We start from the raw sequence: 72,089 nt of genomic DNA, 5'->3' as shown, positions 1-72,089 counted from the left end.
GTTTTTTGAAAGGAGAATTGTTAGTACTGTCGATTTGAAAGAAGATAGTTGAGATGTATACTTAGTTTTCTTTTTGTCATTATCACATTAAGGAAACTGAAAAGCAATACATGCATGTGCATTTGCATTAAGATTGCATGCTGAAGTTGATTTAGGAAAAGTGCATCTAGTGTGTGCTCTCTGCTCTATGTTGAAAGAATTTCATTTCTCTTTCCTTAGTAGCTAGGATTTTCATTGCAAAAAGAAAGTAAACGAATGTTTATCATCTTAGATTGCATATTTAGGAATTGTATATCTACATCACGCGGTGAACCTTAAAGGCAAACTTCTTAAGAAAGATGAACTGTAAAATAAACTTCAATGAACATAAAAATTCTTTGGAACCTTACGCACAACATTTAGAAGTCTAGGCTAGAAACGTATTCCGGCGTCTTAAAGCCTGGTAATTATTGCTTTATTTGTAGGTTGGGTGATTCCTCCTCTTTGAGACGACAAGTGCAAGTATAGACTTGTGCTCCCATGTACCGTCGAGTATATATTGGGAGACCACAATAAGATACATCCTTTATCCTTAGGAAGTCGTGTCTATCGCCCTATCAATCGCAATGCACTGAACATAGCATTCGGGAAGATTGACTGTCGTATCGTAAAAAGTATTCTACAGTTTTGTGATTGGTTTGGTAATCCATCTGTCTAGATTTCCAGAGTAGTCACTTTCGTTCCTTTTTAGACTCCTTACAAGAAAAGGTCCATCTAAGCACTTGTCACTTCAGGCTCATTAAAAATAGAAGGCGACTAGAGTCATCTTTAGCTTTTTCTTGACTCTTAAAAATTGAAAAATCAAGTTGTGTCAAAGCGTCATAAAATTTATTTTAATCGGAATAACATCACTATTCCCTCGTTGGTCTTAGGTTGAGAAAATGGAGTCTACCAATCAAGGATTTCCCCTTGGGGGAAATCCTAGTCCTTTCTCCTCTTGGGGGGATGTTAGTGCTTCACACATGACTACATTGTCCCTTTCAGGATTCACAATTGGCCTGCCAGTATGGCTTTTCGTGACCTCTGTCATTCAAAACACTACAATTCCTCAGCAATCAAATCAACAACTAGATGACCCTGAAGTTTCTCCCCCACCTTCTACTTCATTTGTTTCTCCCTCTCCTTCTTCCTCTTTGCTTGGTGAAGCTAGTAACGCTAAAAAGCAAGTAACTGAGAAGAAGAAGGGAAGGAGAAGAATAAGAAGAATCCAACGACGAAAGGGAGCAACCGTGCATCGTCTCGCAAAAATCCACACACTGCACCTTCCAAACCTAAATCTCCATGTGTCATTTGCAAGGGAGACCACTATCATCGAGATTGTCCCTACATCCCACAGATCCTAACGGACTGGTCTCCTCGCTTGCACAACCCAGTGTCTTCAACCACTAACAATCATGTTGAAAGCACACCATCAACTAGCGAAAATGAAGCCAATGGAAAGAAAGGAAGATCTAAATTTCCTTGTAGACCATGTGAAGGCGATCATGTCATCCACCATTGTCCTTTCCTAGATGAAGTTAAAAGAGTCTTGGATAACCGTCCTACGTCACCGTAGCGACTTCCTCCTGGATACAAGAAACTCTTGCCAAGTCCATCGCTAGTTGAAAATCTGACTGGCACACCATTATTGTCAGTCGAAGCACCTACCATTGAAGATAAACCCTCTGAGTCCACACTGGACCAAATTCAACAGGTTGAGACGGCAGTCGACACAATCTTGTCTTCAGAGGGTCCACCTTCAGATGATACTGTCACCAAAGAGAATGAGAATGACATCGTTCAAATTCTTTTCGTAAACACAAACTCCGATGAACATGGGGGCAATCTACCCTTTCCTTTACTGCAGGAAGGAATTTCGTCAGAGGTTTATCCGGCCATTTATTCAATCCCACCTCCAAGCAATCTAGTCGTTTCATTTGATTGGAATCTACTAGGTAGACCCCGCCTACCATCTAATGTACCATTCCAAATCATAGTACAAGCTTACATAATGATCATGGTTGGTACTATCATAGATGAAGGGGTTTCTGTGAGTATCCTTTCCTTAATTACTTGAAAAGTGCTTGGTTCGCCATTGCTTCTGCCTGAGATTCGAAATCTGACAAGCTTCAACGAAGGAACCAGTCGACCATTAGGGATCCTTCCAAATTTGCCTATAACTTTGAGAAGGAAAAATATTCATCTAAATGTGATGGTAGTCCAAGGACCTCTAGACTACAATCTACTCCTTTTGCATGACTACATTTATAGCACGGGATCTATCGTTTCCTCACTCTTCCGAGTGATGTGTTTTCCACATGAAGGCAGAGTGGTCCACCTAGTTGATCAACTTTCATTCCCTGGTTCAAACACAACTATTAGTCAAATTCCATCCCTAACTAGTCTTTTTGCACAAGGAATGTCTAATCAATCTCCAGTCCGTCCACCTAATCATCGCGAGTGATTCAGTGATTGTGAATGAAACCCAGGAGGCATGCGCCCTGGCTTGCTTTGGCAGGAAAACCCCAGATATAAGGTAGGTTTCCGCGTAGGAATATAACTAGTCTGATACCCCTGTCCGTTAGGAAAATGGATTTGGACTGGAAAAGGATTCCCCATCAAAGGTTATGTGATTGGCACTGACAACAATCACCTTTGTCCATTTCGATGGACATCGCCAAGGAAGTGTTTTGTCTGCGACATGGATGGAACAATCTTGCTAATGCAAGAACTTCCATATGGTGACCTGGAAACTCTACTTTATACCTAGCGGCATGCAAACCTTTTTGCATGCAAGTGAAAAGTGACCATTTATTTTCTTAGTTTGTAGCCTCTTAACCCTTTAAACTCGTAGGTTGGTTTTTCCTAGCTTGCATAACGAAAGGCTCTGGAGCAAAGTTTTGAATAGTGCAAGCTCCCTAAAAAATGAACCTATCAATGAGACATCCTTATTATACGACTGGCACGAGTAGTTTTACACGAAGTTCAAGCTCGTTAAAAAATAAACCTATCCATGAGCAGTTTTACGTGAAGTTCAAGCTCGTTAAAAAATAAACCTAGCAATGAGCAAATGTTCCCCCAAAGTTTAAGCTCATTAAAAAATGAACCCACCTTCAGTAAATAATCTTTGCGATAGCATAGTTATCAGCTTTTGAACCTTGGTCGTGTTCTTACCATCACCTCCACTCTTTTTTAGCCGATCATATGCCTCCATTTGATTGTTTACCCCTTTTGAGGAACAGCTACGACGAGTGATTCTATTAGCCACCTTCTTTACACTGCCATGATTCAAAAGTTCCAAACCTTACCTAAAACCAGCTGCTATCCAAAAAACATCACTCGTTCTTCAAAAAACGAGTCTCCTTTAAGCTCTTTTCATCTCACTCGTAAAATATGAAAAGATTACCAAGAAATTGGCCTCTCCAACTCGTTAAAGTGATCGGAATTGCCATCCCTCCTCTAGATTTTAATCTTTTTGGACCCGAGGAATTATTACACAAAAAGATCAAGCGCTTGCCTTGTTCGGCTTGTTAAATCTATTGAAAAGTCACCCCTTTTGTATTATTTTATATTTTTTCAGACTTAAGGGATTACATTACAAAAAAGGACTACGGGGTTTGCCTTTCTGTCCCTTTTGAGACTCTAAAATTGAAAAGGATCGAGTTATCTTTTTCGTTAAAATCCTTAAAACAATAGCGACAAACTTGTCCATGCAGACAAGAGCGAGTTTCACTGTCGCTAGGCTCATTAAAACATAGCAACAGGTTTGACCGAAGGGAAAATTATAGAACAAGAATATTTTATCCTCCTCAAGCTTGACAAAAAATAAAGAGGTACTAGTCAGCAATGACTAGGGCAAAAGGGAAGAAAACTTGAATAGCTTCATTGGTAGCAGGTCGCTCTTAAACATGACACTTTCACTCCGTCACCATGATTGAGTCGTGTTGGGTTATTCCGTTCATCGGTCATATCACCATTGGTCCGCCCTTATATTAGCCATGTATAAAAACACTCATTTGATTTGGCCATGTATGTTCATGTATATCAATAGTATGTTGGTTGGTAGCCTTGGTTTAGCAGGAGCAACTTCTTGCATGTTGCAAAGATTCATGAAGAATAGTAGCAACAAATTATTTGAGCAATGGTCATGAAGAGTGAATTCCTTCATGGTGAAAGTAGCCCAAGCTATGGAAGATAATGCTTCTTTTCATTTTGTTTCAAATTGGTAGCAGATGTATCTGTGCACTTTTGAGTGTAAAAACAAATTGGTTTATTCCTATACTATCATTGTTTATCATTGGTAATGGTTTGTTGAGTAATTCTTTCATTAGGAGGAGAAACCTCTTGTATGCAACAAGGAGACTTGAGGAAAGAAGAGATAATTAGTCAGGTGTTTCATAGAGAGAAACCTTAAAGAGTTTATCATGATTGTGAATATATATAGCATATATTCAATGGGAGCTTATATAATCATTGCCAAATTCTACAAGAATATCATGGTTGACATTGTTGGCATGGTTGACATTGATGTCACATTATTTTCAAGAGATACACGTGTGAGAAATAATATTGTTGGTTTCTAATGTTTATTTGTAGGTGTGATGGAGTTGATAGAAATAATCAGATGAGACATCAGTAAGGCATGGTAATCTTAGTACGAAGATAAGTTTGGCTACCCTTTTCCATTGATGTCAAATGGGAAGAGTGAAATCATCTAGTGGAGAGTGAAACTAGTTGGTGATGTCGTTGTGGTGTTGCCATCAATGCTAAAGGGGGAGATTTTTGGTAGCATGGTGTTGGTGTTGATGTTAACAATTGAGCCAGGTATGTGTTGACACTGATGTCAACAACTATAGGTGTTCTTGTGCATGATATTGATGTATGATGTGTTGCATAATGGTGTTCTAGTTCTATAGGTGATTGGCTTGATGTCTTCTAGAGTGATGATGCAAGTGTTGCCGATGTGAGCATGTCTGGGTGGAGACATTTTAATTTTTCCCCAAATCAGGAATTGGACACTAATTAGTCACTGACAATTCATGTCCATAACCCTGATTTGTGATGAGCAATCCACGTCCAAAACTAGATTACAACCTACTGGTAACCCGCATATGTAATCCTATGTGCACACCATAAAAAAACCATGGGCCTTCCCATGGAATTTTCCTAGAGTATTTGTGGCGATAGTAGTGATTTTATTTGGTCTTACTTGATCTAGTCGCCAAGATGAAATGTAATGGAATTAATCCATTGATTTGATCTGATTTGTGATTGGTAAAACTATTTTAAATTATTTTATCATGCATCCACCTCAAGTTTAGATATGGTGAACTTTAGAGTTGAATGTATACATCTGTAACATATGGTTTTTTGTACACAAGTCAATTGAGTCTGATTGTAGAATAATTTGTTTGTAATAACAAGATACAACCTACATATGGAATGTGGAATGGACATCACAGAGAGAGAATGGGACTTCCAGATGTAAGCTTCAATTACAATAGTAATAAGACCAATTTGGTTGAGCATTAGTGCAATGGATCGATTATATTATGGGATGTGTAATGATCATTATTTATGGAGTGATGATAAGCATAACATGGTGATATAAATGTGTTGTAGAGGACTGACTTGCTAGTGTTGAATTGTCTTGCATTGTTGCTCATGTTTATGGAAACTACATTGATAACCAATGTCTGTATGTATTTCCATGTAATATTTATTGTTGTGTTGTCAGGAGCATTGTATATGCTAAGTGTAGTGGCTACTTGTATAGAATTGTGTTCATGAGTATATGTTATTTTTCTATGTTGGGTCCCTATAATACTAGTAATTACCCCATTACTATTGTAGTTATACCCCTTATTTATATTTTTGTGCCCCCATTGCCCCCATATTTTTATTAATGTGCGCATAGAATCCCTCTATTGTTATTTTTGTGGCTTTATATTATTATTGTTAGGTCGGCTGGATTATATTGTGACTCCATAGACTCCTATATATAGAAAGGAGGTTTTGTCATTTGAATCATCCAAGAATTGTTCATTTATGTAATGTAAAGGAGGTTGCCCCCTCGAAGAGGCTGAATTATAAGGCGTTGATCTATCTTTTCTATCTTTTCTTGAGCTGGTTTCATAACATTTGGTATCGGAGCTTTGGATTCTAGGGTTTCGCTGCTCCAAAAAGGTCATCGTGGCATTTTCGCTATAACTTTTTTTATGTGACGTTTCAAAAGTCGCAAAAAAAACCCATTTGAGAAGAACTCGCGCTGAAATTTGGGTCCAAATTTCAGAGCTTTTCGTGTAATATTTTCGGAGATATGATCTCCGGAAGTTGGTCTTTTTGCAGAATCCTGAATTACATTCAAAACAGGTGACCTGGGGAAAATCGTCATAACTTTCTTTCTGAGCATCGGATTGAAATTTCGTAAGAAGGTACAGAAAGAGGATGGACTGTATTTTTCGTTTATATATTTTTCAGAGTCAAAGGTTGAAACAGTGACACGTGGAACTTCATACAAGTTCGCTCTACTGAACTAGTCTATAATCAGGTCACTGCGGGAGATTATGCATAACGCTTTCTTGGAGAATCCAATTTGGATCAGACTAGTGGCATTGGAAAGAGGACATAGAAGGCTACCATAGGTCACAATTTCAGAACTGGATGATTCGAAATTACAGAGATACATCAGATTCAATATCAGGCTTCTACAAAGTAAAAAAAAGGTGTGTAGTTTTTATTTTTTATTTTTGCATAAGCTTGGTTTGAAGGAATTCAAAGGGAATAGTAAAGCATTATTATCGGTAACTGATGCCCCGAGGAAAGAAAATGCAAACACCTAGTAAGGAGCTTGAAATATCTAGCATGACTCATGAAGAAGAGGAAGAAATGCTACATGATATATCAAAATTACAAGAACAAGTGCAACAAATGTCACGCTCACAAAAGCTAACAGATGCTAAGATAAATGGCGTGGAATCTAAGATAAAGGGCATGGAAGCTAAGATGGATGATCTGAAGACAGATTTGAGGACAGATTTGAAGACAGACATGGCAGATTTGAAGACAGATTTGACAAATTTTCTACAAGAAATACTTACTAATGGTGAAAAGGTTGTAAAGGAAACTCATGATGTGAACAAAAGAAATGTTAATCATGATTCCATAGACTCTAATGTTGGATCGAAGACCCACCATATTCCAAAAATCGATATGAGGAAGTTTGATGGCAAGGATCCCGCCACATGGATATTACAGATGGAGCAGTTCTTCGATCTCAATAATGTGCAAAACACACAAAAGGTACGTATGGCAACTTTATATTTGGAACCAAATCAATTTGTATGGTATCAATGGCTTTGTTCTCGTAAACAATTTATCACTTGGGCAATTTTTACGGAAGAATTGATAGCACATTATGAGGATACAAAAAGCAACACTTTTTTTAGCCAATTGATAAGTCTCAAACAAAAGGGTTCAATAATGGAGCACATTGAGGAGTTCCAAAAATTGAACATAAGGGTAAAAGATATTCCAGAGCAGCATAGGATTGATGTGTTCATAGGGTCTTTAAAGGATAATATCCAACATGATGTTCAACTTTGGGAGCCTGATTCATTAGAGAAGGCATTCAGGTTAGCAAGAAAAATGAAAAGCAAAATTATGGAAACTAGGAAGCATACCACTCACAACTATAAAGACGGAAGTGCAGTTGCCCCTAGTCTTCCACAACTTATAAGGTTGACACCACAACAATTGGAAGAAAAAAGAGCAAAAAGGGCTTTGTTATAGTTGTGATAGCAAATACACTAAAGGTCATAAGTGTGCTGAGAAGAAATTATTCTACATAGATTGTGAAGAGGAAGAGGAAAAGGAGCAAGAAAGGTCAAAAGAACATGATATGCTCCAGGAACAAAGCCTAGATGAAGAACAAATAAATCCGACCATATCTTGTAATGCATTGGCAGGAATTACCACTCCTCAAACCATCAAGATAGAAGGACAAATCAAGAAGAAAAAGGTGATAGTGTTGATTGATTCAGGAAGCACCCACAATTTTATTCATTGTAGGGTAGCAAAAGAATTGAATTGCTTCCTATATCCAGCACCAGAGTGTCAAGTGATGATTGCAAATGGAGGAACAATAAATTGCTCTTGAAAGTGCCATAATATCAAGCTATCCATGGGAGAATATGTATTGACTATCCCAATGCTTTCCATTCCAATGGGAGGTGCTGATGTTGTACTAGGAGTCCAATGGCTACAATCCTTGGGTACAATAGCTTTTAATTTTCAAGAAATTTTCATCAAATTTTCTGTGGAAGGAAAGGAAGTTGAATTAAGGGGTATTGCAGGGAAACCAGGAAAGATAATCAGCTCTAATGGTATGACAAAGCTTCTAAAAAGGGAGCAAAGGGGTGTAATTGCACAATTATGTTCGCTAGATGTTTCCACATTAGAATCATCTATTTCTCCAGATCTCCAAAAAGTCCTGGAAAATCATTCCAAGGTATTTGAGACTCCCAAAGGTCTCCCACCTATGCGTGATCATGATCATGCTATTCATCTGATTCCAGGAAGTTTTCCTCCAAACATCAGGCCGTATAGATATCCCTATGTCCAAAAAAGTGAAATTGAACGTATGGTTGCAGAAATGCTAGAGGCTGGTATAATTCAACCGAGTCAAAGTTCTTTCTCTGCTCCAGTAGTATTGGTGCACAAGAAGGATGGATCATGGCGCATGTGTCCAGATTATAGGGAGCTCAACAAGCTCACTATTAAAGATAAGTTCCCCATTCCTATCATTGATGAATTACTGGATGAATTGCATGGATCAATTTACTTCACCAAGTTGGATCTTCGTTCAGGATATCATCAAATCAGAATGAAGATTGAAGACATTCCGAAAACGGAATTTAGAACTCATGAGGGTCATTATGAATTTTTGGTCATGCCTTTTTGCCTTACCAATGCACCTTCAACATTTCAAGGTTTGATGAATTCAATTTTCAAACCATTCCTTAGAAAATTTGTGTTAGTATTTTTTGATTATATACTTATCTACAACAAGTCTTGGAAGGATCATGTTGAACATGTTGACAGGGTGCTACAACTATTGGAGGAGAAACATTATATGCCAAAAGATCCAAATTTTTCTTTGGAGTCCAGGAGGTGGAATATTTGGGTCATATTGTATCTCATGAAGGAGTTAAGGTAGACCCTACCAAAATTAAAGCCATTAAGGAATGGAAAATCCCCACATCCATAAAGCATTTGCGCGGATTTCTTGGGTTGACAGGGTATTATCGCAAGTTTGTTAAGAATTATGGGAGAATAGCAGCACCTCTAACGACATTATTGAAGAAAGATGCATTTTCATGGACTCCGGAAGCAACAAAGGCCTTTGAACATCTTAAAGAGGCAATGTGCCAAGCATCGGTCTTAGCTACACCGGACTTCACAAAACCTTTATTGTGGAATGTGATGCTTCAGGAAATGGAATTGGTGCTATTCTAATGCAAGATGAAAGACCCATTGCTTTTGAAAGTCGTTAAATCAAGGGAAAGTTTCTAAGCAAAGCTATTTATGAGAAGGAAATGTTGGCAATACTCCATGCACTTAAGAAATGGCGACCCTACCTAATGGGAAGACACTTCAAGGTAAAAACGGATCATGATAGCCTTAAATACTTTTTAGAACAAAAATTATCCTCTGAAGAGCAACAAAAGTGGGTCACAAAGATGTTGGGTTATGACTTTGAAATCATCTACAAAAAAGGGAAGCAAAATGTGGTGGCAGATGCACTCTCAAGGAAGGATGAGGATGTGGAAGCATTGTTGTGAGTTATTTCTATCATCCAACTAGATTGGATAAATGAAGCAAGGGAGGAATGGAAGAATGACGAAGAAGTGTGGGAACTTATTCGAAAGCTACAACAAGATTCCAGTACGTCTGATACATTTAGTTGGAAAAATGATTCGTTATCGTACAAAGATTGCTTATACCTCTGTAAGAATTCCCAGCTAAAACAAAAGATTCTTATGGAATTGCACACTTCTCCATTAGGAGGGCACTCAGGATTTTTAAAAACTTACCACAGGGTTAAGAAGGAATTTTTTTGGGATGGCCTTAAATCAGATATTCAAAAGTTTGTGGCAGAATGTTTGGTTTGCCAACAAAATAAAGTTGAAACAATTAAGACTCTGGGTCTATTACAACCTTTATCCATTCCAAGCCAACGTTGGGAGGAGGTATCAATGGATTTTATCACAGGTTTACCCAAGTCTGAGGGAAAGAGTGTCATCATGGTGGTAGTTGACAGACTTACCAAGTATGCACACTTTTGTGCATTATCACATCCATTTAAAGCCAGTACAGTTTCTACTGCATTTATGGAAACAATTCAAAAGCTACATGGAAACCCAAAGATTATTGTAAGTGACAGAGATCCCATTTTCACTGGAAATTTTTGGACACAATTATTTTCTTGTCTTGGTACTCAGTTAGCTCATAGCTCATCTTATCATCCTCAATCTGATGGGCAAATTGAGATAGTAAACAAATGTTTGGAAGGATATCTTCGTTGCTTTGTATCTGATAAACAGACACTATGGGTCAAATGGTTGCCTCTGGTTGAATGGTGGTATAAAACTTCCTTTCATACAACAACAAAAATGACCCCATTTATGGCACTTTATGGGTATCAACCACCATCCATCACATCATATTTAAGAGAAAATTCTAAGGTTCAGGCAGTGGAACATCACATCGAACATCAACAACAAGTCCTCCAACTCTTAAAGGATAACCTCGCGTTGGCACAGAATAGAATGAAACAACAGGCAGATCAACATCGCAGTGAAAGAAGTTTTGATGTAGGTGATTGGGTATTCCTACGGCTACAACCATATAAGCAAATGTCCCTCAAGCAAGCTAAGAAGGATAATAAATTATCACCAAAGTATTATGGTCCATACAAGGTGTTGCAAAAGATTGGTACTATGGCATACAAATTGGAGCTTCATGCAGCTTCTCAATTGCACCCAGTTTTCCATGTTTCATGCTTAAAGAAGGTTATAGGCGACAAGCTCCTAGTTCAAACAATATTGCCAGAACTTGACGAGGAAGGAAAAATTATATTGGAACCGGAAGCATCTATAGAAACAAGAACTCGACAGCTACGAAATCGATCAATTTCGGAGTACCTTATCAAGTGGAAGAACTCATCCACTGAAGATTCCACATGGGAGGATGAGAATTTTGTGCAAAAGTATCCAGAACTACTCAAGCGTTGAGGACAACACTTTTTTGAAGGAGAGGGGCATGTTGGGTCCCTATAATACTAGTAATTACCCCATTACTATTGTAGCTATACCCCTTATTTATATTGTTGTGCCCCCATTGCCCCCATATTGTTATTAATGTGCACATAGAATCAATCTATTGTTATTTTTGTGGCTTTATATTATTATTCTTAGGTCGGCTGGATTATATTGTGACTCCATAGACTCCTATATATAGAAAGGAGGTTTTTTCATTTGAATCATCCAAGAATTGTTCATTTATGTAATGTAAAGGAGGTTGCCCCCTCGAAGAGGCTGAATTATAAGGCGTTGATCTATCTTTTCTATCTTTTCTTGAGCTGGTTTCATAACATTCTACTTCTAGTGCTATTTTTTTATGGTTGAGTGAGGTTGTCAATCTAACCATGTATAACTAAGTGAATGTTGCTGGTGAGAGTGAATGTTGTGTATTTTATGTTTCTAGTTTGACAATGTGATGTATTGCTAAGCGAGAGTGATTGGGTATGTTGTTGATATGATTGTGTTGATTAATAAATAGGGTATTTACTCTTTTGTATTATTATTGGGAAGAGATATACCTTGTGGATCCAGTGTGAAAATATATGAAATGGATTTCCACATAGTGATTTGAAGATTGGTTCATTCATGGAAAGTGATGGCTTGTTGAATAGGAAGTAGTGGCTTCCTTTAAGTGGGTGTCTGAGAAACTATTTGAGGGTCAGTGCCTCCAACAGATTCATGTATGCAAATCCATTTGGGAGTGGGTGTTTCTAATAAGGTGAGTGTTTGCAGCTTATTGGGTTTGGTGCCTCCAATAGATGGGTGTTTGCATATAGCTGTGGAAATGGATGCTTCCATTAGGTTGTGGCCTAGAGTGAATGGGTTCTCGCATATCTCGTGAGTTGATGTTTGCATGTAGGTTAGTGCAAGTAATTGTAAAAGAAGATTTAACTAATAAGAGGAAGACAAACGTTCAATGGTTTTTCTCTGTAAGGGTTTCCACCTAATATCTGGTGTCCATGTGTGATGATTTTTAATTTGGTGATGTGTCATATCTTGATCTCATGGTTCACTTGTGCATATGTTATTTAGTACTCATGTATTATGCTCAAATCTATTGTTATATATTGTGCTACTCATTAAAGGTTTAGATAATTGATTGAAAGAATTGGTGAAAAGTTTTGAATAGATGATTCGTATAACACAATACTAATTCACCCCCCTACTCAATATTCTCAAGCTCCCAACACTACACTCACAAACCTAAACTTTAATTTTATACTATTCCAAATCTAATTTAAGACAAGATATTTTCAGATCTTTTTTTTTTTTACTGTCAATTGGGGGTGTCTCGGGTGCTTGGGCGGAATGGTTGTTATCTCTACCACCAAATTTCAATTCCTTACGAGTGACTTGATGATGAGAAATATTATTATAATTGTTACATTCCTATGAATATTGTTGTATTAACCCTCACTATCTCCCTCGAGTTGAGAGTGAGAATCATTTCCCTTGAAAAAGAGATATATTTATTTTGAACAATGTAAACTATATGTCTCTTTAAGTTTAAAAAAAAAGGAAAAGAAAAGAATTTTGGAAATAAACATTATATTATTGCTACAATTTTTTGTTATGCATATAAAGGAAAATATGAAGCTTTGTTGCTTCAAGTGGTTTTAGTGCATTCTTAAATACTTTGATCTATGACTAGGTAATTTTTATTTAGTTATAATAAAATCATAATTTTTTTTTTCCTCATATAAATTTTGAACTTTGATAAATGAATAGTTTAGTTGAAGTTTTAAGAAATTATTTTAAATTTTTTTCTTAATTAATTCTCTTCAACTATTATGGAATTGTTTTTTTAGTGTATATCTATTATTATTTTATTTGAATTTAAATTTTATTGTTCCAATAGAATGATTTTCCTCACATCTCCCTTTAGTAATTCTTTAAAAAATCACCTCCAGTATATTGGGGGTTGTTCGCCACCCCTTCCCCTCCCCCAAACCAACTCACCTAGGGGCAACTAGAGGGTATCATTCTTAATGATCCACTTTGTAGAAAGTCTTCCCAGAGACAATGATTAGCATTCCCCATAAATCAAAACCCATTAGTTGCCTCTTACATATTATTCCTCAACTCATTCACTTGATCAACATATTCATCCAATTAATGTGGGTCAATAATCATGAGGTACATTGTGCATTCTTGCATATGAGTGCTTGCATTCAATGTTTAGGACATCTATGTAAGGAACATTGGTTGAAGTATGATAATGGAACATGATGCTAATAAATTATTTTTGTTGTCTTATTTCACCTCGGTCGTAACTTTTTTGATCTAGTCCAATGTGAGACAAATTCCTTCCTTACGTAACACCTTCCATGTAACCCCTTATTTTTTCTCCTACATTTTTTGTTGGTTCTTGTTAATCACTCGTAGTGGTTCCTTTCTTATCTCATCCTAATATAAGAGAGGCTAGGGATTCCCAAAGGATGATGCATCTACAAAAAACAAAGAAATTAAGAGCATGAGGTAAATGTTAAAATCCAAAAAGTGGTAAGGGATGAATTATTTTAAAAGAAAAATAATATGAGGTATACCCCTTAATTGTGCCATCACCCTGGTTCCATGCATATCACTTTATATCAAAGTAAAATGGACTTAATAAACATTTCAAAAACCTATTGACAATGAACAAATCATATTAAATGGATTTTTAAATTAAATTAATCAAGTCTGCTAAACTAACCAATAAAAGTAAAGAAAAAGGATAAGGGTGGAACAAGTACTGTCAATTAAAGAATAATCCAAGTATTGCAAGTGATCCCTCCACAAATGCGCTTATGGATGATGGTATTGCAAAACATAGTTGTTGTGGGGGAAAGTATCCAACTCGGAATGACCCTAACCCACTCTAAGGGTGACAGTTCCTTAGCAACAGCTGAAAGCAAAGCTATCTAAAGTTTCTTCTTTATGACATGCAAGAGATAAAAAGGATAGATCCACTTACCGATGTCTTGCGCAAATGGTCGATCCTATCTCCTTTGTTTGCCGCTCGCTCCCAGCTCCAAGTCTTTTCACGGGCCCAGCTACACGAGATCCTCCAAATAAGACAAGAAAGGGAAACTACAAGAGGCATGCATGTATAAATGATTCAAGGATTAGCATAAATCAAAGACGCAAGTAAGAAAATTCATCATTGAAACACATGCGAATAGAAGAACCTCAAATGCTTTATTAATATATGGAAGTAAGGTTCAGGCGGTGATACAACCATGCGAGGTCCAATCCAGCATCACCTTCCCGACGGAGAGAAATCTCTTCTTCACCTCCCTCAAGCAATCACCCAATGCTCACAACTGTAAACCAACAACAATTCTTTGCGCTAAATTCCGGTCCCTTTAGATCCCATGGGATGAGATCCTTATATAGAGTTTTGGAGTGAAGGCAAGTCATGTTGATGTGTGACTTGTTGTGCTCTTCAACTCCAGTTGTTCTTCAGTCCTTCACTTGGAGTTTCTACCTTCCACTTGGAGTTCTAGAAGCTCTTAACTCATTATTAGGCGAATCTTTTGATCACATGCCTTTCTGGAAGCTTCCTGGGCACTGGCACTTTGAGAAAAAGATTCCTCCACATGTCCAGTTACGCCCAACGCAGGTAGCCTTTGTCCTACCTGCTTTGCAACGCAGGTAGCCTTTGTTGCACCTGCTATGCAACGCAGGTACCCTTTGGAGCAGCTGCTTTGATCCAAAATTGACCTGTTTTGAGTGTTTTTTCAGTGGAAGACTGATTTGCAGAGCTGTGGTTTGTTGACCTTGTTCCTCTAAGGGTAAGAACAACATGTTTGAGGACTTTGGATCCCTCAGATTATTGACATTTCATGCTCCATGCTGTGAGGCACAAAAATGTCTATAACAGTTGCCCCCTAAAGTATGAGGTCGTTTATCGGGTGAAATGCTTTATTAGGAGGATCCGAAGTTAATTCAATCGTCGGGAGGTGACCTGTAACAAAATACAATACAATACATTATCTTTTCATACTTTCTTTTCATGATCTAGCTGAGGCGGGCATTTCCCATGCTCAGCTTTATAAATACATTTGTCGTACATAAACAGACGATCGTCTGATAAGAGACAGATAATTCTCTGCTTTTAATTATCATCCTTTCAGTAGGATAATCATCTGCTGCACATGTCTATGTTTTTATCTCCTGAATATATATCGCAGCCCGGATGGATGAAACTAGATCCGGGGTCTTCAAACTTCCGATCTTCACACTAAGTACAAGTCGATCCATGTGAGAATTTCTTGAAGTCGAACATGGAAAGACATCGCTTGATTACCAGTCAATAATGTAAATTGTTAACAAGCGCGAGAGGAATCACCGATAATGATGATGACCCTCAAGGTACTGCAGCACAATTCACGTGGTGTGAATATAGGATCTGACGTCGAACACCACGCAAAGTCCCCCGGTCGAAGGTCATTAATGTATACCTATCGCCGGAAGTGAGAAACTTGCCATTGAGGCATGCAAGCTTCAAAGTACTGAGGGGGTGTTCCTAGATCAACTTCTTGGATAGTGAGCTGATGTCGACAAGAAGCGATCCGTCAAAGGAGGGCCATAATGAATCCCACATCAGTGACATGGAACGGAGCTGGTGATGATGGTGAAAACGATCTGTGAAATATGATTCAGGGTGGCGGTCATGGAAGGATGAAAGATGATGTATGGTAGTGGATGGGACCCGGTTGACACTTTCTGAATGACATCTCTTGAACATATAACGACACTGATGAGATGGATCGGTAGCATTACCCCATGTATGGATGGTATGGCGAGACCATGGTGAAGGGACCGGTGAATGATAATAACCCAACCCGATATTTACGGAGGCAAAAGTGTCATGTTCAAGAGCGACTTGCTACCATTAAGCTTTGAGGTTCTTCCCAATTTTTCCCCAGTCATTTCTGACCAGTACCTCTTTATTTTTGACAAGCTTGAGGAGGATAACATATGCTTGATCTATAACCTGCCCTTCGGGCAAGCCCATCGCTATGTTTTTAATGAGCCTAGCGATAGGGAAACTCGTTCTCGTCTATAGACAAGTTTGTCGCTTATCACCCCTTTTTAACGAGCCCAGCGACAAAGACAGCTCGGTCCTTTTCATTTTTAGAGAGTCTGAAAAGGGTACATAAAGTGGACTCCAAAGGTCCTTTTTCGTCATCTAATCCCTTAAGTCCGAAAAAGTATAAAACAATACAAAAGGGATGAATGTTCGATATCTTTATCGAGCCGAACCAGACAAGCGCTCGATCTTTTTGTGCAATAATCCCTCAGGTCCAAAAAGATTAAAATCTAGAGGAGGGATAGCTCTTCCGATCCTTTTAACGAGCTGGAAGGCCAAAAACTCGGCAAACTTTTCATATTTTACGAGTCAGTGAAAAGAGCTCAAAGAAGACTCGTCTTTTGAGGAACGAGTGATAAACAGGGATAGCAGCAGATTCCAGGTACAGGTTGGAATTTTCCAATCACAGCAGTATTACAAGGATGGCTAGGTGAAATCACTCTTCGCAGCTGTTCCTCAAAATGGGTAAACAATCAAGTGGATGTGAATGATCGGCCAAATGACGAGTGGAGGTGATGGTGCACAAACACGACCAAGGCTTTTATGGCTAATGAATTTACGGTCTCAAATGGTTATTTACCGGTTCATTTTTTCTGAATGAGCTTGAACTCTGGGGGAAGCCTGCTCACAAGCTTTGTTTATTTTTTAACGAGCATGAATTTCCGCGTTAAAACTGCTCGGATCTTGCGTTTATTTTTTAACGAGCATGAACTTTGCCAAAACTGCTCGTTTTTACCAGTCATAAAGTAGTAAGGTCTCATGGAAGATCCCTATTTTTTAAAGAGCTTCATCTCCCTACGCTTTGCTCCATATCCTCTCTTTATGCAAGTTGGGTATCGGCCTATCCTACGGGTTAGAGGGGTTAGTCCTACCTAAAACTAAAAAGCCGCCCGAGCTCGCATTCCAAGAGGTTTGCATGCCCCCAGGTGTAAGTCTAATTTCAAGGCTGCCCCTACCTTTTTGTCAAAAACCCCTGTTTTCAACAGGTGAGGCTTACCTCTTTCAGGTTACCCAAAGATTGTCCTGCTAATTCTTTCAAACAGAGACTTTCTTCGGCGATGTCTATCATTAGGTTACACAAAGATAGTTACAATCTGTTGCAGCAAATAACATCTCTTTCTTTGGGGGCTGCCCCTACTTATCCTTTAAAACATTTGTTTTAATGGGTGAGGTTGGCCTTTTACCCAAAGACGGTACCTACTTGCTGCCGCAAACGGATCCCCTTCTTTGGTAGAGCCTACATATTTAGACAAAGGTGGATGACGATGCTTTGCCACACACTTAACTTTAACAAAAGAATCTTTTTCTAGAACAACCCCACTCCTAACAGCCCCTTCTGAGATTCCCAGTCTCTCTTTGTCTTCTTGTCCTTCTTCTCCACGAAGATGGCTCAGAGGAAGATTCACAAAGATGAAGGAGGGGACGGGGTACGGACTAGTCATATTCTTCCGCGGAAATTCTACTTTACACCCAAGGTTTCTTCTGCCTCCAGGCAGACCAGGATGCATGCCCCCTGGGTTCCGACCTTCCTTTCCCGAATCACTCGCCTTCATTAGGAAGAAGGACCGGAGGTAGAGACCTTTCTTGATCAAATTGATCAAATAGACCATTCAGGATAGGTATGTGACTACTTGCGATGCGTGATCCCGGAAGTGAAAGTTGGTCTACGAGCTTGACCATCCTTCCTTCGTATGGAAAACACATTATTCGAAAGAGCGAGGAGACTATTGCTTCCATGCAATATATGTAGTCTCGTCCAAGGAGTAAGTTATAATCCAAGGGTCCTTGGACGACCATCAAATTCATCTTGACAGCCTTCCCTTTCAGTGCAATAGGCACATTAGGTAGAATCCCTAATGGTCGATTGGTTCCTCTGTCAAAACCCAAGAGATTTCTTGTCTCAGGCAAAAGCGCCGGGCAACCCAGTGCTTTCCAAGCAATAGAGTACAGGATACTCACAGATGCCCCTTCATCGATGATAGTTCCAGCCATCACCATTTTGTATATTTGGACTATAATTCTAAACGGTATACTGGCTGGTAACCGGGGTCTGCCTAGTTGGTTCCAATCAAAGGACACAACTAGGTTGCTCGGTGGTGGGACCGAATATACGGCTGGATATGATCCTGACGACGCTCCTTCCTGCGATAAAGGAGTGGGCACATTGCCCTGATGTTCATCAGAATCGGTGTTGACGAAGAGGACCTGGACGGTGTCATCCTTACTCTCTTCGGTAGGGGTGTCAATTGAAGATGAATCCTCAGTGACTGTGATATGTGAAGATGAAACTTCTGAAGGGAGAACCGGGTCAACTGCCGTTTCGACCTTTGGACTTTCGTCCGGTCCGGATTCAGTAGGTTCACTTTCAGCGACTGACACTTCAGCTGGCCCTATGAGCGGGGCAGCTGTATTTTCGACCAACGAAGGACTTGGCGCGAGTTTTTGATATCCAGGAGGAAGTAGCACCGGTGCCACCGGTTGATCTTCCAAAACTCTCTTTGCTTCGTCTAAAAAGGGACAACGGCGAAGGGTGTGATTGCCTTCACACAGTTCGCAGGGGGATCTCAATCCCTTTCGTTGTCTAGAACCTTCACTTTCGCTGGTCGACGGTAAGCATTCAACCTGGTTGTCAGAGGTTGACGCTTCCGAATCGTGCAAACGAGGGGACCAGTCCCTTAGTATCCGGGGAATACTGGGACAATCTCTGTGGAAGTGGTTCCCTCTACATATGACACATGGCGATTTGGGCCCGGTCCGTGCTGTGCGTGGGTTTTCGTTAGATACCTTCTGCTTGCCCCCAGGCGCCTTTGGCTCCTTCTGCTTCTTTTCTTTCTTCTTCTTTTCCTTCTTCTTTTCTATGGGAGCTGCACTTTTGGCGGCTTGACCTCTCGAAGAAGAAGGATCGGAGGAAGGCGTATAAGAAGTGGAAGGTTGGAGGGTAGCTCTAGACGGGTCTAACTGTCGACTCGACTGTTCAGGAACCGTGGTGGTCTGAACTACAGCGGTTGAGAATAGCCAAACTGGCAGGCCAATCGTCAGTCCTGGAAGCGACAATGTGGCCATGTGGGGCGCACCAACTTCTCCCCAAGAGGAGAAAGGGCTAGGGTTCCCATCATGTGGAATCCCTTGGTCGGTGCGTTCCATGTTCTCAACCTTAAGATCAACGTAGGAATTAGGGGTGATTATGTTCCGTTTAGAATGAATTTTACTATGACGACGCTTTAGACACAACTTGCTTTTTCACTTTTTAAGAGTCAAGAAAAAGCTAAAGATGACTCTAGTCTCCTTCGATGTATTAACGAGCCCGAAGTGACAAATGCTCGGATGGACTTTTTCAGTTATAGAGTTTGAAAAAGGCCAAAAGAAACTACTCTGGAGTTCTAGGCAAGGGTGTGCCAAACCTTTCGCGAAACCACAGAATACGTTTTACGGTACGAGTGGTCGATCTTCGTGAATGTTGTGTTCACTGCATCGCGATTAGTAGGGCGGCCGACACGGCTTCCTATGGATAAAGGCTTTGTTCCTATAGGGGTCCCCCAATATACGCGACGGTACGCGGGGGCTCAAGTCCGTATTAGTGCTATCGTCCCTCAGGAGGAATCACCCACCTTCGTAGAGATCGACAGTCACTATGTTTAACGACGCCGGTTCACGTCTCTACCTAGACCTCTACTGTGTTTCGTTATGTTTCAAAGCGTTGTTAGATAAATTCAGTTCTTTTTAGGTTGATCTTGCTTAGCAGTTTGCCTTTATGGATCACCACGTGATGTATATACAACTCCTAAATGCAGTCTAAGAATGATAAGCAAGCTTTTTTCAATTCTTTCAACTTATGAAAACCTTAACTACTGAAGGAAAAGAAAGACATCATCTTTTCAAACAGATCATGGAGCACACACTAATGCCCTTTTCCCTAAATCGACATGCAAACTGTCAAAATGCACATGCACAATGCAAGTATTTCTTTTCTTCTTCCTTAATGTTGATGATTACAAAAAGAAAGTTGTTGTATAATTTCGAATTCGATTTCAAGCGTAAGCAAACAAGTTTTGTCCAATAATCAAAAGAAGACCTTAAGATTCGCTTGTTTCAACACAAGAAATAATGAAATTCGAACCATATAACGAAAGCAAATGCTCAAGCAGCTATGAACAGCAATAAACTAGCTCTTAGAATCGTAACGACTCTTTCTCACAGGTCTAGATCCAAGAGGTCATAGCAAGACTAGTTCGCTTTCGCTATGGGAAACAGTGAATGACAGCAAGAAATACAATAAGAACAATCACGGTTTCAACATACAACTGAGGCGGAATGAAGGCAAAGAGAAGTGGTTTCAGCTGGGTATACAGGTTGACAGCAGGCTGCAAAAACAATATTGAAAACTGGGCAACAGACAGTGGGGAACCCCAGTTGCTCAAGGCAAAACTGGATCAGCGCAGGTACTGCACTGTCAAACAGGGATGCAGCGCAGGTAGCCCCTTCGGGACCTGCGTTGCAGTGCAGGTAGCCTTTGTTGCAGCTGCACTGAACGAGACAACTCTCGTCCTTCCCAGATTCCGGGTCACAGTTTGCTCAAAAATCAACGGTTTTTGCTCAAATCAGAGGCTATCAGTCAAGTATACTCTAGAGGATGATTAAGGAAGATGAACACTATCACAAAGAGCAAAAGAGTCCTTGTGGATCAGCTCTTCAAATCATGAACATGCCCAGCACTGGGCTAGAGTAGCTGCCCTCTACTTTGCATTCGAAGGACTCGCATGCAGTTCGATTCGGTACTCCCTTTGTTCAAGAGATGAATAGCAAGAATACACAAGCTACCAACAAGACACGCTCCCCAGCGGAGTCGCCAGTCTGTTGTGGGGGAAAGTATCCAACTCGGAATGACCCTAACCCACTCTAAGGGTGACAGTTCCTTAGCAACAGCTGAAAGCAAAGCTATCTAAAGTTTCTTCTTTATGACATGCAAGAGATAAAAAGGATAGATCCACTTACCGATGTCTTGCGCAAATGGTCGATCCTATCTCCTTTGTTTGCCGCTCGCTCCCAGCTCCAAGTCTTTTCACGGGCCCAGCTACACGAGATCCTGCAAATAAGACAAGAAAAGGAAACTACAAGAGGCATGCATGTATAAATGATTCAAGGATTAGCATAAATCAAAGACGCAAGTAAGACAATTCATCATTGAAACACATGCGAATAGAAGAACCTCAAATGCTTTATTAATATATGGAAGTAAGGTTCAGGCGGTGATACAACCATGCGAGGTCCAATCCAGCATCACCTTCCCGACGGAGAGAAATCTCTTCTTCACCTCCCTCAAGCAATCACCCAATGCTCACAACTGTAAACCAACAGCAATTCTTTGCGCTAAATTCCGGTCCCTTTAGATCCCATGGGATGAGATCCTTATATAGAGTTTTGGAGTGAAGGCAAGTCATGTTGATGTGTGACTTGCTGTGCTCTTCAACTCCAGTTGTTCTTCAGTCCTTCACTTGGAGTTTCTACCTTCCACTTGGAGTTCTAGAAGCTCTTAACTCATTATTAGGCGAATCTTTTGATCACATGCCTTTCTGGAAGCTTCCTGGGCACTGGCACTTTGAGAAAAAGATTCCTCCACATGTCCAGTTACGCCCAATGCAGGTAGCCTTTGTCCTACCTGCTTTGCAACGCAGGTAGCCTTTGTTGCACCTGCTATGCAACGCAGGTACCCTTTGGAGCAGCTGCTTTGATCCAAAATTGACCTGTTTTGAGTGTTTTTTCAGTGGAAGACTGATTTGCAGAGCTGTGGTTTGTTGACCTTGTTCCTCTAAGGGTAAGAACAACATGTTTGAGGACTTTGGATCCCTCAGATCATTGACATTTCATGCTCCATGCTGTGAGGCACAAAAATGTCTATAACAATAGTATAACATTGTGACATGACTATAAAGTTAAACCCTGATCATATCAATTATCACATACACCTATTACTTGAAGGGTCAACCTAGGAATTGTTCCTCCCCTTTGGGTTTACCATGTAATATGGGTGATTGATAACCTTGCCATACCTAAATTTGGAAACTTATATGAAGTCACAAGCTAGTGTGAAATTTGAAGAAGATATTTAATGTGATATACTTAAGTGGCTTAGCATTAAATATGGTCCACTTGTTATGCATTAATGGCTCTTGTCACACATGATGTTTAATCTCACTTGATTCCTTAAGTCCATGCTAGATGATGGCTAAGGTATATACATGCTAGATGATGGATGTTGTAGCTTCGACGACTTGGCATGCTACTTGATATACTCTATCACACCTTAGATGATGGATATTCCATTTTTGAGCCAATACATCGAGACATAATCTTGACACGTCATTTTGATATCACTCGATAACATTTCACTTAATGATGGTTGTACACCTCTTGGGAGATGCTATGGAGCCCATTGCATACATGACATCATTCCCTAGATTGAGGGCATTCTCTCCTTCATGATTGCCACCTTGATGATGACACCTGGCCACCCTAGCATGAGGATGTTGTTGTACCTCTGAGATGATAATGGTCAGCTATCATGCCAGAGCATCTAAGATAATTGTTTTGGGGGTTTTGTTTTAATTTGGAGGACCAATGAATGAAACAGATGTAACACTGTAATGCCTAACCTTTTGAATAATATTAATATCAAAGCAAAGGGTTGCTATAAAATTTCACACAGTGAAATAGCTTGAATGGTGGTGAGCAAAAACAGAGAAATAATATGATTATCATAGTTTTCAAATTGAAAATTAAATAATCATAAGTATGAAAACCTTTAAACTATGTTCAGAAGGTTCAAGAGAATATGCTTAAGCTTACAAAAGATGTTGATGATTTATTGATTCAGAGGGAATTAATTAAACAGACAGTCCATTAATTCATTCTCTTTATAGATTATCACTTCAGAAGCTTATAGGAATAGATTGAAACACAATTATTCCTACCTAGTTATCTCTGTAAGACATAAGAATATGAAGAAAAACATAATGAGTAATACTGGAAAAACTTATAGGAAACACAAACTATGTAAAACAGAATTCAGAATCCTTTGATTTGTATTAAGGTTCTAAAAAAGTCAAGTACATCAAATTTTTAGAAATGCTTCATCAAGGTTGCAACCCTCTAATAACTCGTGAAGAGAGTTATTTATACAATAGTAGAACTAAGAAAATATCCTAAACTATTTTTACACAAATAGATTATTTTAAAATCAAAATAAAGACTGTTAGTTGATCTGGCACTATTTTGATGTTGTGATGTTGGTGACTATTGCTAAGAAAAACTGAAAATTGTTGAAGTTGGTTGACTATTCCTCCAAAAGCTGAATGTTGCTTGATTTTCAGGCTGGATATGATATTTACTTATGACCTTTCATCTGATACATTTCCTTTCTTTCATCTGTATTTCTTTATCTGCCTCCTCTATTTTGTCTTTTACTGTGTAAATTGTATGTTCTAACATTTACTATGAATTCTTCCACCTTATTGCTTTGTTATCTTTTCACTTTTACCTTTTACAGTAAGGCATAAGTAACAAGCAGTAAAATATGTCTTAAGAGTTGCTAGTATGGATCTTTCACTGTTCGCTGGTGAAAATGATTTCACCTCTATTTTATCATTTACTACCTCTATGTAAATGATTTCTTTTGGTGTGATGATGTATGGAATCTTCTATTGAGGAAAACCATTCGAATACATTTCCTAAGAATTTGGAACAAATAGGTTTTTCACTATTTATAAAAAAAATTTGTCCAGTTCATATATGATCACCTAAAAAAATAAACCAGTAGTTAATGAAAACATAGGTTTGCAATATGGAGATAAATGGATTTATTTGAGTTGATAGGTCCGTGGACGGAGTCCTAACAGTGTTTGGAAGTTAATCGGTGGTCAAATTGAGTTGCAGATGTTCAGGGTGGCGCAGGAAGGGTTAGGCAGGTTTCACTGTGTAAATGGGGAAAAGAGCGAAAATGAGGGTCTTCGACTTTTTAATGGGTAAAGTTTAAAATTTGGTGCGGGATTCGATAAGTGAGGAGTGGATGGTTTTGGCCTATGTGGGGAGGTGATTTCGGAGGCCATCGCACCGCTTTTGAGTGAAGGGCGGTATTTTTTGGAGAGCACCTGAGTTAATGTAAAGTTTCCACGTAACCTCAAGGGGCCCGAGCAAAACCACGAAATCCCGCGTGCTCTCGGGCTGGTAAAGGTCAGAGATCGGGAGAGTACAATATGAATGTGCGTCGTTAGATTTGGGGGTGAAATATCTAACAACTATCGAGCGCAGATTAGCGGGGCTCAGGGGTTTAATTATAAAGAATTGTAATTATTTAATGAATAAAGTGGGTTTAAAAATATAACGAGTGGGTTTAATAAAATGGGACAAGGGTTAAAAAGTAGTTGGGTTTGTTGACCGCATCAAGAGGGTGGGTTAAAAGGTTTTATGTATCGGGAAAAGTGAATATCGCGGAGATTTGTTAAGTAATGCGGGGGGCACACAAAACTTAGGATAAAAGGGGTTTTATGGGTTAAAAGGGTTTTGTCGAGAAAACATGAAGGGCAAAGTTTAATTAAATAAAAGTGGAGGGGGGGGTGATAAAAGTTAGGATAAGGGGTTTTTATGGGTTTTTGGGTGAATTACAAGGGGAAAGTGATTTTTTCAATGGGGAAAGGGTTTCACACTAGGGAAAAGGGGTTTTGGGTAGGGAAATGACCTTTAGAGGGTAATTTGCTAGGAAAATGTGTGAAACCAAGGGGCAAGGGTGAAAATGAAGGGAAAAGGGTATTTTAACAGGAAATGATGGGATAATGAGGAAATTAGTAAGTATATAGTGGGGGATGAAATGAAATGAGGGGAAGTTAACCAAATCAACTTGTGAACATCTTTTCACTTTCATAACTGCTCCTACACACTGAAACATTGGATTAAGCATGATAAATGTGCTTATGCTTCAATCAACTTTGTACTTCTGCAACCTTTCTTCTACCTACCCTTTACTTATCCTAACATTTTTTCTTCACTTAATTGGGTGCATTTAGGCTAGCATACCCTTTTCTTTCCTTTTTCTTTTGAAAAGAAAACTATCTAATTCTAACCTTATAACATCCAAGGGCTCAGATTAAACTAATGAGCTCCTTATTATTCTCTACCTAACTACTGATCTGCCAAGATTAAACAATTTGGTTAGATCTTTATTCTCTAACTATAAACATGAAATTTAAAGCATGAACTAGTTAAGATTAAACTATTTGACTATCATGGGTTGTGGCATTTATGACAAGCTACACACAACCATTATTTTGAATAATAAAGTAAAAAGTAGTGGCACTTGGACTTGCACACTTTCATGATCTGTTTTTTTCTTTTTGCTTTTCTCTCTAACCTAACATTTTATTTTTGCCTTCATTTTTTAGGGCATATATTCTAACATTTTCTTTGATATGGACATATTTATCAAAATATTTCCTAAAATTTTTATCCAGTATTCTTTTTGTCCATATCCTAGCTTAACATTTTTTTGAAAACTATTTTCATTTTTTGGACTAATTTATTTTAAATTATCAAAGCCAAAAAATGCTACAACATTGGCTCCATCTGGGGACTGCTTTCTCTTGTAGAATGCAGAGAATCTGCAGATCCATGTGCCTTCTCTTTGGGCTATGGAGTCTTTTGCTGTAAAAAATCACACTGACAGCTTGAAAAGTAAAAAAACCAGAGTTTTTACAATGGTAGTAATGAAATCTACTACAACTTCTTAGTATTGAATGTAATGTTAGAGAAACCTTCCATTTACAGGATAAGTGGAATATATCCCCTCAAGATTTTGTAGCACAAAAGTGTTGTTTCCCTTCACTTCAGCAACTGCTAAAGGTCCAAACCACAGGTTGTCAAACTTGCCATGTTTTCCCTTTTCTTCTCTCCTAGAATCCCATCTTAGAACTGGATCACCTTCTTCGAAGACCCTTTCCCTGGCTCTTCTGTCAAACAGGATCTTCATCTTATTATGATACTTTTTCAATTTGTATTGAACTCCATCTCTGTTTTCATTTAGTTCAATAATCTGATTTGTTCTCCCTGAAAAATCATCAGGTTCATTTATTGAATCCTGCAACAGTTTAAAACCGGGAAGGCCAAATTGGTAGGAAAGGTTGCATCTTTCCCATAAACTAACTGGAAAGGAGATTTTCCAGTAGATCTCTTTGGAGTAATTCTGTTTTCCCATACTGCAAAAATTAAATGAGAGTCCCAGCTCTTTTTATGATCTGCTAGTGTCTTTTTTATTACCTTTACCAGACTTTTATTGGAGGATTGTGCAAGGTCATTACCTTGTGGGTAGTATGGAGTTGAATGATGTAACAGAATCTGATATTTCTAGAAAAACTCAATCATTTTAACACTAGAAAAAGTTGTTGCATTATCAGTGACAATTTGAGTTGGCCAACCAAATCTAGATAAGATGTTCTCTTCAATAAATTTGATTACTACTGAATCAATGGCATTTCTCACTGGAATTGCTTCCACCCATTTAGTTAAGTAGTCTATTGCAGATAGGATCTATATATGTTGATTACTTGAAGTGGGATAATATAATCCCCTTTGGAGAAAAGGTTTTGAGACTTTTGATGGAACTAGTGGCAGAGCTGCTAATTTTTTCTTACCAGCAAACATTTGACAAGGAACGCAACCTCTGACCTTTGCTCCTACTTATAAGAACAATTTGGGCCAATAAAATCCCCCCCTTAATATCTTATATGTTGTTTCTCTCCAAGTATAATGTCCTCCACAAAATCCTGTATGAAACTGGTCAATGATTCCTTCAGTTTCTGATTTTGTTAAACATAATAACAAAATATTTAGTGGGTCTTTCTTGTACAAATTTGCATTTATGATACAGTACTTGACTACTTTCAGTTTGAGAGTTTTACACTGGCTTTTGGAGAATGATGTTGGACATTCAAAATGGATCAAGAAATTTACAATGTCTTGGTACCAATCTGACAACTGAAATTTGTCATCAATGTATAAAGGGTGGACCTGATCTGAAGTTAAAGGTTCTTGTGGATTCTTTTCTTTAGGATGAAGGGAAGGTTCTTGTGGATTATCCCCTTTTGCAAGGACAAAAGGTTCTTTTGTATTCTTCTTATCAGAAGTTTGAGAAGGTTCTTATGGGTTCTTCTCTTCAGGATGAAGGGAAGGCTCTTTTGGATTCTCCCCTTCTGCAAGGACAAAAGGTTCTTATGGATTCTTCGCTTGTATCTCTAAAACAAAATTGATTCTGAGCACTTTACAGTTGGATTTAACTAGAAGATTAGCTAATCCTTGGCCTTTTATTAGCTTTGTAGTTTTGATAGTTAGATCAAACTCTAGTATTTGAGTGATCCATCTACCTCTCTTTCCGTCAGTGTCTAGTTGAGTTAAAACAATTTTCACAACACTGTTAGGGACATAAGCAGTAATAAGAGAATGTAGGACATACATCCTGAATGATTTCAGGGCTTGAATAAGGGCATAGGCTTGCTTCTCAATTATGTCATACTTAAGCTCAACATCTCTCATAACCTTACTGAAAAAGGCTATGGGTTGGTCATGGGAATCTTCATTATTTTGTAGTAGAACAACAACAAGGGTTGTTTCTAAGGAAAAAGAAAGGATATTGAATGGTTTAGTGTAATCAAGGATGGCCAAGGTGGGAGTTTCAGAGATAGCTTTCTTGATCTAATCAAATGCATGCTTGGAAGAGACAGTCCATTTAACTTCGTGATCTTTTTGGAGCATGTCATTTATATCTTTTACAATCTCAGCATAATTTGGGATGAATCTCCTTAAAAGATTAATCTTGCCTAGAAAAGCTTGAATCTCCTTCTTGTTTCTAGGTAAGTTCAAAGTTTCAATGGAAGACACATGCTTGGGATCAATCACCACTCCTTCTTTTGAAATTATATGGCCCAGCAGTTTTCCTTCTTTGATAGCAAACAAAGACTTTTTAAGATTCAATGATATTCCGAATTTTCTACACCTATCAAAAACCTTCATCAAGTGCTTTAGATGTTTTTGATCAGATTTAGAAAAAACAGTTATGTCATCAAGATAAATGACCACAAATTTATTTACCTGACCCACAAAAGGTACATCCATAGCTCTCTGAAATGTTGCTCCAGCATTGGATAAACCAAATGGAATTCTAGCATACATGAATGTACCCCAGGGTGTAGTAAAGATTGTCTTCTCTCTGTCTGTTGGATCAACATTTACCTGATTATAGCCTGAAAAACCATCAAGCATAGAAAGTCTTTATGCTCCTGAAACCATTGGAAGTAACTGATCCATTATGGGCAAAGGATAGTTATCCTTTAATGATGCTTTGTTCAAATTTCTAAAGTCCACATAAAGTCTAATTTCTCCATTCTTCTTTCTAACAGGAACTAAATTTGCAACCCAATTAGAATATCTAAGAGGGAGAATGATCTGGTCTTCTAGCATTTTCTTAATTTCCTTTCTACAGTTGGTAGAAGAGATGGATTGATCCTCCTATGTTTCTATTGATAAGTAATTTCTTCTGGCTTTAAAGGAGTCTTATGTTGTATTAATGAAGTATCATAGGTTTTTAGATCAGCATAGGTCCATGCAAAAACATCCTTATAATTTTGAAGCAACTTAAGATATTGAGTTTTGATCTCAGGATCTAGAGATGCACAGATTCTGATGTTTTTAATATCATCATTTGTTCTAATATTAATTTCTTCTATGTCATCTTGTGAAGAAATGGACTGAGGGTTTTGGAGGACATCATTTTGATCAAACAATATTTCTAAAGGAATGAGGCCTTTGGGAATAAAATTGTTAGAGAATTGAATAATGTCATGATCAACAATTTTCGAATTGAAATTTGAAGTATCATTTCCATTTGTATTTTCATTCATTTTTGTTCTATCTTCATCAATTTGTAGAACTGAAAATTCATCTATAACCTGCAGAAAAGATTTAAAATGTTCACCATCTTCAAATATCTACCAGTGTTTTAGATTGTCTAGGATGGATGGTCTGTACCTGACTTGTATTTGATAGAGTACATTAGTCTGGTCAGGATTTTTAAATGAACTAGCAGAAATAGCTAAGGCATCTGCATGAATATTCTTATTTCTTGGAATATAAGTCAAATTAAAAGCATCAAAGAAGTTTTCAACTGAATCCCAAACTTCATTTCAATAAGACCTAAGTCTAGGATGCTTAATCTGGCAAATATTTCTTACTTGTTTGACAATAAGTTCTGAATCAATAAAAACACTTAAGTTTTGAACCTTTAAACTTTTGGCTAATTACAGTCCCAAAAGGAAAGCTTCATATTCAGCCACATTATTTGTAACTTCGAAGTCGAGTTTGCATGATTGGGAGATTTTTTCTTTTTCTGGTGAAATTAAAACTACCCCAACTCCTGCTCCATCTTTTGTACAAGAACCATCAAAAAATAGTTTCCATAAATCAATTTTTTTTGATACAGGACTTTCAATTACATCTTCTATTTTAACTTGAGTTTCATGTATTTGGTTTGAAGAGAGTTAAAAGAAACCAAAATCATGATCAATTGCATAAATGGGATGGTTTCTTGGCTGGTTTGTTTTGCAAATAGTGTGCAAAAATCTTACCTCTCTATATAACCTTAGTTGTTCTCCTCCATAAACTGGAATAGTGGCATAAGACATATCCAGCTGAAGAGTTCCCCCTAATTTGGCACAGCAAGACCTAGAAAGGAGCATTCTAAATTTGGGAGGAATATATATGACAACTATATCAAGCACTACACTTTTCGCTGGAATTTGAGCAAGGGTGACTACTAAATCCTTAATCAATCGTAAGAAGGTCACCCTTTTAGAATCAAAGGTGTACAACTCATGGTAGGATCTAGTTATGTCAAGTTTCAAATGGTCCATGATAGTTTTTGGCATGAGTTTATGTGATGCTCCAGAATAAGGCATACAATTATATAACATGGAATCATTTGTCTTAAGAGTTACATAGAAAGGAGGAAATATTTCATCTATCATATCTGAGATAGGACCAAAGACAACTGTTGGTTTTTTATCTTGCAAACTAATGATATCACTTTCAGCATCAACCGAGGTGTTTTGTATCCATTTGGAGACTTGATTTTTGTACCCAGGGTTTTTGGAAAGTTTTGAAAGTGGAATTGGGATTTTAACTCTTTCTAACTCTTTTTCAACATTAAATGTAGCCAAAGCATCTTTATCAATTTGAGCAGTATCAGTTGACTGATTTAATGGTCGAATAACAGTTGTTTGAGTTTCAGCAGCTTTGGTACGAGGTTCAATTATTGCAGTCTCCTTAGGAGGTCTTCCAAGGTCGGGTCTAGGCTTAAGATCATATCTCATATTCAACTCTGCAATTAAAAATTTAGAGATGGCATGGTAGTTAGAAAAATGTGAGGATTCTTGATCTTCTTGAACCTGATTTTGTTGTGAGAGAGGAATCATAATTGTTTGATTAGAAGAAGTATCCATGTTATTGATATCTTGAGTAATAGTCATAGTATTTTCATCAGGTTGTTGATCATCTATCAGTAAAGAAGTGGGAACCTGCTGATCATTACTAGGTCTCTGAATAATTTGTAATTATGGATTCCTTCTATACTGACCTTGATTTTGATTTTGGGGTCTAGTAATTGTTTGTTGAACTATCCTAGGTTGAGTTTCAATCTTGGAAATTCTATTAGATAGATTTTTAAGAAGAGAAGTTATTTCATCTATTTTAGAATCTTTTGGTTTAGTCTTAGAAGAACTAGAGGAACTAGAGGCTTCTTGAATAGATATGAGTTTTCTTTGGGCCTTTTCCTCTTTAGCTTTCAAGGAAGTCGAAGCAGCCCTATTTTCTTCCACCTCTATAGAATTTTTTTGCATATCTTCAAGAGTTCTTTAATTTCTCTCTCTTAGCATTACAACAAAATCATCGTCAAAAGCTTTCGAAAACCTAGACTTAGCTACTGCTACAGGGGGTTTACAATTAGTGGGAACCTTATGATAAATTTTATTGAACCTTTTGATAAAATCTGATACAGGTTCACCAACATTTCTTTTAAGTTCTTCAAACTCAGTTAGAAAGTAAAGAGGATCTTTCTTTACACCCCATTGATTTTTAAATATGTTTATAAGCTCTTCCCAATTTCTAATGGAATTTATAGGTAACTGCCTAAACTAGATTCTTACATTTCCTTCAAGTGATTGTACAAACAATCTCATGTAAACATTTTCTTGTTCAATATTCATGTTGTCTGCAAATTCTAGAAAAGATTGAAGCTGGTCCTCAGCTGAGGGACCAGTTTCTCCATTGTACCTGGGAAGGTATTTCAGGTACCCAACTGGGAATGCGTCGAGGTCAGCAGGTAATACTAAAGCTACATATCTAGCCTGTACAATAGGTCGGAATGCCATAGTAGAAGGTGGTGTATGAGGTGTTTGTGTGGATGTAGAAGAAGAAGATGAAGAAGAGGTAGAAGAAGGTGACTGAGGGGATGTGTGATTATGTGGAGGTAAAGAAGGAGGGGATCTCCTGAATAACCTTAAAGGAGTCTTAAGAACTAACTTTGGGACCTGTGAATGAATACCCTCTTTTGTTTCAAATAGTGGATTTGAATATACAGAGAGGGTCTCTTCAGGTTGTTCAGAAGTAGAATCTTCATGTCATTCAGAAGTGGAAGGAAATGAATAAGTGGTAGGGGATATGAAATCTGTGGGTTTGTATTCAGGTAAATGAACACCCAAGTCAAACTCAGTTTTAGGTGATCCTGGTGGTAGTGGGGGTTCTTGATGCATTTCAAAAGAATGAATGAGGAAATTTGAATCTAAATCAACTCCCCTATCTAATAGTTCAGAAACCCTAGGAGGTATTTGTGTCAAATCAGGATCGGATGGAATATTACTAAAAGGATCAAATGATACTAAATCTTCAGACTGCAAGGCTAAAGAGTAAGAAGAATATGGTTGATGTTTCCTTTTAGAACTCGGTTTTCTCATAATTTTTTCAGGATTTGTTAGAGGATTAACTAAGTCAGATTCTGAATGAGATCTGGTGTGCTTAAAAGGTGCTAGTTTGGGCTAGTGGAGTTGTGAGGTAAAGGATTTTAACCTTTCTAGACCTTTAATCACCTTAAAGGAATAGAATGAATATCTTTTCCCCAGGAAAAATTAATGAAATTCGAATTCCCCGGCAACAGCGCCAGATTGAGGTTGTACCTTTGAGATGATAATGGTCAGCTATCATGCTAGAGCATCTAAGATAATTGTTTTGGGGGTTTTGTTTTAATTTGGAGGACCAATGAATGAAACAGATGTAACACCGTAATGCCTAACCTTTTGAATAATATTAATATCAAAGAAGAGGGCCGCTATAAAATTTCACACAGTGAAATAGCTTGAATGGTGGTGAGAAGAAACAGAGAAATAATATGATTATCACAGTTTTCAAATTGAAAATTAAATAATCATAAGTGTGAAAACCTTTAAACTACGTTTAGAAGGTTCAAGAGAATATGCTTAAGCTTACAAAAGATGCTGATTATTTATTGATTCAAAGGGAATTAATTAAACATACAGTCCATTAATTCATTCTCTTTATAGATTATCACTTCAGAAGCTTATAGGAATAGATTGAAACACAATTATTCCTACCTAGTTATCTTTGTAAGACATAAGAATATGAAGAAAAAAATAATGAGTAATACTGGAAAAACTTACAGGAAACACAAACTGTGTAAAACATAATTCAGAATCCTTTGCTTTGTATTAAGGTTCCATAAAAGTCAAGTACATCAAATGTTTAGAAATGTTTCATCAAGGGTGCAACCCTTTAATAACTTGTGAAGAGAGTTATTTATACAATAGTAGAACTAAGAAAATATCCTAAATTGTTTTTACAAAAATATATTATTTTAAAATCAAAATAAAGACTGCTAGTTGATCTGGCACTATTTTGATGTTTGTGCTGTTAGTGACTACTACTAAGAAAAACTGAAAATTGTTGAAGCTGGTTGACTATTCCTCCAAAAGCTGAATGTTGTTTGATTTTCATGCCAGATGTCATATTTACTTATGACCTTTCATCTGATACATTTCATTTGTTTGTCTTTCATTTGTATTTCTTTATCTGCCTCCTTTGTTTTGTCTTTTACTGTGTAAATTGTCTATTTTAACATTTACTGTGAATTCTTCCACCTTATTGCTTTGTTATATTTTCACTTTTACCTTTTACAATAAGACATAAGTAACAAGCAGTAAAATATGTCCTAGAGAGTTGCTAGTATGAATCTTTCATTGTTTGCTGGTGAAAATGATTTCATCTATGTTTTATCATTTACTGCCTCTGTGTAAATGATTTATTATGGTGTGCTGGTGTATGGAATCTCCTGTTGAGGAAAACCATTCGAATACATTTCCTGAGAATCTGGAACAAACAGGTTTTTAAATATTATAAAAACTATTTGTCCAGTTCTTATATGATCACCTGAAAAAATAAACTAGTAGTTAATGAAAACACAGGTTTGTAGGAAGGAGATAAATGGCTTTATTTGAGCTGAGAGGTCTGTGGACGGAGTCCTAGAAGTGTTTGGAAGGTAATCGGTGGTGGAATTGAGTTGAAAATGTTCAGGGTGGCACAGGAAGGGTTAGGCAGGTTTCACTGTGTAAACGGGCGAAAAGAGAAAAAACAAGGGTCGTCAGCGTTTTAACGAGTAAAGTTTAAAATTTGGTGCGGAATTTGATAAGTGAATAGTGTATGGTTTTGGTCTACACGGGGAGGCAGTTTCGGAGGCCATCACACTACTTTTGAGTGAAGGGTGGTATTTTTTGGAGAACACGTGAGTTAACACAAAGTTTCCACGTAACTGCAAGGGGCCCGAGCAAAACCACGAATCTCGCATGCTCTCGGGCCGATAAAGGTCAGAGATCGGGAGCGCGTGATATGGTTGTGCGCCGTTAGATTTGGGGGTGAAAGATTTAACGGCTATCGCGCGGTGGAGTTGCACGAAGGTGAATCAAGCAGAGATTAGCAAGGCCCAGGGGTTTAATTACAAAGAATTGTAATTATTTAATGAATAAAGTGGGTTTAAAAATATAACAAGCAGGTTTAATAAAATGGGACAAGGGTTAAAAAGTATTTGGGTTTGTTAACCGCACCAAGGGGGTGGGTTAAAAGGTTTTATATATCGAGAAAAGTGAATATCGCAGAGATTTGTTATGTAATGCAAGGGGCACACAAAACTTAGGATAAAAGGGATTTTATGGGTTCAAAGGGTTTTGTCGGGAAAACATGAAGGGCAGAGTTTAATTAAATAAAGCAGAGGGGGGAATAAAAGTTAGGATAAGGGTTTTTATGGGTTTTTGGGTGAATTACAAGGAGAAAGTGATTCTTTCAATGGGGAAAGGGTTTCACACTAGGGAAAAGGGGTTTTAGGTAGGGAAATGACCTTTAGAAGGTAATTTGCTAGGAAAATGTGTGAAACAAAGGGGCAAGGGTGAAAATGAAGGGAAAAAGGTATTTTAACAAGAAATGATGGGATAATGAGGAAGTTAGTAAGTATATCGTGGGGGATGAATTGAAATGAGGGGAAGTTAACCAAATCAACTTGTGAACATCTTTTCACTTTCATTACTGCTCCTTCACACTGAAACATTGGATTAAGCATGATAAATGTGCTTATGTTTCAATCAACTTTGTACTTCTGCAACCTTTCTTCTACCTACCCTTTACTTATCCTAACATTTTTTCTTTACCTAATTGGGTGCATTTAGGCCAGCAGACCCTTTTCTTTCCTTTTTATTTTGAAAAGCAAACTGTCTAATTCGAACCTTATAACATCCAAGGGCTCAGATTAAATTGATGAACTCCTTATTATTCTCTACCTAACCACTGATCTTCCAAGATTAAACAGTTTGGCTAGATCTTTATTCTCTAATTATAAACATGAAATTTAAATCATGAACTAGTCAAGATTAAACTATTTGACTACCATGGGTTGTGGCAATTATGACAAGCTGCACACAAAAGTAAAAAGTAGTGGCACTTGGACTTGCACACTTTCATGATCTGTTTTTTTCTTTTTGCTTTTCTCTCTAACCTAACATTTTATTTTTGCCTTCATTTTTTAGGGCATCTATTCTAACATTTTCTTTGATATGGACATATTATCAAAATATTTCCTAAAATTTTTATTCAATATTCTTTTTGTCCATATCCTAGCTTAACATTTTTTTGAAAAATATTTTCATTTTTTGGACTAATTTATTTTAACTTACCAAAACCAAAAAATGTTATAACATATGTGACATTTGGGGTGCCTTTTGACAATTGGAGGTGACTTTTCATGATAATACATGACATTTTGATGAGGAGACACAACTTTTTTATGATAAATAGCATCTTTTGAGAGAGGTGTGAATTTTGGAGCGTTTATACCACTTGATGTAGATGATGTCATCCTTTTGAGCCCTTTTTATTCATACATGTCATTAATGAAGCATTTATGATAGACAATTTTATGTTTTAATATCATAAATATATTTTAGAGGTATTTTTGGGGGTCATATTGAGACCTATCCACCTCTTATCATGGATTATCATGTTTTTAAGGGGTTTTACTAAATTTTAGCCTTAGAGAGGTAAGCACTTGGTTTACCTCATATTTGATCATTGCAACTTATGGAGGATTAACACTACTTGCTTACTTATGTTACTAATTTGATATGGATGAATGACTTATGCAACTTCCTTTTTTAGGTTTTGATGGTGATCCATGGCTATGGTTTAATTGATGAATATTGGTTTATCATGTAAGTGTTTTTCTTAAATCTTTTAGGATTTTTTTATTGAATGCATGAAGTGTGGATGTGCTTATCAAATTATGAATGTACATTATTTCTCTTGTATTTTCTTAAATACATCCCAACTTACAAACCTTATGAGGGATTATGGTGTAGAGCCTCCCCTTGATATCATTTTTAAGGTATGGTTTGTAGTGGAATACTCTAAGTATTCTTTTTATAGGAAGACACCTTGTGTTTATAGAGGAATACCCTAAGGTTTATCCAAAATCAATTTTTCATTCCTTCCTTCAAGAGATACATAGTTTTGACTCCATTATCCCAAAAAATTAGTAGGCACTAGACTAATTCTTCATTATTTAATCAGTCAAATTCAAATATACTTTTATTTTACATTCGTATGGTTATATTAGGGTCTGTGAGTAATCATATTTCAATTTTCAGCCACAATATGCTATACATTAGGGTTTAGTTAGAATTTTATCCATAAAATATATTTCCTTAACATTTAATGCTTTGGTACTTCAATTTTCAACCTTTAGAGGCTTGACATCTTGCATTATTAGGGCTATTGTATTCCCTTTTCAACAATCCTTTTCATTTCAAAAATTGAATTATTTGCAAAACCCTAGATTGACTAGTATTTTCAACCCTAAATTGTTTACTTTGTTTATTTTTTCAAGAGATTGAACCATTTCAATTGTTGTAACTCCATATATTACTAAATATTTTAATCTTTCACACATGTTTACATAACCATAACATTTTTTTTGGATACCCTTTGGCCTATTTCACATGACACATACCATAAATTATCTTCGGCACTTCACTCACATAAATATAGAATCTTCTTTGACTATACCATCTTGTTTTACCTTCAAAAAAAATATAAGTTGTGGTATGTTTAAGTAACTAATATTGAAGTCCATAGACTTCATCCCATCTTGTTATAAGATTCCTTGAAATCAATAGGGAAGCCTTCCTTGTGTTGGATTTCATCCTTCACTAAAATGAGGGAACTAAGTATTAAGGTGATAATGGTAACACTTCCCTGTTACACTTTTCTGCACCCTTGTGATAGGATTTGCACCAAGGTGCAATATTTTATGATAACTCATGTTTGAATCTAAACAAGGTAGGGTATGTGCACATCTTTGTAGTGAAATTGTTGCATGGAGAGAATCCCTTACCTCACAAACAAGGGTCCCATATGTCAAATTGGCATTCAACTAGGTCGTCACATTTTATTATTTCTCAATTGGATTCTCTACACCTCTACAATAGATATCCTTAGAAAATGTGTGCCACAAACATGCCTAGAACTTCCACTATTTTTTGGGTGTATATGGGTATTCAATGTTTTAAGGTAGTTCTGCGTCTAATGTTAGGACATTTATTATTTTGGTTTGACACTTGCAAGTGTCAATAATATGTGGCAATCATTTACGTTTCCATTTCCTTTTTTTGTTTCTTTGATAAAACACCCTGCATGCACATACTTTGACTATCATGATAAAAAATCAATCATTTTTGTCATCCCCACAATAGAGGTAGTCAGGCTTTGGGCTTTGAAATTCCTCCCCTCTATCCTCTATCATTCACATTGTCCCATAAAAGTAAGGCTTCTTGGTAGTGACCTATGCAAGCACTAACATGGATAACTTCTAGTATTGTTGATGAGGTCTTTTGTTAGCTATTAGTTGAATTTTGTATTTTTGTAGTTTGAAGTGTGGGTTTCTATTAATTGAAAAAAAAATACTTATATTTGAACTATAATAAATCAACCATATTGTTCCATATAATTTACAATGATGATATTAGAAGGAAAGGAATCATTTTTCAATATTATATGGATCAAATTGTATTCCACTTGTGTTTCCAAAATCTACCATGATGGAACGTGCTTCCATATTATGGGTGCACTAAAATTATGTTCCCTAGTTATGGTCCTCATGGAAGTTTGTGTTGATTCCCCTCAAGACAAAGATATATAATCCATAGTCTTATCCCCAAAGTTTTGTCCTCTTTCATTTAATATGAAAGAAATGAATTACAACCTTCTCAATTGCATGGTTTTTGGTTAGTCTACATATATTTTATTATGTCACATATAAGGTATAATACTTGACAATAACATGCAATAAGTATGTGTAGAGGAAAGTATGTTGAATATATATATGTTACTTGCGAAAAAATGTCTTATAATATTGTCAATGTATGGTATCAACAAGTTTTTGAAAAGGTAAGAAATAGCTAGCTTCTTGGTCTTAGAGAAAAAGTCTTGCTAAAAAATAAAAGTTCTAACCTATTGCATATTTGTGAGATAATTTGGCATGTGCTTACTCTGATATCAAAGTTTGAACTTTTGAATTACTCAAAACTCGACGATGACCATGTCAAACACTTTAGGATTTGCTAGCATAGCATTAATAGTGACTCAATCCTTTAGTTATATATGAAATGACTTTTAGTCTCCTGACCCGAACCACTCACATAATCATTTTAGCTATAGTTTAAATCAAATATAGCCTATGTATTTCCTTAGATATATCTTTGTAGGTTACACACTTATCATTTTAATATTGCTTTCCTGGCCCAATTAATTTTCTCTTCAGATTTTAGTTAATATATAGTCGCAACTATTTCATTCTTCAATTACATGGTCATGTTTGGTCCCATCTTTTTTATTCTACAATATCTTGTTTTATTATCTAATTTTCTAGCAAGTACATTTGGAATGACATTAATCATACTTTAACATTATGCATATTTTGATTTCCTTAGTAAACAAATCAAGCATTTTCACCTTCCCCAAAATAGAACAACCAAGCTTCAGGCTTTATAAATATTTTGTAGTGTATGTTAGGTTGTTTTACATCCAATTCCGTGGAAGGCTTGATATCAATGAGCTCCCAATGCGAAATGAAATCCTCCATATATTTTTGAAACTAATCCTTGACAGTAGATCTACCCTTATTTTCCCATGGATGCATTGTGGTGTTAAAGTCACCACCAATGATGCATCTTGCTCTTGGAAGAATTTTTTTGATATTCGTCAGTGAAGCCCAACATAAAACCTTATTGGGATAGGCCATTGACAGGTAGAGATTAATCACATGGCAAAATGTTTTGGGTGGAAGATGGAGAAGGCTCACAACTAACCAATGGTTTGATTTTTCCTCCTTTATAAGATAGAATATTGTTGACTACCGTAAAATACTTAATTATCCATATGCTCCCTTTAATCCAATGGAAAAGGAGTTGTTTCCTCTCCATGTTATTATACTTTTAATGATGGATTCTTGTTCCCCTAGCTTGGTCTCCTAGAGCAGGAGAATTTGGGGATTTAATGCTTTAATTAAATTTTTGATTTCAAACTTCCTTTTCTCACTTCCCCACCCCCTGCAATTCCAAGAGACAACAATCATCATTTACTAAATTTTGGTCCCCCATCTAGATGAGAGCCTGTGAATCCTTGTTTCCTTGGGCCTCATTGATTTTTCAAAGCCAAGGCTTTGATGACAGTCTGAGTTCCTCTTTCTTTCTCCCTGCCTAGATGTTCTATCCTCACTTCACAATTAGTCCTCCTTCCTACTTTCCCACATGTTCAAGGATGTTGAACTTCTTTTTCCATCTCATTTTCAAGTTGATCATTAATCAGAGAAAAAAATCAATATTAGCTCTAGTTGCGGTGGGGGATAAGAAATATTCCATATCTTTTGATTTTTTCCCTTCTCCATGATTTACTTGAACTAGAATATATTCTAGCTCTCGCATTTCTTCATCAATTTTTTTGAGTGATTCTTTCTATTCAACATGCATCTCATGCCATGTGAGCTCCTTATCTTTCCCTTCTTTGCATGAGCCTTCATTATCAAGGGGAGTGAATTGGTTGTGGGACTAGGGGTGATTTTCACTTGTATGCATCCCCTGGGTTGTGCATTGAGCTTCAAAAGGGTGGTGAGGGGGGAGGGGGCTTGTATTTCTTAGGCACTGAATACGTTTCTATCTATCTTTTTTCATTCCTCTTCCTCTTTTTCGGGCTTGCCATTGGACTCCCTCTTCTTGTTGTTTTTCCTAATCCACTCCTTTTGGGAATTTCTTCGAAAAGTGGCCATACTCATGGAAATTCTTGCATTTGAAAGGCAGGTTGTCATAGTCCACTAGTTGGATAAAGGTCCAGTTGTCAAGGGTTAATTGTACTTATTCTAACAAATCCTTCTCCAAATCAACTTCCACATAGATTCAAACACATGCGTAAATGTATCCCTTCATTTCAACTTTGTCTATGTATTTTCCGAGCATGTTCCCAATATTTCTAAAGGCTTCTTTATTACAACAATGGAGGGGAATGTGAGGCAACTTCACCCAAGTTGGAGCCATTGTCAGGAAATCATTTTCTAGATTAAAATTAGGCTTCAATTTATCCAAATATAGCCATTGGGTTCCCATGAGGAATGGGCCACTTTTATATATTAAATCTTGGTGTTCTTTCCTTTCAAATAGGAATCAAAAGAATCCTCTTCTATAGAAAGAGGTCAAGATCTGGCCTTTGATGAATGGTGGCCAATTTATCTGAGCATACTTAGATCTTTGGAATAAGTCCATCTTCTTCATAAAACGTGAGGGTTTTTTATGTTGGAATTTTGGGGATACATTGACCAAACCCTGGAAGGCTATATTAGGTGGTAGCAGAGGATATTGGGGTTGGAAGGTCCGTCGCTAACGCGGTTATGGTTGGTTGCACAAAATTCACTCAGATTTGACTATTAAACCCTAAGAAAAATTGGCCTTACTCTCGAATCATTTGAATAAACAAACATTTTTTCTATGTGAGAATTAATATACAAATTTAGTTATATATATGATGATGATGAATTATTTTATTAATTTTATTATCAAATTTTTGTTTGATGTTTGTATCATTTTCATCATTCTTTTTTACTAAATTATTTTGAAATATTGATTTTTATTTCTTATTAATCTTAAAGTTGTTAATATAAGATTGTTATTTCTTTTTATTATATTGTTTTCATTAATGAATTTTCTATATGCTTTTATTTATTGGTTATTACTTTTTCTACATTTTGCTCTTCATATCGTTTCCTAATACAATTTATTTGATGTTCCTTTCATCTCTTTTAACTTATATTGGTTGATTTAACAAAAGGCATATCTTCTCTTCCATTAAATTTAATGCTTTTGTATATCTAATTCTATTAGATATAGTTATGTTTTAACTCATAATATCTCTTAAGGGTGATGCGTTTTCCTTCCAAACAACTTGTTATGAGTAATTTATGTATTTATTTGATCTTGTTCCACCTATTTTTAGATGTAATTTGTTTTTATACTAAAAATAAATAAATAAAAATTACATTCCCCTCACGTTAAGTTTAAGCGACATTACTATTAGATGTAAAAATAAATAAATAAATAAATAAAAATTCCATGCCTCTCACCTTAGGTTTTAGCGACATTACTATCATTATTGACGTTTTAGCAACATTACTACAATATTAGGCTTTTCCACTTGTAGCTCCAACATTAGATGTTTGATCCCACTCATTGAATAGTCTTGACATAACATTCTGGCACTTGGTCACTTGGTCGTTTCCTCGTCATAGGATCATGGTGTGAGGATCTGACAATTCTCGTGCTCCAGAATCAATTGTGTGATATTTTTCTGGCTTCTTGCTGTGTGCAACTTCCATTTTCTGATTTGCAAAACCTTGGGGTTCGGCTCTGCAACCTGTCTAAGGGTTTGAAGAGATATCATGGTTTTGGCTTAATCTCCTTGGCCCGTCGAGGTCTAACAAGTGTCCAGGTAGCGTTTTTAGAAGTTTCTCTCAGTAAATTCCTTAATATGCTTTCGTTTTCCATTGGTTTGAAGCGTTCCTCTTGATTAGTTGGTTCTTGGCATGCAGGTAGTTCAACTATCCATGGTTGTGCACATCCTAGGAAGGATGCGACAGGAGAAATTGTGCTTTCATGGAGGTAAGATCCCATGCAAGCTACAAGATTGTTTTTTTTTAATTGATCTGAACGTGAAAAGCCACTAACGACTGTGACAGGCTTTCTAGATGCTTGTTGCTTCTTATCACCTGGAGTTCCTCCTACATAGGTAACGATGAAACCCTGGAACTTCTTAACTTGTATCAGTCGTTTTATTCTTAATACCCTACAGGATTTAATCCTGACATCCATGTAATCGCAGGTAAGGTCTCGGCAATGTGTTTTCAAGGGATTTCAGAGTTTGGAGGGTCCTCCTTACGCTGGTTACTGTCTTCTGGTCACAGGTTGGTTTAATCACTCCGCCTTTTGGTGAACTTACGGCTAAAAAGTGCCTCCAAGCTTCAGCTAGCCATGAAAGCATTCCGCTTTGTTGTGTTTAATGTTAGATTCTCTGGTTTATAAATAACCCCATATCGAGGCATGGCCATCGTTAAGTTCATAGTTATACTGAGAGAAACTGTATGAGGGTTGTAATTTTGTTTGGAATAGTCCGAGATGGGACGACACTATAAACTGGTTTGACTTTGGCTATAAGGGTTTAAACACGGTTTGATATTTCCATTCAGGTTTCAATTATAATTCAAGAACATTCCATAAATGAATTATGTTACTTTGTTTGGTCGGTTCCAGCACTATTCTAGTTATAATGAGTAACAACGTTCCCAGCTTGAATGATTTGGAAATTAGACAGGAGCGAGGGCAGTTGGCTCTCGATTTTTCCTATGGAAACAATTGAGAGTCACAAAGAACCCTCGCGACTCAGTTAATGTTTTTGTACAGTTAAAGATAAGTCTGGTTATGCAATGGTTAGTGATAGCTATTCCATGAATGAAATATCATCTTCCTATTTGCATTTGACAGTTAGCATTATCTTGATATTGCATCTATAGAAAGGTTTAAATTTGCAGAATGAATTCCTTTCGGTTTAATCTTTGTATGTAAGCATTTCATGGTTTGATTAAAAGAAAATAGTACTCGCTTTAAAAGCCAAAGACTGTTCATAATTTAACTTCTCTAATTTTCTGATATAAAGTTAATCCGAAATGGTTGAGTTATTTTCCTAGAACAGTGTAAAGCTATCGGTACTTCTACCTTATAATTCATCAGTTTATGTAAAGAAACAAAACAAACAAAACATAATCATCAGTATAACATGACAGAATGTGTTTAGTGATATACCACGACATAACATATATATATCTAGAAATATGCCTACATTGTAGCTAATATTTACTAAGCACAACGTGTATTACTTATCTGGTTCTGTTTTATTTATATCTGTGTGAGTAATTCCCTTTTCTTGGAAGGTCTCTCCACCTAGCCAAGGATCTAGCGATTACGTTTAGAGTCCCCCTCCGAGCTCTTCCTACTCCTGAGAGTCAATAAGTCTATCACAATTTGGTATCTTAGGCATCTCGTCTATTACTTATCTGGTTCTGCTTTATTTATATCTGCGTGAGTAATTCCCTTTTCTTGGAAGGTCTCTCCACCCAGCCACGGATCTGGCGATTACGTCTAGAGTCCCCCTCCGAGCTCTTCCTACTCCTAAGAGTCAATAAGTCTGTCACAATTTGGTATCTTAGGCATCAGGACTATGGTCTAGCCGTCTCATACCTTTTCGACTGTAATTCACAGTTTTCCCACTGGTACTTTTGTCCAACTCAAGGAAAATCTGGGCAGCATAATTCATGCTTCCTTCTCCTATGTATATTTTCCAACCCCCTTAGGGTTCTCCCTCTTTTCCTTTTGAGGGAACAGATGAGCAATTGTTTGTAACTGTCTCAGGAGTTATTAACTGTTTCTTTTAGTTCTTTGACAAACTATTTAAATTCTTAATTAATAAGTAACAAGATATGTTCTGGCTATTCAGCCTTAGTTCTTTAACAGTCTATGTTAAACAAAGTAAAAGATGAAGTAAAACTTGGTAACAAAATAAATGTTTGTGCAACATAGGGTGTTACAGTTTCAATATTGATTTTAAAGGTAAAATTAGACTCAACCACCTCAAAACTCATAGGGCACCCAAAATTTTATAGCCTAGATTTTTAAAATTTTCAACCCTTGTTTTTCAAAGAACGTGCACAAAAGATTTATATTTTCAGGATAAATTATTGCTTACTTAGGCTAGTCCATTATATACGTCCTCTTATGTGGTACATGTGTGAAATCACATGCACCTATTTTGTAGATTCTTTTTTAAATGTGAATGAGTATATCTAGAGAATTGGTAACTTCCATGATCCCTCCTAAGTGTTTGTTTAAGTTAGACAAATCGGTTTGATCATAATGGTTATATACTTCCACTTTTGTGGTACATGTGTGAAATCACATCCACGATAATCCCTCCTACAAGTTTGAGGCAAATTAGTTTGATGGTAATGGTTATATACTTTCCCTTTTATGGTACATGAGTTAACGTGCGGTAACTTTCATAATCCAAATGTGTAAAATCACATTCATGTGCATCTTTGGTAATTTCCATAATCCCTCCTACGAGTTTGAGTTTGAGATAAATAAATTGGTTTGCTCCTAATGATTATATTCCATTTATGGTACATGTGTGAAATCACATTTAGGTGCACCTTTGTTAACTTCCATAATCCCTCCAAGTTTGAGACAAATTAGTTTGTTCATAATGGCTATGTTTCCTCTTTTGTGTCACTTGTGTGAAATCACATTCATTTGCACCTTTGGTATCTTCCATAATCTCTCTTACAAGTTTGAGAAAAAAGTACCAGTGAGACAAATTGGTTTGATCGTAATAATTATATACTTCCCCTTTTGTGGTACATGTATGAAATCACATTCACCTGCACCTTTGATAACTTCGATAATCCCTCCTATGAGTTTGAAACAAATTGGTTTGATGGTAATGGTTATATACTTCCTCTTTTGTGATATGTGCATGGAATCAGTTCCACGTGCACCTTTGGTAACTCCCATAATCCCTAGTTTGAGACAAGTTGGTTTCAGGTGGACCTTTGGTAACTTTCATAATCCCTAGTTTGAGACAAGTTGGTTTGATTGTAACCGTTATATACTTCATCTTTTGTGTTATGTGCATGAAATCACTTTCACGTGCACCTTAGGTAACTTATAATCCCTCTAAATGTTTGAGACAAATTGGTTTGATATACTTCCTCTTTTGTGGTACATGCTTTAAATCACATCCAATTGCACTTTTGGTAACTCCCATGGTGTTTTGGTGTTATAGTGGCAACCGCTATGTTTGATCTTGGGTTTGGCCTAGATTAGCCTACCATCATGGAGTCTAAGTGGTAAATTCCTGGTAAGTTGTTGGTAAAAATAAAATTAAAATTTACCTCCATGTTTAAAGGAGAGGGGGGAAATAAAATTAGAGAATTGATGTGTCTTCTTGTAATTTCACACATCTACATAATGCATGCCATAAAAGAGAATCTACATAAATTATCACTGGATAAGCCCTATATATTAAATGGTTGGTGGATAGGTATCAAAACACTTACCTCATGATGCATCTCACAAGGTCAAAATTTAAAAAATCATAAAATTAATTAATTATAACTTTATTTTAAATTATTATTATTATTAATTATTAGAACAATTAATATATGAGTTAAATATACATACATTAAAAAAACATGTAACAAGATTCTTAACCATGGAGATACAGTCTCATTTTACCATTGAGATACACTCTCACTTTACCATAGAGATTTTAACTTTTAAATAGGCTTTGTCACATTACCGTGGGCCAATACCATTGCTTATCAATACCACATGCCCAAAAACCATAACTCATTTCTTAATAAATGTATTTTAAATATAACTTAATTTAATTTTACAACATTTTTTAAATTAAATTGAAAAGTAAAAAAGATATAACTAACTTTGAAATAAATCTCAACCTAGTCTCAACCCTATATTTGTGATTATTACTAAAAATATTTCATAAAGTTAAATATCTACTATCCAACTATTAATTAAATTAAAATTGTAGAAGCTCTATTCCAAAATAAACACATTTATTGACATAATTAAATCAATTTTCATTAAATTAAACAAACAAAAATTAATAATAAAAAATATTAACTTTTTATATTGAAAAACTCACAAGAAAATAAAATTAAACTTTTCTTATATACTATTTTTTTTTCCTTTACCAATATGGGTAGGATGAAGTTGTTTCCATCATAAACTAGAAAATATAAATATATTTATAAGATGAAGTTGTTTCCATCATAAACTAGAAAATATAAATATATTTATAGGATGAAGTTGTTTCCATCATAAAATAAATACTTTAAAAATATATTTTTGAATAAAATTATATTATATAAATTTTTAAAATTATGATAAATTATTTTTAAAATAAAATTGAATTATATAATTTTAAAAAATGATAGTAAATTTTCTAGTTATTATTGTAATATCAAAAATATTTAACCATCTACAAAATAATATTAATAATTTATCAAAAATAAAAATATCTTGACTTACTTGTCAAAGTGGACTTTATTCTAGAGATGCTAACTCTTCAACCTCAAAATAAAACTTTATTCTAAAAATTAAAACATAATAAAAAATAATAAACTATTTTCTCATTCATTAAACAAAATTAGATTATATATATTATATCTTTGGAATCACAAAATTATATTGTATCTTAGATATAGTAATTCCAAATCCATCACATCGACCCAGCTTGATTTACTGGTCAAATTGGACTTTATTCTAAAGATGCTAACTCTACAAACCCAAAATTAAACTTTATTTAAAAATAAACTTAATAAAAAAATAATAAATTGTTTTCTTATTTACTAAACAAAATTACATAATAATAATATATATATATATATATATATATATATATATATATATTATATCTTATATCTTGATTTACTAGTCAAAATAAACTTTGTTCTAAAGATGCTAACTATTAAAACCCAAGATTAAACTTTATTCTAAAAATAAACAATACAAAATAATGAACTGCTTTCTCATTTACTAAACAAAATTACATTATATATATTATATAATTAGTGTAATGTTTTCGTATCCATCACATTGAAAAATATTAAGTCAATGTTTCTGAACTGGAAACTTTCACACAATATTTCTCATGGATGGATCCGGATTTTGAAGGACAAAAACCTAAACTCAAAAATATATTGCAACTTTTTAAAAAACTAATAATTTATATAAAAAAATATATACCCAGCACATACACCATCATACTTTCGAGAAACCAGACAAGTAATTACCAACCACAATACAAAGTGGTCACTGACTCCCGACTTTCACACGAGGCAGAGACCAAATTATGCAATTTTCAAAGTTAAATTGACTCAGCCTCCCCTTAATGCTTATTAAATACTTTTTCCTTCCCAAAAATATGGCCTACCGGGACACCAAACAATGGTCACCACGTAAACCAGGGTAAGCAATGGTTAAACCCTCGTAGCAAAATTGGTATTTAACGTTCCCGTCAATTGATTTTTCAGATTGACGGGAAACGTCCAGGCGACAGCGCGTTTTCCTTGGTCCAGAATTTATCCCGCCATTTAAAAAAATGAAAATACACATCTATAAATATGTATACATGATCAACCGACTGATACGGTATTGTCTTTTATACCTTGAGCTGTCTCTTAGTAGTTGAAAAGGAGCATCTTGGGAGTCGGGACTCGATCTGCGGTCACGCGGTCCTCCACACAGCCGCATTGCCTCTGGTCGGCCGAGGTATGCCAGAGCAAACCCTCTGTTCTGTAAAATTTCAAGTGTGTATTGTATGAACGGCTGGTTTTTCTGGGAGTTTTGCAGGCATGGAGAGTCTACCTGACGAAAAGGTAAAGGCACCGAAGCAGAGGAAGAAGAAAGATGTGGGAAGTCGACTGAAGCTTCGGAGCATTGCTATCCAAAAATTTCTTCTCGACCAAACCACCGGCTCTGAGAGAAGCGTCCGAAAAGCCTGTGGTGACACTCCTGATACGAGTAAAGCACTGAGGATGTACGAGGATGCCGTATATTTGTATTTATTTTTCATAAATTTGTTTTTCACCGTTTTAGGGTTCAAGATTAGGTCAAATGGAACGATATACCAATTCCATGGTGCTTATGTAATTATTTTTGCAGGCTAGTGAAGGAACACAAAGTCAGACGATTTGGCAGTGGCGGTAGATCCAATCCTTTTGTTTATATGGTCAGAAATAGTTTATTAGCATTATTTTTTGGTTCCTGGTCGCTTAATTTAAAATACAGAAATCTTCACTGTGATTTTCTTCCTGGTGCAGGCTCTGATTCCGCCTTCCATTCGCGAGCTCGAACTTCTAAATCAGGCACACGCGATGGAAACAAATGATTCAATTGCGGAGTAGATGGAAATTCCGTCAGAATTCTTCAATGGCGTTAAAGTTTTAATGTTTCAGAATTCATGCGTGGAATTTCTGAACCTTTTAACGAATTTTTGTGAAGACACTGAACTAAATAGGGCATATGGAACTTTCGGAAAACCCTATGCTCTGTTGAAGCTTGTTTACCGTAGTTCGATGGCTTTCTGGTTTGACCAGCTATCGTTTTTTTTTTCATTTCGGTGTAAAAGAAGTTCTTTCATTTTCTGATTTCTGGTTTGGCAATCGATACAATTTTCTATACAATGGAGTTTTTATACGATGGTTTTCCCTGGTTGTGCGTATTTATTGTTCGATGTGTAGTATTTTTAGTACCATTCATAGAAATCACTATTTCAATGTGAGGTATTTTTAGTACCACAATTCTAAACCACTTTCTTACGGTGTACAAAGAGGGCCCACTGCTAATTTTGGCATAGTATTATGGATTTTTTAATTAATGTATTTCCGTTGGGTAGTAACTTGGGCATAGTATTATGGTTTTTTTAATTAACGTTTTTCCCATTGGTAACTTTTAAGTGGTTTTGTTCTCTCTGAAAAAACTTTTAAGTGGTTTTGATTGGTAACTTCGGCATAATATTATGATATTTTAAATGACGTTTTGGATGGTAATTTGAATGATTAAGAGAATGAGTTATTATTTTATTTATTGTTCAATTGCAAAAAATATTTTTAAGGCCTTAATAATAAGACTAGCGACTAAAAAAGGTCATAAAAATTAGAAAGCACCGTTTATTTTGTTTTTAAATATATAAAAGAAACCACCGTTCATTTTGTTTATATATATATAACCAAAGAACTTGGCAAAGTATTTTGGAAATTATAAAAATAAAAAAGAATTGTTTTTTTGTAAGTTTGGTAGGATCTTTTTATTTTTGAGTTTTTACATGTCTGTTATTCACTCTATTTCGGGGAGGGTAGCACAAGAATTGAACCCAAGATTTCCGATTCAGTGAGACTTTATTTCCACAGCCATTGCCACTTGAGCTTACTCCATACAGACACAGAAAAATATTGTTTATTTTATTTGCGTATTGTATTTTATTTTATGTTTTAATACATTTTATTTTATATTTATTGAGATTTGATTAATAGAATTATTTTGGAGAAATTGATAAAATGATAAAAAAATTGTAAAAAAATAATATAAAAGTTTGTTTAATAGGGAGGAGATATTTAAAAATTAATTTAATTAGAAAAAAATAAAATATAATTTTTATATATTATAGAAAGTGTTTTATTAACCTGCAATTTAGTATAGAAGTATTTAAAAGTATTAAATTTGCCATAAATTTAAAAAATAAATAAAAATAAAAGTGAAATGTATTGTAATTATAATGTTTTTAATAATTAAAACTAAATTAGTTTTATTGTGTTTTATTTATTGTAAAAGTAATAAGAATAAAAAATATATTTTTGATTATAAAATTAAAAAAAATAATTTAAAATAAAATAAATATTTTATAATGATATTTTTTTTTGATAAATATTTGTAATTTTTTTATTAATTTATATTTTTAAATTTTATTGTTTTTATCTGAAAATTTTTAGGTTCCAAAAAAAAGTTACTCCACAATCCAATATAGAAAAGATCTGTAAAAGTAATGTAAATATCTCATTAATACCTTCTTGTGTTGAATAAATGGTCCAACATGTATGTTTTTCTCGATGATTTTACCGTGCTGAATCACCCATTGATAAAAGCACAAGGTTCTGTCATTTTAAGGAAAAGCTGTCTTATACACTAGAATTATGGAACTCATGCTATAAAATCGACTATTTGGCCTCAATCATCAGGTGTATCTGACGGCTGGAGATGTCAGAGAAAATAGATTTTTTAAATGCAGTAATTTAACAATCATGTTTTTTTTTTTTTTTTTGGAAAATTCAGGTGTATCTGACGGCTGGAGATGTCAGAGAAAATAGATTTTTTTAAATGCAGTAATTTAACAATTATGTTTTTTTTTTTTTAATTCTGGAAATTTTAGTCATGTTTTGAAAAAATTTAGTAGAGATTTTTGTAAATCCAAATACAAATTGTTAAAATTCATAATTTGAGTTTTGCAAAATATTGACGGTGTAAATGGGGGGCTGTTTGCCAGGTTTAGCGTTGTTGGCGGGTAAAAGATTGGAGTTAGGTGCTGAAGTCTACATGTCTTATCTATAAAAGATAAGGTTCTTGGAGGGCTATGAGGGATGTTTGGTTGGAAGGTGGGGTGATGGGGCACCATCAAGGCTGGCTGAAGGTTCAAGGCTCAAGGCTGGCCGAAGGTTGGCCAAAGGCTCAAGGCTGGCTGAAGGCTCATTTGAGCCTCCCTTACTTTCAAATGAGATTTCGCAAATCTCCATCACCCTGCAAAGCATATTTTAGATATTTTTGAACTTATTTCCATTATCACAAATATGATTTAATCACTGCATCTACAAAATTTTTCAAATTTTTTTACTCAAATTCCAACCACTCAGTAACTCTTTCAACTGACGTCTGTTCCGACAATTCCTCGTAGACTACTCCATTCCAAATTCCAAATTCTAAATTCTCTTTCAAGGTTTGAGCCCTCTTTTGAACCCTTTTATTTCTTCCAAAAGAAGTCTGAGGAGCATCAGAAAACACTGTTCAGAGATTGTTGGAGGGCGGTTATTCGCATTCAAAAGAAGTCCGCTTACTTTTTCGGGATTAAAAGATGGATCCAGAAAATCGGCATCGGAATAGCATTAGGTGCCAGCAATTTCCCGAAGGGCACACTCTCTGCGGCAACAACTGCGGCTTTTTCGAGACCTTTTCAACAAGAAATCTGTGTTCCAAATGTTACAGGGATCTCATGATGGAGGTACAAGCTTCCCCTGCAACGACGCTGTTGAACAGTCATTTGTCGAGGGTTCTTGGATGGAGGAGGTGACCGCTCCCTCTCCCCCCTTGCAGAGCAGGTGCTTTCGTCCAGCAAAGCCGTGCACAAATTTCTACAGCCGGAGCCTCAGCCTCCTCAATCCAGCTGGCGGCTGCGTGTTCATCTTCTTCCTCTCTGCGGCCTCCTGCCGAAACCCCTAACCGGTCTTTCTTTCTCGTGCAAGAAACGAGTGGGCCTAAACGCCTTTAAATGTCGGTGCGGAAATACTTTCTGCGGCACACATCAATATGCCGAGGAAACACCGCTGCTCCTTCGATTTCAAGGCCGCTGGTCGTGAAGCGATCGCCAGGGCCAACCCTGTCGTTAAGGGTTTCAAGATTGACAAACTTTGACGGGATTTACATTTTTTCAAGTTATAAATGATAGTGTTAAGAAAATCTTGAATTATGCTACAATTTCTTGTCCGAAACAGGATTCGTAATGAAGCATGGAGAGGCAAATTCTCAATATTGTAGTGATATTCCACTACTTAATCCAGAGATTCAGCTACTTTCTTACAAAGCAGGTCATGAAGTTGGTCTCCTTGTTACATACCTCTGGTAATTTTGACAATGACTGTCTGGATAATTAACGAATCCTTACAGTAGAAATACTTGCATGGACTTACAAAGCAAGTTCTTGCCGTACTGTCATCAGTCTTGCAACAGGATGATTCTGTTTAGTACATTGAATTCTTATTGTCGCCACTCGGCCAACAATGTGAACTTCTGAATTCAAGCCGGGGAATTTCCCCTGGCTAGAACCTTTAAGGTCAATGCTTGAAAGATCTGTTGCTTCTCTACCTGCCAACTTCAAAGAATTCATCAATAATTACTTCTTTATGTGTCAATTTGAACCTGCAATTCAACCCTCTCGGACTCCAAATCCTGCAGCTTGGAACAGAGATCTTTGATATAAGCAGCGGCATCGCCGAGCAGAGAAGCTTTGTCCATTTTCGACACATTATGACCACGGCACGAAGCTCATAGAATTTCTGGTTCAATTTCTCACGCCTTTGCCGCTCAGCCTCAACATGATTCAGAGGCTCTTCGCGGCCATTTGCAAGCTTTCTTCGCGTTTCCGTGGCTTTCTCTCGACTACAGCAGACGTTGGATCTTTAATTGAGGCAGAGAGTTCTACATCAGACAGTTCTGATTCGATGCTAGAGCGCAGGCCTTTTACAGCAATTCCAGTTGGATTAGACCGTAAACAGATATCCTCTTTTATTGCTGGCTTTATCACGTTCTTTTCACTGCTTTTGAAACCTAATTTGCGGGTTTGTGGTTCCGTACCGTTTACTATTTCTGTAATATGTATGGCGGGCGCTTCAAGGGCTTCAGTTCTAAAGAACTCTGTTCAGCAATGATTCGTCGTCTTTAACCACTAAAAGAAATCGGTTCAGCGAACACAGATGCTTTTTGTTTGCCTGTCACAGATAATAACACAGTGGAGGCCCGCGAAATTTTCTCAGTGGTGATGGAAGCGTGCAAAATCGGCACCTCTGTTATGACGAGGCAGAGGAATTGCCCCGGCCACCAAAGATTGCTTCAATCTAGGTAAAAAAATTTCAAAATTTTTTGTAAATGCACTGTTTGAATTGTGTTTTTATGGTGAAAATAGATTAGCACTATCAAAAACATCTAGGACAGCTAAAATTTTGAAGTTAAATAACCATAATTTAGATTTACAAAAATCCTGGCCGAATTTTCTCTAAATATAACCACAATTTCCATAACAACTCCTCCGCCTAGTTAAACTATGGGACTCTGTGATTGCCTACAACTCCCGTCACAGATAAGTGTAGGCAGTGGAGGCTCGCGAACTGTTTTCGGCACCTCTGTTGCTGCCCACAAGCTCTGTCACAGATAAGAAAGCCGATGAGATGGCAGTGAAAGCCCGTGAACTGCTCTCCACCGTAATGGGCCAATGGGGAAAAGACAGATGGATCAATTAAATATTGGACAGATTTTATGGCTGTAGTCTAAAAATTAATTTTATTTTTTTTGTCTGAAAAGTTATGGACATTTCGGTTATATTTTGAAAAAATTTCACAGGGATTTTTGTAAATCCAAATAAAAGTAGTCAAAATTCATAATTTTAGGTGCGTTAGCTATCAAAAACTTGATTCAAACACTGTATCTCCAAAAAAATTTGCCCAAAGTTTAACGACTTTTGGCCATCTAGACAATTTCTAAGCATCCATATTATGCAATAAAAAAAGTTCACACAAAGTTAAAACAAATCTAGTTAGAATGAAATTCAAATTTTAAACCATGGAGAAAAGGGAAATGAAAAGAAATTCAAAATAAAAAGACATTTTATTGTTTCTTGATCCTCCAGTGGAGTTTGGTTTGGCATCAAAAATTAACATCAACAAAAATTAAATTTTAATATAGAGCATAACAGTGCTGATATATGTGATATTTGAATTTTATTTTTATGCATATATGTTGCACTCAGAATTACAAGTTGCACTCAGAGATACCAATATCACCTGCTGAAATTTAATGGGAATTAATTTATTGACTTTTAACATTTCGATTGTGCCATGTACTGCGAGCATAGATAATACAAGCAATGTCCTGCACAACAATGCTGCTTATATAAATGGTATATTTGATATTTGAATTTTATATTCACGTATTTGGGTTGTCATCATAGATAACAATATTATGAGTAGTCACAATATATTGTTATATTGTATAATTAGCAATTGTCCCAAAAGGTACAAAGAGAGGCCGATAGGATTATTAAATTGGAATTGTTGAATTTTTCTAGAAAAGTTAATTGGTTTGTGGAAAACCTTGTTTTCTTGAATGGGATCATTGTGCAATTACTTTTCTTTAGATGTTTTGTTTATATCTATATTACAAGGAACACATTGAATGTCTTATTTCATTTCTTGATCAATTTGATGAAATATTCCATTATCCTTTGGTCAAAGTCCTCACTTGCATATTAGTGTACATCTCGATAAGTTCAAAGCTCGAAAGCCAACCAAAAAAGTCAATGATAACCACCGTGCACGTATTCAAATTCGTAATGTAAAACTACTAGACAAATTACCTCCAAGATGGATATCACCTTGTAGCCAAAACCTCAAAAACTTCATTGTCAATAGTCAGAACGCTGACATCAAACATGCCACAGCGAAGATCAAAAACAACAATATTTTTCTCTCCACCCTTCTTGTCCAAGCCATAAGCTATCGCTGCCGCTGTGGGTTCGTTGATAATACGAGCTACATTCAAGCCAGCAATAACACCAGCATTGTCACCACAGCATCCTTTATAGTCTTGCCAAGGAATGCTTCTGTAGTCTCCATCTTAGTCAAAATCATAGCACTGATTTCCTCAGGGCTAAATACCTTTGTCTCTCCATCTCGTACCTGAACTTGAATATAAGGTTTCCCATCTTTGTTCACAATCTTGTATGGTACCAGTTTCATATCCTTCTGAACTTCTTTGTCTTCAAACCTATATAAAACAAATGTTTTCATTTAATTGTGCTCATCAAGTAAAAGTTTTAAATCATTTTCTTGAAGTTTGGACAGGGCAGAAATCAAATCTTGATCTAACCCCAACCAGAATGTTGCTCACCCCTGACTTAACATGCATTTCATGACTGGCACCCTTGTGGGTTCAATATCAAGGCGAGAATTGGACTTGCAATAAATATAATTGTCTAATAAATGGGCAAATCAGAGATCAGAGTACTTACTTTCTCCCAATGAGTCTCTTGACATCAAAGATGGTTTGTTTGGCACAGAGATCAGAGTACTTACTTTCTCCCAATGAGTCTTTTGATATCAAAGATGGTTCGTTTGGCATTGACTGCGGCCTAGTTTTTGGTAGCCTCTCCAATCAACCTCTCATTTTACGTGAACACCACCCATGATGGGGGTAATACGGTTACCCTGGTCATTGGCAATAATCTCCACATGACCATTCTTGTAAACCCCAGCACAGGAGTAAGTAGTTCCCACATCTATACCAATCACCGTTCCCAATTTCGCAGCTTCTTCCTTCGCAATCAAAGATGCAAGAAGGCATCCTGGGAAAAATTGAAGTCCCCGTGAATAGTATTAGAAAATGGCTCTATGTTACCAGGGAAAGGATGCCTATACGGTCAAGTTTCTAGCATATATATTTTAACTGATTGCAGGTTTATCGTGGTCAAATTTCTGGCATATATATTATTAGTAGATATTTGTTAAACCGAATAAATTATAAAACTTGGCGTAAGTAGACAACACAACATGAATAACGAGGAAACATTTCAAAAACCCAGTAATCATTCTTCTAGTAGGCCATCTACATCAAGACAATGTTGTCATATTCGACTCAAGTAGACATCACAACATGAATAATGAGGAAACATTTCAAAAACACAACAATCATTCTTCTAGTAGGCCATCTACATCAAGACAATGTTGTCGACTCGATCTCATTTATATTGGGAAAAACGTCTACCAAAAACTTAAAATGCAGCTCAATATTCCATCAAAAAAAAGCAAGAAAACTTAACAGTCAACCATGAGATCTACAAGTCGTAGCTGGTATTCATACATGCTTACAAAAACGCCTTTTCTAAAAACTAACTTAAAACCTAGAAGACAATATAGGGATCTGAAGGATAATATTTCTACACAACGAAAGGAAGCTGAATGTGTTTGAAAACCTCTGAAAAAATTGTGAATAGATCAGAAAAGATTAAACAAAGCACATTTGTCTACATGTCTTAATCTACCAAACCCTTACCCCAACATCTCAAAAATCACCACCAAAAAGTTTAAATTTAATGAAACCTTATTTTTAGAGGAAACCAGAATGCCTTGCAAAACTCAAAATGCAGCAATAAAGAGGGGAAATGCAATAAACAGGGGAAATGATCTCTAGAAACATATTTCTATCCATCCATATTGCACCTTTGGCTTTCCATATGTGGAAGTCAGTTTGACACTTAATCAAATGGTCTCAAAGCATTAAGTCAAACATCCCAAGCCGGTAACACATTATTATTCCTCGCTGTGTGCACCCATTCAACCCGCAAAGTTCTCTCCCGTCTGCTCTACGAACGAAGGATCTGTCAATGGTTGACATTACAATTAATTTGAATTGAATTCAATATCCAGATTGATTGCCCATCTCACATCTAAAAAAAATGTGTCTGCTTCCGCTCCTCCCCCTGTCCATCTTGTATTTATAGAGTAGATGATCTCTCCGTGTGAGTAAGAGTAATGTATTGTATGCATCCACCAAATATTTGATCTGCAACTACAAATCACCTAACGGAACCGATCAATGAGCTGAAGATTTATTTATTAAAACGATGATGTCATTCGCGAGGAAAATGATAACTGATGTGTCTGTTATTCTGGTTTACCTATTTATGTTGACGTTGTCGTTTAAGGCAGGCCCCTTACTTGTGGTTGCTGCTGCTTCTTCGAGATCTCAACCCACCCAACATGTTCCCACTCCTCCAGGACCGCATAAAAGCAGCAATGTTCAATCGCTTGGAGGTGATGGTCTTTCTGGACACAATCCCCATGTTCCGACTCCTTCACACCAACGTAACGTTCATTCTTCCGTTGGGGTGTGGGCAGCAGCAGTTTGTAAGTGTCCTCCAGCTTCACCTCATTGCCCACGCAATGCTCCAAGTCCTCCTGGATGTTGTACTGCAAATTTGAAAGTAATGTCCAATGGCAAGGCGGAGTTAGTGACGAATTATGATGCTGGAAATCACGCATCAGCACATCAAGTTAACATCGCAGTCGAAGGACCGCATAACAGTAGTAATGTTCACAACCCCCTACTGGTGCTTGCTGCTCCTCAACCCAATCCCCATCTTCCAATTTCTTTACTCCAACGTAACGTTCATTCTTCCGTTGGTGCCAATACCAATCTTCCAATTTCTTCACACCAACGTAACGTTCATTCTTCCGTTGGGGCAGCAGGAGGACATTTTATGTGCCCTCCAGCTTCACCTCGATGACCACACAATGCTCCAAGTCCTCCTGGATGTTGCCCTACAAAATCAGAGTAGGTGCAGCAATTGAAGGTCAATGGCAAGGCGGAGTTTCTAAGGAATTATGAGAGCTCCATTGATGCTGGAAAGCACGCGTCAGCAAATCATATTAACATCGCAGTTGAAGGAGGTCGGTTTCACGATTCACTCGCGGCTCACACTCAATCTACCAGGAAATTAATTGGCTCTTGAACCAAACACAGTTTCTCGCACCATACAGATCCCCTCCCTTATTGCATACATATTGATGTTGCTCGGGTCCCCCCTGTTTCTTTCGTGCAGGTAGAGTATTGTTATTACAGGATTTCACGCTAATCATTCCCAAGAAAGAATAATTATCATCGCATGTATATGAAAGAACGGCCTACCTACAACGATAAATGGCAATCTGATCAGAGTTTTTGCATAACAGGGCCAGGTTCAATGCACAGTAGAAAAGAAGGCAATTCAACTGATATTTGGAAAACGCAGTCAAAGCTCAGTACATGCTTTGCCAGATGACACTTCAAATCAACGGTTGAAAGTGTCTCACTTGATCAAATGGAGGAGGGTAAAAGTGTTGACAATTGTTGATGCATAAGAAAGGCCTATCGGCCTAACTAAATATGAAAGAACGGTCTCCCTGCAACAAGAAATGGCAATCTGATCAGAGTTTTTGCATAATAGGGTCAAGTTCAATGCACAGCAGAAAAGAAGGGAACTCAACCGATATTTGGAAAAAGCAATCAAAGTGCAGTGCATGCTTGCCAGATGACACTTCAAATCAACAATTGAAAGTGTCTCACTTGATCGAACAGAGGAGGGTAAAAGTGTTGACAATTGTTGATGCATAGGAAAGGCCTATAGGCCTAACAAGGTATTTGGTATTTGAATTTATTTTTATGCATTTGTATTAGTATTATTAATATATTAACATAGTTATATAAATAAATTTAAATTTATTTAAATTTTGGATTTATTAGATGTTTATAGAGATCAAATTTGTTGAGGAGTAAACGGATTTAATTTTATTAATACTTCATAGATTCAGAGTTAGAATGGATCTAGACTGGTTATTAAATTAAATTTTAGTTATTAATCATAATTAATATTATTATATGTGAAAAAATGTGATATTAGCATAAATTTCAAATTTGATTCAAACAAATTTGTGTTAATAGTGTACAAAGAATTTAGAATGATGTTAAATATAATATTATGAGATAAAAAAGGAAATTATATCGAGGGATGTGATAAAAGTTAGACAAATATAATTAAATAATGTAAGATGTTAGATTCAAAATAAGGTGTTTGGAAAAGGTGTGTATTGAGATGTCAATTTTACCTAGACAGCAAAAAATTACCATTTTTTTTCAAAAAATATGATAGTAGGAGTGTTTGAATTGTGTTTTGATGGTGGAAATGGATTCAGCACCATCAAAAACCACGAGACTCCCAAAATCTTGAAACTTATAGCTGTAATCTGGATTTCCAAAAAAAAATGGTCGGATTTTATCAAAATCATGCTTGAATTTCCATTATTTTCAAGGCAAAAACTATGCCTTGTTAGACTACAGCTTTGGGAAAATACTTGCAAATAATATAACCAACATAAATCTATTTTAAGTACCGATCTAATATGAGCCGAGAGGGATCAAATTTCTTCACATGCAAACTCTTCTAAAGTGCAAAATATAATGTGTTATTTTTCATTGTTTAAATTGTATTTTGAATGTGAAATAGAGTGGTGTATATTACCAAATAAAAAATTCAACCATAAAAATTTAAATTTGTTTTTTCTCCATATATAAATATATATGAAGCTTGATATCCACATAAATTAGTTAAGTGGATCTTCAAATAGTTTATTTAAATCTATTGTTGAAATATTTTTTAAAAGTGTCAGGCCAGGAGTAACTCCATTAGGCAGAAAACTGATTCGTCTTTTCATTCAATCAGGTAGGTCTATTATATACATGAGCGAAAGACTGTTCAGTTCATCTCCCGATGACTGTTCACATTTCACATTTATTTATTTACAGATATTTATCCAATCACAAGGATTAGGTGTCAACATTCCCCCCCTTAATCTGAAGGGATGTTGGTGAGTCCAAGATGAATCGTTCAAGCTTTTTTCTTCCAAGCGCTTTGGTGAAGATGTCTGCAATTTGCTTATTTGTGGAACAATGACGGAGATGGATTGTTTTGGCCTCAACATGATGTCGAATCAGATGATATTTAGTATTGATGTGCTTTGTTCGATCATGGAATTTTGGGTTCTTGGCCAACTTTATTGCAGAGGTGTTGTCAATTATGAGTGGAGTTGATTATACTTGTTTTACCTGGAAATCTTCAAGAATTTCCCTGAGCCACACAATTTTTTTTGTTGTTTCAGCTGCTGCCACGTATTCTGCTTCTGTTGTGGAATTTGCTGGAACTGATTGTTTGCGTGATCTCCAGGAGACAACTCCTGATCCAATACTCATAGCATATCCTGAAGTAGATACCCCAGTTTCTTTGTCTCCATCGAAGTCTGAATCAGAGTATCCGATCAAGCTGAAGTCATCCACCTGTGTGTACTTGATTCCAAAGTCTTGAGTTCCCTTCAAGTACTTTAGAACTCTTTTTGCAGCAGACCAATGTCCCTCACAAGGCTTTTGCATAAACCTGGAGAAGATTCCAATAGCAAATGAAATGTCTGGTCTGGTAGTAGTTAGGTAGTTGAGACTTCCTACAAGCTGTCTATATTTTTTTGCATCCTCAAATTCCTTTCCTTCAATAGATGTGAGCTTTAAGTTTTGTTCCATTGGGGTAGTAAGAGGATTGCACTCTGTCATGCCAAACCTATTCAACAAATTTCCAATGTATTTCTTTTGAGAAAGAAATATGGACTTTGGATGTTGGGTTACTTCAATGCCAAAATAGTAATGAACATAGCCCAAATCAGTCATTTCAAAACTTTTCCCCAATTCCTTCTTTATGGATGCAATGTAGCTTTCATTGTTCCCTGTCATTAAAAGATCATCTACATATACCACAAGATATACAATTGTTTTGCCAACTTTCTTGACAAATAAAGTTGCATCATCAAGATCAAAATGTTTGAAATTGAGTTTCAAAAGATGCTCAGTTAGTTTTTCATACCAGGCTCGCGGTGCTTGTTTGAGGCCATACAAGAACTTCACAAGTTTGCATACTTTATGTTCATGTCCTTTCACAACAAAACCTTCTGGTTGGGACATAAAAACATTCTCTTTTAGATCTCCATTCAAGAAAGCAGTTTCTAAATCCATTTGATGGACTTTCCAACCGTTCTGAGCTGCTAGTGCAAAGAGTGTTCGGATGGTAGACCATTTTGTTGTGGGGGCAAAAGTCTCCTCATAATCGACCCCTTCCTTCTGTGCAAAACCTTTTGCCACAAGCCTAGCTTTGTGCTTGTCAAGTGAGCCATCAGCTTTATACTTGTTCTTGTAGACCCACTTGCAGCCAATTGGTTGGGTTCCAAATGGAGGGTCAACCAGCTTCCAAGTGCCGTTCTTTATGAGGGCATCATACTCCTTTTGCATTGCTTATTTCCATTCATCATGAGAAGCAACTTCTTTGAAGGAAGTTGGTTCAAAATCTGTAGACAAGTTCAATTCACAATCATAAGAAACATCCATATCAACAAGTGAATTAGAGTCATCTACATCACCTCCATTTTGTCGGTTTGAATTTCTGGTTCCTGTTTTTCCAATTCCATCAGGATGAACACTTTCAAGTGTCTTCATCAGCCACTTTGGGGGACCTTTCTGAGATGGTCCAGACTGCTCTGTTGATTGAGTTGGGACTGAATCAAGATTGAGTCTCCCAATTCTAACAATTACATCACTTAAAGCATCATTCGTTGTTGGAGTTTCATGCGGGGGAGAGTGTTCTTCAGAAGAAGATTCCACATGTTGATCTAGTATAGGAATCCCCCCTTCAATATGTGGAATCTGATTATCAAATTCTTGAAATGATTTTGTTTTTGCAAATCTATCCAAGCGATCAAGTTGCCGCTCAACAACATTGTCAGTTTTGGATGATTCAAGAAAAATTACATCTCTAGATACAAAAAACTTTTTATTTACTTCATCATAGAGGCGGTATGCTTTGGAGGTGTTTGAGTACCCCAGGAAGAGACACTTACGACTTTTAGCACCAAGTTTGTTTCTATGTATCTTTGGTATTAAAGCATAACAGGTGGAACCAAAGACCCTGAGATGTTTTACCGAAGGAACATGTCCATACCACATTTCATAAGGAGTCTTGTTTCTTATAGCATTAGATGGACATCTATTCTTTATATATGCAACACATAGAACAGCATCAGCCCAAAACATTATCTTTACATTTTTTAAGAAAAGCATGGATCATACCATATTCAAGATTGTTCTATTTATTCTTTCAGCTACACCATTCTGTTGGGGATTATAAGGCACAGTTGTTTGATGTTTGATCCCATGTTGGCGAAGATAGTTTTCAAATTCATTTGATGTGTATTCTTTTACATTATCAGTGCAAATAGACCCAATATGAGATTGTGCATCATTTTCAATCCATTTATGAAAATTCTTGAATGTTTGAAAAGCATCAGATTTGTTCTTCAATAAATAGACCCAACACATTCTGGTGTAGTCATCAATAAATGTCATGATATATTTATTTCCATTTGCAGAAAGAATAGGAATTGGACCACATAAATCTGAATGAATAAGTTCAAGCTTCCTATGTGCTCTTGAATGTGAATCATGAAAAGACTATTTGCTATGCTTTCCTAGAATGCAAGCATCACATTGCTTAAGTTTTCTAGGAATTGTAGGCAAACCAACAACACCATTTTTCTTCAATAAGCAGAGACTGTCATAGTTTAAATGTACAAATCTAGCATGCCATAATAAACTTGATGGAAGTGTACCTTCTTCATGATGAGAAATATATGAGAAATGTTGTGCATGAGAAGAGGTTCCTTGCAGTTTGAGAAGCCTTTCTTCTTCTATTCCCCTCATGACAAGTGAGTGGTCAGATGCTTTTCTTACCTCAAGCTTGCCATCAAGCATATGAATGGAGTGACCTTGCTGGCGGATGTGGACCAAGGACAACAAGTTTCTCTTGAGTTGTGGGAGATATAGAACATGATCCAGAAGAAAGTCTGGAAGACCAAGCAGTTTAAGCCTGATTGTTCCAAGCCTTGATGGCTTGATTTTTGATTGATCTGCAAAGTATACTGCTCCATCAACATTGTCAGTGAAATCTTCAAAAAAATCTTTTCTATGAGTCATGTGACAGGTTTCTCCTGAATCAAGCAACCAATCATTTTTCCAAGAAGCAAGTGAAGCATTAAACAAATCTTCATTTACTCCAATGTTACATTATGCTTCAACATAGTGAGCGGATTCAGGTGCTTTACCTTTGTCTGTATCATCAGTTTTACCTTTCTGTTGGTTTCTTTTCTGCTCAATTTTGTCCCATGGTAGCTTGCATGTAGAGGCATCATGTGATCCATTTCTTTTGTAGCGAATGCAGTGCAGATCTTCCTTTTCTCCTTGAGAATGTCTGCCCCCCCTGCCTCTGAAATATCTTCCTCTTCCTCTTCGTCCACCTCTTTCTCTTGTAGAATCTTGAGTAGGATGATTTTCTTTATGAGCAAGGCACACAGTCTCTTCAGAAGATTCAGGGGTTGTCTTCTTTCCAAAAGCTTTCTCTCTTTCAGCAAACCTTTTCACAAGAGAGTCAAAGGTTATATCTTTGAAATTTCCATTTGCTTGCAATGACTCAAGATAATTGGAATAAGTAGGATAAAGTGCCTTGAGAAAAGCAATAAGAGGAATATCCAGCTCAACCTTAGTGGAATTGATATCATGCATTATAGACTTTACTTCAGATGCAAGAGCAAGAGGATCATTATTTTGCAGTTCAAGAGTGAAGAGTTTAATCATAAGTTGAACAACTTCAAGTGCAGAATGTGAGTCATAGAGTTCTTTCAGCTTTTGTAAGGCTTCAAAGGCAGTTGAATATGACGAAATATGGCGACTCACCTCTTCATTTACAGATGCTGCGATTAATGCATAAGCTTTGCTGTTCTTGTTTTCCCAAATGACGAGCTCTTTGTTTGAGGTAGGTTGTACTGGGTCATTGTCTCCTTCTCTGACACACACTCCTTTCCACAACTCATTGAAAATGAGGGTGTGTTTTATCATCCGGGACCATTCAGGATAGTTCTCCTTGCCAGTGAGAACTATTCCCACCATGGATATGATTGAATGCATTCTATAAAAAAAATTACTTCTGCTGGCAAAAATCTGTGTACTGTAAAAATACTTCTGCTGGGAAAATGTGCTTCAAAATACTACAGCCTTATTTTCCTTCTTCATTTAATATACAAAGATCAACACTATGTTTTATGCATATAGACTATCACAACTCCTTTTTTTTTTTTAAGAGAAATAATAATAAGTTATTACATAAGTCTTAGCTTCTGGATTTTTTGCATCTTCAAAACCTTCTTGACAATCTTCTATTCTTCGACCAAAAAATGCTCTAATTATTCAGTCACGTATAGGTCGGACCAGATAAAACACTTCGAAATGGCGAAGGAACCAATATACCTATGTATATTGCAAAACACTGTCGTAAGCGAGATTATGATTCATATACTCGTGGTCCAGATTCTAACCTTTATACGCTCACCGCACTGTTCTCGTTTCTTCCAGGAGGATCTACTATCGAATCAAGTCTTGTTTGCAGGTGGCAATCTGGTGTTGTTGAGTGGCTTCTGTAGGCTCTAATACCATTAATTTTATTTCTAATTACTTTACAACATATTCATTTTTTTAATTATAGCTGACATTATTTTTCTATTTAGAACATAACTTTTATTTTCACTGGGGTTGTAGAATGAACCTCTCAGCGCAATGCATCTCTCGGCTCAATAATGCTTTATAAGTATTGATATATTAAAAAGGTAATTTAAAATGTTCATAATTGTCTAGTCTTTATGAGCATGTGATTTAATAAAATTGCAATTTAAAGTGTTCAAGATTGCACAGAATCAAACATTGGTCAATTCCCAAAACATCTTAGGACGAAAGAGTGTCACCTTTATGATACTAAGAGGGTCGGAGATGAATTTTATTTTCTCCTAAATTGCTAAATTCTTACTTGCATAGTTTCTTTTCAATCATAGCAATAAAATTTTAAAGAATCTCAATTAATCTCTTACTTTTTTAAGGTCCAATAGACCATATTGATCTCAATGAACGTTAATTAATCACCATCATAAGAATATATAACTTAGTAAAAGTAAAACTAATAAAATACATCTTGCCTAAAAAATAAAAATGGAAGTTAAACTATGTATTATTAAGTTACTTTTTAATAATTAAAATGAGATTTTTTTTGTTTAGATAAATTATTATATTTACTCTTTTAAAAGTAATGTGAATTGTTTTATTTATTTTTATTTTTTAATAACTTTAAATAAAAATTAAATATTAAATATATGGTTTATTCCATATACGGTGATATGGTTGTTGTTGTTGTTTTTATAAAAATAAGTAGTGATTAATTTCAATGTTTTCTGTAGGTACTAAGCTGAGTTCTTCTAGATGTTTGGGAGACAAAACTTAGTCCTTCAATATCTTATTTATAAGAGAATGCAAAAGGTTTATATGGGTGTTTTTATTAATAATTATTTGGATTAATTTTTCATATCCTTCTTATTATATATATATATATATATATAATATGTTTAACATAAAATTAAATTTTGATTAATATTGATAAATGATAATTAGCATTTTCATATATATGAGAGTATAAGCATTTTTATAATTCTTATAATATATGTGATGGTTTCATTAATACAAATGGACTTGATTACTTGAGATGTGTTACAACAAAAGAAAATTTAATGGTGCAATTTTGATGCAACATATATAGAAAATTTGAAGTTATTTAAAGAAAATGTGACTACTTTTTAAATATATTCCCTAGCCACTAAACATATTAAATGATTATCTATAATTTTAGTATAAACAAGCATAGATAAGATGAGAATAATAGATAATCAACACAGATATGTGATGGTCATACTTGGATGAGGGAATTTTGTATTTATCTATAAATCATCACATTTATTTTAAATATGGGATAAGTTTGGGAGATTAATAATTACCATAGATTTGATGGCTTTCACATGTAAATTTGATAGCTCTCACATATAAAGGGAGAGGAATAAGATAGTGGAAGTTATTGGATGAACTATCAATAAATAGATAAGGTTTGGGGTGAGGAAATTGGATTATATCTATACTTTAAGATGGATGTAGAGTTGAATATGGGGTGAGGAAATTGGATTATATCTATACTTTAAGATGGATGTAGAGTTGAATATATTCACTCACTGGCTTAGAACCATCTAACTCTGGATTTATCATGAGTGGAGTGGGATCAAATCCCTTGAGGTGTAATCCTTTCCTCAAGTTATACACTCTAAAAAGAAGTTAATAAGTGGCAAGCATTAAGGATATGTGGATAATATTTAATTTATTTTTTTTAAATGTAAGCATATGAATATCATGTACATTTGTATTTTGCAAAAAAATTATCTATTTTAATGTAAGAAACTAGCGTGTGTATTTTTTATGTGACTACCAAATTACAATTGAAATTTTAAATTAATGGTTTAAGTGCGAAAAGAGAAGGTCATAAACAAAATAGATATTTAGAACATTTCAATGTATACTTTTTCCTTTGCAAATATATAAAATAGTTTAAGGCATATTTAATTATTAGAATTTGAATATTTTGTGAATATTGAATTAAATATTAAATGATGAGGGTTATCATATCCTTTGTAAATTTGAACAATTTTAATGTATATTAGTTATTTTGTTATGAATTATTAATGTATATTATTTATATTATTATGTAAATATATACATCATGGTTTAAATGTTCTTATTTCTATTTTAAAAGGACACGTGTGTTGAGCATAGATGTAATCACACTTAGTAGAATGCACCTTCTTGTTTATTTCAGTCCTTCACAATAGGGACAACCAACCAATAGATAGAACAAGTGAATTATGGGAATTGAGATGGAATAGAGACTTTTGATGGAGATCAACAAATGCAGAAAAGGGGGTGGCTAGGTGAGAAGGACAACGGCTAGCCCCTTCGACTAAGATAGAAACCAAAAACATTAAAGGGGTAATGAAATATTGTATAACTCACGGAATTGGATAGAGAGAAATCCTCATAGACTTCCTTTGTGTAACACAACAAAAATAGTCTCATTGCCAATTTTGTAGAAGCCTCGAGAAGATTTCGTCGACTCAACAACATCAAGTAGAGAACATTCATGTAGAATGAGTGTGTGTGAGGTTAGTGACTTTGCATGGTTAGGACAAATATTGGTTGGCACTGTCACGCTACCAACACCTATTGCTTGTGGTGGCAGCCTTAAATCTATGCCAATCCTCCCCTTGCAATCATTTGAACCATTTGTGTCTCCCACTACGATTCTTTGGACAACACCCCAATTGAGGGATATTTGATGGTTTCAATTATACAAATGGATTTGATCACTTGGGAGGTGTTAGAATAGAAAATTTCTATTGGTCTAACTTTTGATGCAGTGTCTGCCAATAAGTAAAAACCTCAAGTAATTTGAAGAGAATGAAACTCTTCCTTTTAAATATGTTGTCTAGTAAGTAAACATATTAAATTGTTACCCATATCTTTACTATGAATAAGCATAACTATGATGAAAGAAGAGATAATCAAGAAGAATATTTGGTGGGCATACTTTGATGATGCCTCACACGAAAGCCCTCAAGAGAGAGGATCAAAGGGAAATTTGTGTTTATCCATAAATCATTGCATTTCTTTAAAATATGGGATAAGTTAGGAGATTTAATAATTACCATAAATTTGATGGATTTTAAATTTAAGTTTGATGGCTCTCACCTATAAAGAGAGAGGGACAAGATATTCGATGAACTATCAATAAATAAATAAGGATTGGAGTGAGGAACCTGCATTATATCCATACTCTAAGATAGATACACAATTGATTATATGTTGGTAACATGGTGTTGGAATTGATGTCAGCAATTGGTCAACAGTTGATTCAACTATGTGTTGGAATTGATGTCAACAGTTGTAGGTGTTCTTGTGCACGATATTGATGTTTGATGCATTGCATTGTTGTGTTCTGGTGTTATAGGTGGTTGGCATGATGTCTTCATTAGTGACGATGTAAGTGTTGTTGGTGTGAGCATATGTAGGTGGAGACATTTTAAGATCTCCCCAAATCAAGAAGCAGATGTTAATTAGCCACTGGTAACCCACATCTGTAACCCAAATTGCCAATGAGATATCCACGTCCGTAAATAAGATTACCTATTGGTAAGCTACGCATGTGATCATGTGCGCACATAGTAAAAAGCCATGTGACTTCCCATGGAATTTTCCCAAGGTATTTGGTGTGAATGGTAGCAATTTGATTTGGTCTTACTTGATCTAATCACCAAGACAAAGTGTAATGGTATTAATGCATTGATCTAGTCCAATTTTTGATTGGGAAAATTAGTTTAAAAAGTCTTGTCATGGATCCACCTCAGGTTTGTATGTGGTGGGATTTAGAGTTGAATGTATACATATGTAATAGATGGTTTGTTGTACATAGGTCAATTGAGTTTAGATGTAGAATGATTTTATCGTAATAACAAGAGAAAACTTATGTATGGAGTGTAAATTGAACAACACATAGAGAATGGGACTACCCACAGTAAGTTGTGAATACAACAATAATCAAATCGATGTGGTGAGCATTAATGCAATGGATGGAGTATATTATGGGATGTGTAATAATCATTATTTTCTAAGTGTCGGCCAACATAACATGGTGATATAAATGTGTTATACAATACTTGGTTTCCAGTGTTGAATTGTCTTATATTCTTGCTCATACGTATGGATACAACATCGATAACTCGATTTTGTACATAATTCCATATAATAGTTATTGTTGTGTTTTCATGAGAATTGTATATGCTAAGTGTAGTGGCTACTCATAGAGAGATTTTTTCATGAGTATATGCTATTGTGCTACTGTTGGTGCTAGTTGTTGTATGGATGAGTGAGGTTTCCAGTTTGACCATGTATAATTGAATGAGTGTTGGTGATGAGACTGAATATTGTGTATTCTATGTTGCTGCCAAGGTTTGACAATGTGATTTCTTGTTAAGCAATAGTGATATGATATGTTTTTAATATAAGTGTGTTCATTGAGTAGTAGGACATTTATTCTTTTGTATTATTATTGAGTAGAAAGATACTTTATGGATATGGTGTGAAAATGTATGAAATGGAGGTCCACACAGTGATTTGAAAGTTGGTGCCTTCAGGGAAAGTGGTGAGTTTCTTATCAGGGAATAATGGCTTCCTTCATGTGGGTTCCTAAGGAACTATTTAGGGTTAGTGCCTACAACAAATTAATTTTTATAAAGTCATTTCGGAGTTGGTGCTTCCAAGTAGGTGGGTGTGTGCAGGGTATTGGGAGTCAATACCTCTAGTATATGGGTGTCTGAATATAATTATGGAAGTGGATGCTTCCATCAGGTTATTCCTAGGGCGAGTGGGTGCTCGTATATCTCGTAAGTCGATCCTTTCATACTAGTTGGTATGAGTACATTATAAAAGAAGATTTAACTAAGAAGAAGAAGAAGGAAAATGTTTGGTGGTTTTTCTCCTGAAAGGGTTTCCACCTAATATTTGGTGTCCATGTGTGTTGATGTTTGATTTAATTATGTGTTATGTGTTGTTCTCATGGTTCACTTATTCATGTTTTATTTATTTCTCATGTATTATGCTCAGATATGTTGTTATATATTGTGTTGATCATTAGTGGCTTAGATAATCAATTGAAAGAATTAATAAAAATATTCAAATAGATGATCTATGTAGCACAATACTGATCCAACCTCCCCCCTCTTAGTATTGTCAAGCTCACAACAATTGGTATCAAAACTAGTTTCCTACAAGTGCAACTTGACCGGTGGAAGGAAAATCTGGTAAATTTTGTTGGAAATCAAGTATAGTGTAGTTTAATGCTTGATTTATCTTCTTGATAAATACTTGTGAATATTAGATGTCTTATTATTACTTCTTATGTCTTCTTCATCGAGAAATTATACAAATTTTCAAAACATAAAGGTCACAATAAGACAAAGGACACAAGAAATTAGGCCAAAGGCCAGGGAAAAACCCACAAGAGGAAAACCCAACAATCCTTCTCTTATAGAATCATATCAAAGTGAGAGATATCCAAGGCCAAGACGAAACTGCCACAAACATACCAAGTCAAACCCTCCTTCAATAGTCAAAGTCAAGTCTCGTTAAAATTCTTCAAAATATGGTCAAAATTAGAATTTTTGCCTCGCAATAGAGGTTGAATTTCGGCCTGCAATTACCTTGGAAATTTGGCCCTATTCCACATAAAAATTCATCACACATGCAAGTTGTAGTAGGGTAGAGACTTTGATTTTCTTCTTGTTCTTTGACTACATTTTTGTTGTAAAATGTAATTAGGTTTGGTCTTCATAATGACATGAAATTATGATATTTGTAAATGATGAAATAAAGAGGCCAAAAGATATTTTTGTAATGCCTTGCTTCATTGGTTTCATGAGATAGAGTTTTTATTCTAGATGGCTCCCATTCAGAGCTTTAGGATTTGTCAAAGAGTCAATGTCATGCATGAAAATATGTCAAAAGTATTCTAGTATATAGGACTGTCAAATAGCCCTCCAAAAGACAAGCACGGTTCTCCTCTTCATTTCGGCTTCTAGAATTAACAACTAACTCAAGTCAGCTCAAAAATAAAAGAAATATCCATTCATTTAATACATCTCAACTTATTTATGGGACAAACTACTATAAATGTGTGGCTAGGTTCTCTTCATTTACATAGTTCACAAGTTTGATTTCCTCTAATATTTTCAGACATTTTCTCTGTGATTTTTGGGTGACAGAGGCAAGTTCAAATCCTAGGTGACCTAATGAAGGATTACGGTTTGGATACTTCAGTAGCTTGTATGTCTCTATGGACAGTGGTAGAATGAAGCTTGGATATGTCCTTATGTGATTTTGGGTAGACAGGGACAACATCAAGTTTGGATCATTATTAAGATTCGGATGACTGTTTTGGAGAAGAATTTTCAGTACCCTAATCAGAGAAACACATTTCAAAGAGGAGGCTACAATAAGGTGTGAAGTCTAGGAGCTATGTAATTTGGATCACAGTGAATGAGTGACAATTTTTCATTATAGACAATGATGAAATAGTGCCACAATCTTGATGGAATCTCAGTAAGGGTATTGATGCTATATTTGTTCCATCATAAGAGAAAGATCTCGTTAATATGACAACGTGGAGTTCTCACAGGTCGGAGTTGAAGAGGAGTCAAGAAGAATGGTGACTATTAAGAAAACATGTGTCTTGGTCTTGGAGTGGCTAATAGGTTAAGGGTCTTGGTCTTGGTATTCGTCAATTGGAATCTCTATAAAAAGAATTTGTGTGGGTTTTCCTCTCGAAGAGTGAGAGGTTTTGGCTCTGGATTATAGCCTACATGATGTGTCTCTTGTGTATTTATGTTCATGCATTGGTCACTATTTGATGAAGAAGAAAACTAATAATCTAACATGAAGAAGATCCTAATCTAAAGAAGTAAAAAGCATTCACAAGCAGTCACTAATGGAAGAGAAATCCCCTAATGCTAATGCCCTAGATTTCTCAACATGGTATTAGATCTAAGGTGTTGAATTCAAAGGAAGGGCATCTAATAAAAGAGACATTCAAGGATCAAGTTTCAAGAAGGGCATCAAAGAAAGTTGAAGGTTATCAAAGCCAAAGATCAAGATCTACATTGAAGAATCAAACCCTATATCGAGGAAGCAGTCTTCAACAATAAGAGATTTTGTTTCTATAGCTATCATCAAAAGGCCACAAAGACCTTCATCAAGTTGTCTACAAGGAAATATAGCTCGAAGGACTTTAAATATGAAGATAACTCCATCTTGGAGAAAGTCAAAACCCTAGAAGCATTTCTGATCTACACTACAAGAGAAGTCAAAGTATATTGAAGGAGAGAAGGTATTGTCATCATCTTCAAGGTTATAAAGCAAGAAAGGGTCCTCTCCTTTTCCTTGAAGAAGTACATCTGAAGAAGCGGGAAATCATCCTCATCAAAAGGAGCAACCTTCTCTATTAAAGAAAGGCTTTTTCATTTGGAAGAAGATCATTCAAGAGGGAGCACTACTACATCTTCTTCAACCATCGTCAAAGTGATCAAGGTTAAGATTCCATCTTCACTTGTCAAGTAAGTATCTTTCACTCTTCAATCAATTTGGTAAAATGACTTCGTGCTTACAAGGAAGTCTATAGGTTAGATGGGTCAT

The 72,089-nt window shown here is 36.1% G+C and overlaps 1 protein-coding gene and 2 pseudogenes across 3 annotated transcripts; 2 read left to right on the top strand and 1 right to left on the bottom strand.

The window, feature by feature from the left end:
- Positions 1 to 47,890: 47,890 nt before the first annotated feature.
- On the top strand, positions 47,891 to 48,968 carry LOC149141519 (uncharacterized). Of its 3 annotated transcripts, none has more exons than XM_089448536.1 (4): positions 47,891 to 48,041; positions 48,123 to 48,309; positions 48,435 to 48,475; positions 48,593 to 48,968. In XM_089448536.1, the coding sequence occupies exons 2-4, from the start codon at positions 48,125 to 48,127 to the stop codon at positions 48,658 to 48,660; spliced, it is 294 nt and encodes a 97-aa protein (XP_089304662.1). In that variant the 5' UTR covers positions 47,891 to 48,041; positions 48,123 to 48,124; the 3' UTR covers positions 48,661 to 48,968. The 3 variants fall into 3 exon arrangements, with proteins under 3 accessions (XP_089304662.1, XP_089304660.1, XP_089304661.1); XM_089448534.1 differs by having other exon boundaries at positions 48,435 to 48,501; XM_089448535.1 differs by lacking the exon at positions 47,891 to 48,041 and having other exon boundaries at positions 48,048 to 48,309; positions 48,435 to 48,501.
- A 2,183-nt stretch (positions 48,969 to 51,151) lies between these two features.
- On the top strand, positions 51,152 to 51,956 carry LOC149141518 (zinc finger A20 and AN1 domain-containing stress-associated protein 5-like; annotated as a pseudogene).
- Positions 51,957 to 52,144: 188 nt separating this feature from the next.
- LOC149141517 (transcription factor MYC2-like) lies at positions 52,145 to 54,922 on the bottom strand (annotated as a pseudogene).
- Between the last annotated feature and the right edge of the window lie 17,167 nt (positions 54,923 to 72,089).

This window comes from Pinus tabuliformis, chromosome X (assembly GCF_031772625.1).
Source record: "Pinus tabuliformis cultivar Carrire ecotype Pingquan chromosome X, CPIR1, whole genome shotgun sequence".
NCBI classification, from domain to species: Eukaryota; Viridiplantae; Streptophyta; class Pinopsida; order Pinales; family Pinaceae; genus Pinus; species Pinus tabuliformis.
Note: the sequence above shows the minus strand (reverse complement) of the source record. Positions and strands in the feature narration are given on the sequence as shown.

What these genes read in the sequence shown, in the direction of transcription:
- LOC149141519 (XM_089448534.1), top strand. Translation starts at nt 48,125, where the DNA reads ATGGAGAGTCTACCTGACGAAAAGGTAAAGGCACCGAAGCAGAGGAAG. An exon ending in ACGAGTAAAGCACTGAGGAT is followed by an intron (nt 48,310 to 48,434) that starts GTACGAGGATGC and finishes TTATTTTTGCAG; the next exon opens with GCTAGTGAAGGAACACAAAG. An exon ending in CCAATCCTTTTGTTTATATG is followed by an intron (nt 48,502 to 48,592) that starts GTCAGAAATAGT and finishes TTCCTGGTGCAG; the next exon opens with GCTCTGATTCCGCCTTCCAT.